Source organism: Psammomys obesus, unplaced genomic scaffold (assembly GCF_907164565.1).
Source record: "Psammomys obesus unplaced genomic scaffold, mPsaObe1.curated_primary_1811, whole genome shotgun sequence".
Lineage (NCBI taxonomy): Eukaryota > Metazoa > Chordata > Mammalia > Rodentia > Muridae > Psammomys > Psammomys obesus.
The window spans coordinates 17,485,540-17,552,753 of NW_026596039.1; the positions used below are offsets into that span (position 1 = coordinate 17,485,540).

Here is a 67,214-nt window from a genome sequence, read left to right on the forward strand (position 1 = left end):
CAACCAAAGGTCAGATGGACAGTATACAAACAGGCAAGCGAACCACTGTTCTGAGTCTCAACATTTATCTTGTTTCTTGTTTGTGAGCACACTCATCTGACTCGGGGGTGATCTTCTGGAAGATCACAGACATTGGTGTACACTAATTGCAGGCATGCCATGGTCATTACTATGAAGCTACAAGTTCCTAAGGACTCACATTAAGCCTGACGAATCTACAAAAGCAAATAATGGCAAATCCTTTTTTAAAAAGCGCTCCCCCTAAAAAGCGCTCTACGGCATTTGATAAGTGCCAGAAGGATCAGCAAGATCCACCGGTGGTTTGTGTGCGTCTCAGGACAGTGGCCAGTGGCTGTTTCTTTTCATTCTTTCCCTAACCAAGGTATTTTACATTCGTGGAAAATACATGATACAATCTTCAGGGACAGGATTATCTACATCTCCTGCTTTGAACCTGCAGACACTATATTAGTTACTACTTTTATGTCACATGAGCAAATTACCCAAAAGGAAAAAAGAACAGATAGGGATAAATGCTCTGCCCTTCAATCCCTGAAATGAAAAGTTACCCCCAGAGGAACAGGAAGGAGGGACCTTTGTGAGCATAATATGTGACCTACTTCTTCCACGACCTTCACACTGACAGCTTTCCTTCAGCGAGTGTTTCTGACCATGTTTTCAAAAACTACAAGTAGGTACGAACTTTCTCCATGTGGGCTACAGCCTTTGCCATGGCAGTGACTAGGCCGCTGGTTATGAGTGTCCGCCACACCTTCAGTGGTGGTGTTAAAGCTGCCTCGAGCTCCATAGGGCCCCGTGGCAGGCTTTCCGCCCTCTCGAGAGGGCTTAACACTCCTTTTCATCTTAACTGAAAAAGAGACGAAAACCTAACAACAAGTTGAACCTTAATGGCATAACCACAACAGAGGACAGCTAATCATTGCGCTGAGTTTGAATATTTTATCTCACTGCTTGCTCCTGGACCACCACGTGGTCAGTGTACACTTTACATAGTTAGTATAGATAAGGTCTCTGGTCCGGATGGCACAGACCAAACAGAAAGGCAGTGTGAATTCGTGTGGTAACATAGTATGTCCAAGTTGAACAGCATCTAAGGCCCTGGAAAGACCATATGAATACAGTAAAGTTTAAACAATTCCTTGTTTCTCCACTCTTTGCACGAGGACTTTTCATATGCCTTATGAGTCTGAAAATACTTAACAAAAAAGACTTAAAGGCACTGGCACTACAGAAATGTCATGACATTTGTTAACTAAAAAACACAAATAGATTAGAGTGGCTGCAGGCAGAGAGGGTGTTTGTGTGGCCTTGGGGCACTGCGCAGTGATTGTTCACTTTTCCTTCTTTACACGGCATGATGTTTCACAGGTCATGGGGAACTAAGTGATCACCTTCAGTGGGCCATAGCAGGAGGAAATTTACTGACTTTTTAACCTGAGGCTACTGGACTATTTGCTTTCATGTCACTGTAACCAAACTGCCTGACAGAAGTAAAAATTAAGACAAGGGGTGGGTGTTCCGCTTTTGAGTCCTTGATACAAATTATGAGTTTGCAAAAGAAGTAATCCAGGGACCTTGTGGGTATAAATATGAGCCTCCTTCTGCCACTGCCTTCACACTGCCTTTTAGCGGTCTCCAACGGCTAAGTACCTGGCCACGGGACCCTTCTAGATGTCTACCACAATGGCTCAGAGGCCATGCTAACACAGTTGTCACTTCGTGGCTGGGCGGTTGGATACATTGACACTACCTCACAATTGGTCAACTCTAAATAAACCCTCAACATAAACTGACAGGATGCAATGCCTAGATCATTGTGCCTCAATGGACTGAGTGTGTCCACTTCCTCAGTGACGATTACCCTCAGCAATAATCTCTACAGCCAGGCCAGGCTGCCTGCAAGAAGGGGAGTGGCTGCACCAGCACTGAGTATGTACCTTCTGTATTCACTCCTTTCTCTGTGAACTCCAGTTTCTGTTCACTGGCCACCCAGGGACAGGACACACTGTCCTGCTTCCTCTGAACTAAAACCCTTCTTAGCAAATGCCTGGACATACAGACACACCCTGGTGTGACATGCAGCCATACTTTTCAGGGCTGACTGAGTGGATGAGGTCCCTGTGCTCTCACTTACCAGTCACCATGGAGACTGAGCAGAGTCTAGCGCATCTCTAAATGTGGCCAGTTAAAGGAATGTTTGAGACTGGCTTGTTCATGTTTGCTTTTCTAGACTGGGTTTCTCTGTGTAGCCCTGGCTGTCCTGGGCTCTCTTCATAGACCAGGCTGGCCTGGGGCTCACAGTGATTCACCTGCCTCTGCCTCTGCAAGCGCTGGGACCAAAGGCGTGCGCCACCACGCCTGGCCGAGACTGGATTTTTCACGGTATTGACTGGAGACTTTTAAGAGATGTGGACCCTACACTGTGCGATGCTTGGAGGTCGTGGTAACGAGCTAACCGTGGTAACGAGCTAACCCATTTCACCAGTTCTTACTGTGGTCTGTTCTTTCAAAAAAAAGAAAGCCAGTCGTGACACGCATGCAATTTGTTTTCCTTTGCTGTGTCTTCAATCGTCAGAATCAATGCTCTCACAGGTCAGCTCTTTTCCCGTCTGTCATTTGGGCTTCCCATTTTGTTGTTGTTGTCAGACATGGCCTCATTGCATAGCCTGAGATGGCCAGAAACTGTCAGAGCCTGAGAATAAGCCTGGGCTCCTGATGCCACTGCTTCCACCTCTAGAGTGCTGAGAATACAGGACTGTGTGTCACCAGGTTTATGTGACACAAAGACCAAACTGGTGCCTCCTCTGTCACAGGTGGACACTTCACCAAGTGAGCTACTTTCCCTGCAGAGGTGGGCTTAGTCTGTCTTCCACACATGTGGAAGTCTGCACCCAGGCACACGGATGCTCAAGTGGGGTTTCATTGCTGTTCTGTATCTCTGCAAATCTGACCTGCTCCAGGTACACCTAGGAGCTGGGCCTCATCTGCAGGACTACCGGTGCAGTAAGTGGCAGTGTAGGACTTCATCTCGTCACAGCGACACTGGGTCCTGTGTTTACGGACACGATGATCTTGGCCTATGTAGTCAGACAACTCAGTCACTTACCTCGGTGTCCTGGTTGATGGAGCAGTACACAAAGAAACAGTGCCAGCATGCATGGCTGAGGTGAGGGCTGAACTAACATAGGGAAAGTATGCACTTCTTTTTCACTGAGAAAACCGATGTCGGAAATTGGGTTTGAGTAACTGGGATTTCTATCTAAGAGAAATACAGATATAAACACATCCTGGTGCATAAAACTATGTCATCACAGCATAGCACACACAGTACTCCTGCTCACAGTTTGTCGCTTTGGGTATCACTTTGTAGGTTGGTTGGGGGGGGGTCTTTAAATAAAAGTCTCAATGGTCACTGACATCAGGTGGTAGAAACTGTCCCCTGACAAAAGCCAGGTAGTGCTTGCTTATACAACCCTTATCTAACTAGGTCTTTGAGAAAGCGCCTCCACAGTACATACATCGTTGTCTCTTCTTTGACGCCACCTGCAAGTTAGAGAAGAAACACTCTTAGGGCCAGCACATGCTGAGTTCGATTTCTACCTGTTGTCTTGTTGCTGTTGTTCTCTCCTAGTCCTTAGGGTAATGGGAGTTAGGATGGCGAACAACAGTCAAGACAAAGACTCTGTACTACTGTCACATGACGCCATCACAAAACACCTGATCCTGGATTCTCTGTGAAACAACTATTTTTCACGCTTTTGCTGACTGAGCCCAAATCAGACCTCCCTATGCCTCTGTTAAGGGTCCCAGACATTACACCGTCACATGGCAGAGAAACTTCGTAACAGCCCACCCTCAGGAGTCCCCTTTAAGAAATGCCTCCATGGCTTATGATCTGTGTTCCCACTAACTACAAAGAGCAAGGAGGCTACTTTTGCTGTGGTATCGATGACCACAGACACACAGCTGAGAGGGAGGGACATGAAGGCTTCCCTGACAACCCACACTCCCAACCTAACCTCCACTCTCCCCCGAAAAAGTAAGAGCCTGGACAGGAAACCGTGAAAGAGAACTCTTAAAAAGTGTGCTGGGATGCTGAAGTACAGATCTGGACAATGTGGCTTCTGGCAGGGGTGTGGGAGGGAAGGACTCAGTTCTGCTTAAGGGGCAGATCACTGAGTCTGAGCATACTCCAGTGAGGATATAGATGACACAAATTGGACTTGCTTTATTTAAATCCTTATTTTTACATTTACTTTTTGGGCTCACAGACATGGAAGGACTGAGAAGTGAATATGATGGGGTGTATGATGCCAAAGTCCTAGAGACTCAAAAAAGTTGGCTCCTCTGGGACTAGAGTTACACATGGTTGTGAGATACCATATGGCTGCTGGGAACCAAACCTGAGTCCTTTGGAAGAGCAACAAGTGCTCTTGGCCGCTGAGCCATTGCTCCAGCTTCATCTGTTGCCTTTTGAATAAAAATTACACAACTTTAAAGAAGTTGCTCATGGAGAAAAAGCCTCCTAAAACATACCCACCAGTGACATTTTGAGTCAAGGATGTCTTGGTTCAATTTCATTTCATTTACTTCCTAAGTAAACACCCTATTATCTATAGTGCACATAATCGGTTTTATTATTAAATTGTGGTATCTGCTGAAAATAAATGGATCGTGAAAGTAGCCTTTCTACTTTGAAAAATGTTATGGCCATCTTACCGTCACTGGCCTTACTGGCTCTTGTCTTGGGGCTGTCGGCTCCTTGTCCTCTGGAGAAACTAGAACACAAAATAACAGATCAAGGTACACTTTGTAATTGGGCAGCCATCTTTGCTTTATATGGTCGGAGATATATGGATTTAGTCTGCCTGGCTGAACTGAATGGATGTAGTTCATCAATAAGCATAACTGGGCTATTCCTGGACCATCTTTTTCAACTGGAAAAGTAAAGAGGGAAAGCACCAAAAGAGAAGTGAGGAACAATAATTTTGGCCTCTCTAATGAGAATCTAAAGAAATGTGCAACAATCTGTGTTTGACTGGATGAAGACTAAAATAAATCTTAATGTTACACAGGAGCTCCACCATGTCTCCGGAAGCCCAAGAAGATTGACACAACTTTCTAAGGCATCTCTCAAACCTATGTCAATGGCCACAAGCTGAAATATGCAGAATTTTCATTTGTCATTAAGCAAATGGGAATTTAACTCGATAGTATACACACCATATCAAGGAAGTAGATTTGGTAGCAGGCACGAGACGTAACTCTACTCGTGAACCCACTCATCCTTTGAAATACAATAAGATTCATGAACAGTAGAAAGATGCTGGCATTAACGCGGCTTCTATCTAAGTAGTAAACTACACATAATGTTGTTGTTCTGATCTTCTATATGCCATCCATTTGTTCTCATGGTGTGTTGTGGCTGTCCAGATTCAGAGCAGTGAGACCACGCTGTGGTGGGTTAGAATGAGACTCTGGCCCATGTTGCCCACTGGGGTTCTTTAAGCCAGCTCTACACCCAGGTTCTCACTAGGATGGTCATCCAGTCCACACTGACACGCTAGTCTGCCTTCTACGCAGTCCACACTGACACGCTAGTCTGCCTTCTATGTCACTGTCCCAGGGCGTGCGGCTCGGCCTCAGCACTTCTCAGCTTCACAACTATCACCAAAACGTATTCCCAGTTTTAACACACATGGCAAGTGTGGGGACTGCTCCAGGACTTACTGAAGGTGCACATCTAAAGCCTGAGTATTTGTGAACTAACCAAAACCATGGGTTCTGTGTGTTTCCCAATAATGACTACCATGAAATCTGATATTCTGCAGCAACTTTGGTCCTGGTGTCTGTAAGCATGCTCCTGAAGTGGATAACGTGTATGGTTTATGTAGACCAGTAGGAATCCACACATTTTCAAAGACGGACCCTCTTCTTTGGTAGCTAATAACTCCACAGCTGAATGATGAGACAGGTCAACAATTAGAGTGTCACATGAGGGCCGCACATCTGCGTTTGCGCCTTGGCCCTTTTCACCTAAGGGGAGCTTGAATACTTTCCTCACTGACTCTCTTTGATCCTACCTCATGTGTAGAATCAAAGAGCACAAAACAGTAAATAAGGATATTTAGCCATGCTGCTGGTGAGTGATTTCACGAACATAAGGCATGTGGTAGAAATCCCCAAGCATGTTAGTTATTGGCAAAATATGCTGCCATAGTCCTCCCAGCTCCACCTGACCCACAGACTCATGAATGCCTTGGATTCTAAATTCCAAAGCTATTGTTCCTCTGTGACATACTCCTCCTTGGCCTGAAAGCAACCATTTTCATTTCATGCAGACTCAGGTGGAGCAAAGTCAGTTAATAGTTTAAAAATTAAGCCTGTGCTGGCCTAAGTACACTCCCTGTCCACCCCTAAAGTGAGGTTAGCATGGTTCTCCAGAATGTCCCAGTTGCCTGACCCCAGGGAATGAGTGCCTGCCTCAATAAGGCAACCCCAGAACTCTGGATGAACACTATGTATTAGAACACTTAATATTTTCAGACAAGGGAAACCCGACATCTTATACTGCTAATGTGTCACAAAGCTGAGGCGATCTCCTTTAGCTATTGACACAGTCACAGAAAAGGCCAGGATCAACTTATGAAAGAAAAACTCAGCCACATAACATACGGAAATAGTTTTAGCCATTAACATCTTTTCAAATACAAGTCTGCATGTAGTAACCACAATTATCTCTATGAACAATTCTGATAATTTGTCGTATGATATGTGTACATTATATACTAACTGCTGAATATAAAACAATATTAAGTTTCTATGTTCTTAGTCAGCAGCCTTTACAATTGACCCGAGTCTTCCGCTTTTGTGTATTAAAACTGACCCCACACTGAAAAAGCAATTACTGCATTTGACAACGCTTAGCTTTGGCACGAAGTAGGTTGGAAAATTCCCTCTAATTGATGCCTCTGGCAATTCAGATAGCCCACAAAATAAACATTTTCAGTTTAATGAAATATAGAAAGTACATGTTTCTATGAACCATCACATAAATGGAAAACACATGTTCATAACTTCCTGAATACAATACACTTTTAAGGAAAAAGAAGGGAATGTATATTAAAAAAGAAAGATACACACGCGTTATTATGTAAAATGCCTCAAAACATCCCCAACATTCTTAATTCACTCCAATTTTCTGATTAGTAATTTAAATACATGTAACCTAAATCTTATCAAAATATACTTTACAAAAGCTGTTGTATTTATACCACAGATTATCTAGTAAGGAATAAATTAATCACATAAGCTGTAATAGGAATTTATATATACACACACACACAAATCTTGGTTATCAACCTGACTAGATCTGGAGCCAGTTATAACCCAAGCTGCTGGGCATTCCTGTGAGGAATTTTCTTGATCTGATTATTTGAATCAGGAAGATCCACCCTATATCTTGGCTGTACCTTCTCCAAGAATCCTCCCGGACTCCAGTGCCAGGCTAAGACTGCTGAGACAACCAGCCTTCGGACTCAACCGCTCCTGGAGTCTCCGTCTTTCAAGCATGAGACAGCCTTTGTTGAGCTACCTAGACAGTAGTGTCCCACAAGCCAACCTAATAAACCCCCTTTTAATATATATATATATTAATATATATTTTTTATATTATTCATTCTATTAATTCTATTTGTCTAGAGAACCCTAATACAACATATATGAAAAAGTTAAAGTCAAATTGCTTTACAGGACAATCAGATACATGTTACAGAATAAAAGTGTGAAGTATAATCAAACTATATATAAAATAGAGAAGGAAATATTTGAAAATTATTTTGTCCAGTTGAAGGGACACCATTCAATGACTATCGTACCTTGACATGAGCAGCTAGTCCCCATTCTAAACGTTTACCACACCAAATTAGAGCAATCAATTTTTATCTCACGTTCTGATTCGGTAGTACTTACTGTACTGAAAATCAGAACTGAGAAGCAGAGAAATATAGTCACATAACCATGGCAATATTGTGTCACAGAACTGGAAAGAGTGACATCACAATCCATCCCATGTCATTTCTCAGCTGGTACATGGGCAAGTGTGTTACTAGTTCAAGACCACATTCATAAGCGGGTTAATGGGTTGGTAAGATGTCTCAGCCTCTGCCCTGAGTTCAGTCCCCAGAGCCCATGTGAAACTCCCAGAAGTTGTCCTCTAGGGCACCGTGCACTGTCTGTGCGCAAGTCCGTCCACGTACTATAGCATACCTGTACTTGTGCTCAACGCACACACACCACAGAACGATACCTTTTTTAAAAAGAGGTTATTATGTATGTTATTTTCTGTTCCATATTCTTTTCCTAATAGTGTAACTATCAAATTATGTATTTTGTCTCATCCATTACATCACTGTGAGCTTCCTTATCTAAATTTCTGGATTCACTGAGGAATTTTTTTATCACTGACTTTGAAGGCTGAGCTTCCTGACGAAATAAGAAAAGCCATTTTCTGAGACAATTCTTCTGACAAGGCGAGAGTCTTTGGAATGACCATAATTATTATATTGCGGAATATAATATTTCAAACAGCCTTCAACATTCAGAATGAACAGAGTAGCCTAGCCAGAAAGGCCGCTCGGTCATGCACATATTTGCATAAAGGCCATCCCACCCCAAACACTCATGTAATCTGATAAGGAAAACAAGCGATGAAAACAAATTCAACCTTTCCCAAAATAACTGTAAGTGAAACTGTAGGAGATATGTGCTGTGTTTAGAAATCTGCAAAGGTTCTCTCCCTGGCATTTCCGATTACAGGACAAAGGGCCATTCATATAAATATCTTAGATACGTCTAGAAAAATGACAGGCTTTATCTAAGGGGCTTATCAAAGCTCCACCATAAAAACCAAATCCATGACTTACAAATGCTTTGTTGACATCAGTGTGCCATCACGGCACTCTCAAACCATTGTACAGGGACAATGATCAAATAAGCAGAGGGAGGAAAAACCCACAATTCTCTACTTATGTATGCACAGAGGGCTAAAGGCCTAAAGCTTAAAAATGTGTTTTATGAATATGTATACATATTTCCCATATAAGTACTATAGTATTTTATATGCATATATTTGCGATAAATGTGTAAGTTCAAAATACAGCAACATTAGAAAGCACATTCACATGTCCAGATACCAAAGTGAAGGAGAAAACACAAGGAGGAATAGGGCAATGTTAAGGAAATCGTGTTCATATCACTGAAGGGAAGCCACTGGAAGTCAGAAACAGCTCAGACCTCCGGCGCTTTGAAAACCGTGAGATTGACGCAAAGAACGTTCCCTTCTGGTGCACCTGAGCCACCAAACTAAACGAAGAGGGAAGTGCAGGTGCAGCCCGCAGCAAAAATGACTGTCCCGCGGACCCTGCTACAGAACTGCTCAGACATTTGCAGGGTGCTGGTGGCACGATTCAGTGGCAGAATGCTTACTTGCCAAGTGCCCAAGACTACTTTTAAAGAGAGAGTGCAGAACGTGGTTGAAGTTTCATGTAGAGTGGGGTTTGTTCCCTAAGTGGTTATATTAATCAATCTCTAATAAGTAAGACCTCATTTCAACAACCAAGAAAAGTTCTGTAAAATGCACAACAGACAAGTATAAGAAAGGACGTGTCTGTATATGAGTAGCACCCAGTCCAGCTGATACACAAAAGCACAGTTGCTTCTTTGTGAGGATCAGCAAATGTACTCAACGTCAGCAAAATCCCAGCATTGGTAATAAACTGAATGCCATGGGACCTGTCAATCAAACACAAATGATGATAAAGGAGCCCTGTAAGCAACTCCACTTGGACAAAAAAAGATCAACCCTTAAAACAATCAAAACTGCTACAGCTCACACTACTGGAAATATTATATACCTGAGTATTAACAAAATTAAATTTACAATTTACACTTCACATAAAAAGGATTTTTGAGTGTAACTTTTTTTTTACTTGTGTGGTCCAAGAGAAATGCTTGTGTGCAATGGCATGCACATTGTAGACATTAGAAGACAACTTATAGGCTGTGGTGGTTTTAAGAAGACCCCCAGAGGCTCACAGGTTTGAATGCTTGGTCCCAGTTTGTGGAACGGTTTGCCACCATGATGAGGGCATCCTCCGGAGCCGCTGCAGCGCCTGCGCGCTGTTCTGCTCCCCACCATGACGTGGATGCACTGTGGCCCTCTGGAACTTAAACCCTGGATAGACCTTTCCTCCTAATGGTTACCTTGCTCATGGCGTTTTATTACAGCAACACGAAAGTAACTAAAAAGTAAAAAAGACATAAGTAAATCCAAGGGCCTCCAACTTCAGGACATTTCAAGGGGTCCAGTGGTGTGGGGGCTGCAGAGAGATTCCTCCCAGGTCAAAGGGTAAGTTCTTGCGCCTGCTCCCTCCCGCCACCAAGAAAGAAGAGCGTTTGGTTTGAGATGCAAAGACCCACAGCCAGACATTACGTGGAAAAAGGAGTCTAAATTGGAGATCTGCGTGGAGTCCCTCTCACTCGAGCTCAGGGAATCCCTCAGAAGAAGGGGCAGAAAGATTGTAGGAGCCAGAGGGGATGGAGGCACCAGGAGAACACAGCGACTGAAGCTAAGCCTGGCTCAGACGGGCTCATGTTGGGGTTGGTCTGGTGCTTGTATTTTGACGCTAGTCACTGACCCTCAAGATCAGGTTCCTGCCTGGGTAAAGCTATCCTTGTGTAAACCTGCCTAAGACATTATACCTGATTGGTTGATTAAACAGCCTATACCTGGGCAGGGCAGAATGGGGTAGGTGTGGCTAAGGTTCTCGGGCTTTGGGTTCAAGAGAATCGCAGAAGACAGATGGACAGGAAGAGAGGAGGTGCTACGGTGCTTTAGTGGAGAAGAAACCACGTGGGCTGGAAGAAGGACCCCGAGGATGGCGAGGGAAGGCCCAGATGAAGAATACAAGCAAGTGTTTATGAGATTATGGATGGAAGGTAGCCCAGATAAAGATGGTTAAGGCGGATGGCATTGGATGGGGGCTGGGAGATGGATGGTGAGGTAATTGAGACATCGTAGTAGAAATATCTGCCCAGCCCAAGGTAAAAAAGGCAATTATAAGATCTAGCAGGTGTCTGTGTTTTGTTTGATAATAGTGGGTTAGATAATACCGCCGCAATAACCATAGGTCAAAGAATAAATAACAATATTTAGCCCGACGTCATTTTCTATTTACTGCAACAGCTCACAGAGACTGAAGCAGCAGGCACGGAGCCTGCAGGGGTCCGCACCCCTCAGCATGTATGTTGTGGCTGTTAACTTGGTGTTTTTGTGGGACTCCTACCTGCGGGGTTGGGGTGTCTTTGACTCCTTTGCCTCCTCTTAGAACTCTTTCCCTCCTGTTGGGTTGCCTTGTCCAGCCTTAGTATCAGGGCTTTGGCCTTGTTTTATTGTGTTTTGTGTTGTCGTGTTTGGTGGTTGTCTCTTAGAGGCCTGCTCCTTTTCTGAAAGGAGACAGAGGGTGAGAGAATGGCGGAGGAAGGAGAGCTGTGAAGGGTGAAAGGAGGGGGAACTGGTTGCGATAGATTAGAGAAGACTCTATTTTCAATGTAAAAAAAAAAAAAAAAAAAAGCAAAAACAAGCAAATGAAAACAAGCTGCTGGGTACTATGAGGTGTTTTTCTTGACTGGATCATTTGAGGAGGAAAGACCCACCTTAAATCTGGGCCACATCTTCTGGTGGAGTCTCTTGCTGTTTGCCTACTTGCTCTCACTCTTGCTAGCAAGTTCATTCTCTGCCTGGCATCAGAGTCTACTTCTTTTGGATTCTGGATGACACTGGAGACCAGCTGAGACATCCAGCCTCATAGACCAAGCAACTAATGGATTATTGGATCTTCCATTGGAGGATAGTGTTGTTGGAATAGTGGGACCACATAACGTAAAATCTATCAGTTCTGTTCTTCTAAAGAACCCAGATGACACCCCGAAGTGACTCAGATCACTGCCAGCTTTGGGTGGACCTGGAGCAGGCATCCAATGGGCCCAGGCCTCTCTACCAAGTGGACCAAATGATCTGGCAGACCTGATGACACGAGGTGTCGGTGGCAGATAGAGATGCTGTTCGGAGCCTTTGGCCCTATAGGTGAATCACAGGGAAAACCTTTCGGGTTTTGGAGCCAGGGTCCACCTCCCCCCCCCCCCTTCTCCCTTTGACAGTTTCTGGCATGCTGTCAGACCTTAGTGGAAACTGAACATTTCACAGTGGGACACCAAGTTACCATGAGACTGAACTGCCCTTCATGTGTTGGTCATTTTCTGACCCTCCAAGCCCACTGTAGGACATACACAGCAGTGAGCTGGTGGCGGGCTGACTACATTGAACCACTTTCACTGCTGAAAGGGCGATGCTTTGTCCTTGCTGGAGTAGAGACTTATTCTGGTTGCAGATTTGTCTTTCCTACATGTAATGCTCCTACCAAAACTAACAGTTGTGGTCTTATGGAATGCCTTATCCGCCATTATAGTATTCCATAGAGCATTGTTGTTTTGTTTTATCAAGAAACTCACTTCATAGCCAAAGAAGTGCTACAGTAGGCCCACGGTCATGGAAGCCACTGGTTTTGCCATGTTTCCACCAGGGCTATCAGACTATCAGAGAAAGTAGTTATCCAAAAACAATATCAAATCCGTGAAGGGATTACAGAAATTTGTGCCACCATCAGGGACTTGAAAGATGCGTGGGTGGTGGTTTCCACCACATCTGCATTTCACTTTCCTCTTTGGCCTGTGCTGAAGGCGAACGGGTGGTGGAGAATGACAGTTGACTATTGAAAATTTAAGTCGCGGCTCTGACCGCAGCTGGCGTTTCAGATGTGGCTCTTCCAGAAGCAGCCGTGGCCTCTGACCGTTTACCTCGAGAGTGTGTTAAGTCTCCAGCCCCGTGTCCTAACTTGGTCAGAAGGAGTCCCAATCGCCTGTCGCTTCCACAAAAGATCACACTAGTGTGCTATAGTGAAGATATGCTGACTGGGTCGTGTGAGCAGGGCGTAGGGGCCGCTCCAGACTTGTTTGTAACACACCTCGGAAGATGATGAATCAGACTGATATTCCACGTCGAGTTCTAGAAGATTATGTCTGGAGTGAAGGAGAGCTTTAGGGTGTCCCTTGGTGTTATACGCCCTCTGGGTAAAGTCAACAGGAAACTACAACAACCCAATCCAGAGAAGATGACAAAGAGCTTGACTCATTAGGAATAGAGGTCTGTGTGGCTCTCTCCTTCAGGAAAAGAACTAAGACGTGCTAAGGTGATGGCTGAGGGTGGAGGAAATACAGAATGGGTAGAAGAGGAAGGTGGTCATAGCTACTAGTTTAGGACATGTGACCAGTTGTAGACACGTGGATTGTGGCTGACATGGATGTTAAACTAGTTTGTGTTGGGTTGACATGAAACCAACCAGCATACATGGTGTTGACATATGGACATCTTAAGGCAAAAGGACTTGCCAACAACATCAACACCCTGAATATGGTTGAAATCAAGAAAAACAAGTTTGCGCTCTTGGAATTGTCCAATCCTACTGCATATCATGTTATCTGAGACAAATGACCTGGCAGATTGGAGAAATGACTAATGGGAGCTGTAAACAGCGTCCCTACAAAGAGAAGGCTCCAGAGACCAAGTGCTAACCTACAAGGTGAAGTCGCTGTTTTGAACCAGTGGCCAACAGATGGCGCTGTTTCCCTTACTCTACAAACAATCCCCAGCTCCTAGAGACTATAATGGCTGATCACCCACTAAGGAAGCTTAATTCAGGGTGGTATTTAATTTTGGCAGTCTAGGGGCAGTGGCAAGCGGATACCTATGAGTTCTAGGCCAGCCTCGTCACTACATAGCAAGACCAGCCAGAGCTACATAGTGAGACCCTGTCTAAAAACAAAACAAAATCTTAATTCCCTCTCTCTAATATCCTAAACCCGGTGCGGTGGCCCACACCTATAATCCCAGCACTGGGGAGGAAGAGGAAGGTGGATAGCTGTGAGTTTGAGGCCAACCTGGTCTACAAAGTGAGTCCCGGACAGCCAAGGCTACACAGAGGAACCCCGTCACAAAAAAGAAAGAAAGAAAGAAAGAAAGAAAGAAAGAAAGAAAGAAAGGAAGGAAGGAAGGAAGGAAGGAAGGAAGGAAGGAAGGAAGGAAGAAGCTCTTAACCTCCCCGCTTTAAGCGACCTTCGCCCCGGCTTGTTTTGAACTCTTACCTGAAGAAAAGGTCTTGGTGCAGGTTTTGTGTGATGGCGACCCTCGTGAGCCTGAGCAGGACAAGAAGACAGTGAGTCGGAGACAAAGTAGAGATAAAGTAGATAAGTGTGCGGCCACTGTGGGCGAATGAAGGACAGCACTGAGAACTCCACAAAACATATAAGCAGCGTTAGAATTGTCCTTTTGGAGGCTGAGAAGGCAAGTTGTATACCCATCAATTCCAAAATTTATAGGGCATCAGCTACCTGCCATTTTGAGTCACGAAAGGTGTGGCTCGTGGGACTTAACTGCCCATAATCCAGGACCGCTTCTCTAATTTCTTCCCCTGTGTTTTATTCCTAACTCAAGAAAGTACGCTTTTCAGGATCCCTTTCCAAATGCCATCCAGTCAGGTCTGGCCAATGGTGGAGTGCTCAGACGATCTCTCTCCCTCCTTCCACCGCATGTTCGGGAGTGGCCATGTTTTCTTCTTGTCTCCATTTCTCACCAACAGTTCCTTTCTTCTGGATCCGAGCTTGCGGTGCAGGACCCGGTTTTCTAGTGGTTCCAGCTTGCAGCCCAGATAACGCCGCCCCTGCCTGCCGGCTGTCTCTCCGTTTTGAGAGGTAGCTGTCTGCAGGCACTGGTCCACGACTTGCTGCACTGTTGTTCGGCTCTGTGGCTCTTCCATTGGCTGATACAACTAAGGTCCTAACGGGAAGCTTCTTCTTTCCAGACCTCCGGTGGAGCACGTTCTCATGGTGAATGTAGTTGATTGCTAACCTGATGTTACTCGTGTGCCCTGGCTGGCTCTCTGGGGTGTTTATAACAGCTCAAGTGGCAGCCTCAGTGCGCAAGAAGGGTTCGAGCCGGCATTGCCTTACTGGTGGACAGAGTCAGAATTGACTGCCAGAGGTAGTAAGAGTAGCCACTAAAATAGGAGGTCTTATGATTTCACAACGCCACTAGCTAACGCAGGGGCTGTGAGTGCATGCGGCCTACAATAGTGGAGACGTGGTCGCTCTGAATTAATATTTACACCAAACACAAACTACATACCGATTTCAAAGACTTGCTATAAAAAAGCAAGACACCACAATAGTTCTCCTGTTGTTACATAGTGATGATATTGATGGTGTTTTGGATATATGAGATTAATTATATTCTCTAAGTAAAATTAATTTCCCTTGTTTCTCCGTGTGTGTTCATGCATGCACGTGCGGGGGGAGCTAGAGATTAATGCCAGCCATCTTCCTCAACTGCTCCCCACCCAATTCTTTGAGAGAGGGTCTCTCGCTGTGCCTGGAACTCGCAGATTTGGCTGGAGCGGCTGAGCAGCAAGTCTCACAGGTCCTCCTGTCTCTGCCACTCCAGCACCTGGATTACAAGTACAGGTCACCGCACCCACGTGTTTCATCTGGGCTTTTACTTGGGTGCTAGGAATCAAACTCAGGTCCCCATGTTTGCATAACAAGTGTTTTTCTGACTCTTGGAGGGAGCATGGTTCTATTGCAGCTCATAAAGGTCAGAGCACAAATAGCATGAGTCAATTCTCTTCCTCCACCATGTGGATCCCTGGGGTCACACTCAGGCCTTCAGACTTGGGATAAAAGTGCATTTAACCCATTTTTTTCTTATTTATTTCTACCATCTTTTAAAAAAGATTTACTTGCCTTTATTTTGTGTATATAGATGTTTTGCTTAAACACACGCAAGTTTACTGTGTGCTTGCCTGTGCACACGGAGGCCAGAGGAGGGCATTCAATGCCCTGGATCTGAAGTCACAGACAGTTGTGAGTCTCTGTGTGGGTTCTAGGAATGGAACTCGGGTCCTCTGCAAGAACAGCAAGTGCTCCTAAATACTGAGTCACCTCTCCACCCCTAGTCTTTACCATTTTTAAATTAGTTTTTAAATTTATCTTTTTTATTGTGCTAAAAGATGCAGAATCTTACCTGTCAGGTGCAGTTTGGTGGCCCTAAGCACAGTCTCGTTGCTGTGTGGCTTGCTGCTAGCACCAGTTCCTAAAACCTCATTGTTCAAACAGAAATGCGGTGCCAATCAGACAGTAACTACCCTTTCCTCACCCCTGTCCCAACTTTATTTTACTTTCTATCCTATGGATTTGGCCTTTCTAAATACTTCATGTAGGTAGAATCATATAGTGTCTTTTTGGTGCCTGGCTTATGTCAGGTAGCATAATGTCTTCATGGTTCATCCATGCTATAGCAAAAATCAGAATTTTATTCCCTTTTAAGGATAAATATTTCAGTGTATGTGTGTGTGTGTGTGTGTGTGTGTGTGTGTGTGTGTACCAGTTTACCCACTCATCTGTTGGTAAACATTTGACTTACTTCTACCTTTTGGCTATTATAAATAAACTATATGATTTGATCCTTGCTTTCACTTCTTTTATGTATGTGCCTTACAGTGGAATTGCTGAGTTATATGGTAAAGCTGTAGGGTTTGAGGACTCACTGAAGTTTTCCACTCCCACAACTGGGTACACCACGTGGCTTTTCCACTAGCAGCACAGACGGTTCCAGCTTATCTGTTTACTCACAATGTTTACCCTTCTCTTTTTAGAAGAATATGGGCTGATATCTCATTGTATTTTTGTGTTGAATTTTCTTAATTATGTGCAGTGCTTCTAAGCATCTTTTTGTATCCTTCTCTGTAATTATTCCTATGCCAACCCCACATTGTCTTGATAATTATGAATCCACTGGACTTAACATGGAGCCGGAATTGTAAATCAAAAGTATATCATTCTGATGACCACTCCTTTGTCTTTTAATATTTTTTTTTGCTCTCCTTTCATCAGCATTTATAAGACTTCTGTTTGCTCTAATTCACTTGATATGTTTGTTCTCTGCATAAATCTCTAATTGAGTCCAATTTTGATTGTTTTAAAACTGTAGGAGTTTCTTAATGTATACAAGCGTTGACATTGGGTGCAGAAAAGGTCCACCGTAGCTTTCTCTCCCTGGATGTTTATAACCTGAAGACTGTTCCCCTACAGGGAATGCTGCTACTGAGATTGGCCAAATTTGAGGTCTCCTATGCTCAAGCTATACCCAGTGTGGCACACAGTCTCCTTCTGCTGCCTGTGGATAAAGATGGAGAACTCTCAGCTCCTTTCCAGCACCAGGTCTGCCTGCATGCCGCCATGTTTCTTGCCATGATGATAATGGGCTAAACCTCTAAAACTGTAAGCTAGCCTTAATTAAATGTATGCAGCTGGATCAAGGAGACCCCAAAGCCCACCCCCTCAGTGACACACTTCCTCCAACAAGGTCTCACCTACTCCAACACTCCTAATAGTGCCACGCCCTACAGCCAAGCACTCAAACAGATGAGTTTAGGAGGGCCATTCCTGTTCAAACTACAGTAATCATAGAAAATAGACTCGTTTCTAGACTTACAGGTCTAGTCCATTAATCCCTATGATCATTCTAATGTCAATTCTACATAGTCTTCATCACTGTAGAACCGATAGCCCTCAGCAAGCACAGCAATTTGAGAATATACGGAATGAGGACAACCATTCCTGCGTCTTTCAATTAGACTCTACTACTCTCTTCATCAGCATAGGGAGTTCTGCTCACTCTGACTCATTTGACATTTATATCTTTCAAAGTTTAAACTCTACTATGAGAAAGTGCAGTGAATATCTTATTGCACCTTTAATGTGCATTTCCTTTTTGACCAAAGAGACTACTTTTTCTTATGCTTATTGGAATTTTGAAATCTTTTTTACAGAGGTGTATTGTCAATTTTCTCTACATGTGTTCCAACTGATTCTTTTGTCAATTATATATGTTACAAATGTCTTCTCTTTGGCTATCTAAATTATCTATTTTTACAAAAATACTTATTGTTAATATCAAATTTGTAAAACCTTTTTTAGATGGTCAGTGATTTCTTATGTGTTTGTTTTTGCCCGAATAAAGCCACAAAGCTTTTTTTCAATGTTAATTTCTATGTTTTATTATTGTAATTATAATATTTAGATCTGAAACTCATAGAGTGGGGGGTTGAAATCAAAGTTATTTTTTTTCTCGTATAGTTACTTAATTCATTAGCAATGTTTATTGGAAAGGTAGTCTTTATCCTACTGCTTATTATTGCCAATTCTGTCATGAGTTGTGTGTGTGTGTGTGTGTGTGTGTACGTGCGTGGCTTTGTTTCTGGACACTGTTTGATACTCATGCCATACTGTTGTAGTTACTACAGATTTATAATGAGTCCAGTATCCATGCATTAGTTATTTTTGTGTTGCTAACCCAGTATCTGACGGAAGTCTGTTCAGCCCTTAGTTCAGAGAACACATGCCATCATGGCAGGGAAGGCTTGGCACAGGAAAGGCTGTGTCTGTAGCAGCAGGAGCAGGCAACATCTGCTCATGACATGGTGTGAACCCTCACAGTCTATACCTGCTTCCCAAAGCCCTCTCTTCTAGCGAGGGACCAAGCCTTCAACATTCATGCAAAACATTTCACACTCAAACCAAAACAATCCACTTTTGTAACTCCTTCCTCATTCTTGTGTTCAGGATGGAATTGGTCTTTTTGTTTATTTATTGTTTTTTTATTTGAGCTTTTCTTTTCATGAGAGTAAGAAGCAGTGTGTCACATGTGGGTCCCCTAACAATGGGAGTAGGGGCTCTCTGACTCTGTTGCCAGCCTCTGGATCCCTTCTCCTAGTTGGGCTGCCTTGTCAGGCCCCAGGGAGAGGATGCACTTAGTCCTGCTCTAACTTGAGGTACCAGGATGGGTTGGTCCCCCTTGGGAGCCTCCCCTTCTCTGAGAAGAAGGAAAGGAGAGTACAAGGGGTTGGGGTGTGAGGGTGGGACTGGAAGGAGAGGAGGGAGGGGCTGGGATCAGGCTGAAAAGAGATTTAATATTAGTTAATTAATAAAGAATCAGTGTGTCTATTCCACAGAACAAGACTTCTGGGACTTAGGAAGAAATTTCACTGACTACATATGTCATTTGGGATGGGGGATCACACACTATGAATGCTCCTGGTCCTTGACACAGTGTATCCTTTGAGTTTCTAAGATACCTGTTTTATTTTTGTTTTTTAGAGCATGACTTGGGGAATGTCTTCATAGCACAGTAGATAAGATGCTGGATCTCAAAATTGTTGCAAGTTTTCTGTATAGAGAATTTGAACATCCTCTGTGATATTTTGTTAGATATTTGATTTTTTTAAACTTCATATAACATTGTACTTTAATTTACTTTGTAGCTTTGTTACTGGAACATAGGAAACAAATAGGTTGGTTTTTCTATGTACCCATATTGCCAAATTTATTTCATATAAACAGCATTAGCTTATTGTAGCATACTGTAACAGATTTCTTTGTTTAACTACAAAATGTTGTTTGCAAATACTCACAGCTGTCCTTCTTTCTTTCCAGTATTTCGACCAGTAGTAAACTGACCTTTATCGTCTTTTATAAAATGCTATTATATTCAGTTATTTTTATATATCTATATAAATATATACATGTGTGTATCTGTGTGTGTGTGTGTGTGTGTGTGTGTGTGTGTGTGTGCGCGCGCATTCACCTGCCGCATTGAACATGTGGTGGTCAGAGAACAACTTACAGGAACCCCTTCTTTCCTTCCACCAGGTAGAACTTGGGGTAGAATGTTTCTCCTTAGGCTTGGCAGCGAGTGCCTTTACCTATTGAAGCCTCTCACTGGCCTGCTTTGCCTTCTTGAACTGGTTCAGGCCTTCGATCTAATGTTGGAAAGAAATGAAAGTGTGAGCACATTTGTCTGTCCTCTTGTTGGGGAGCACCTAATATTTTACCGTTCAGTATAAGCATAGATATGTTTTTCCACATGTTTAGAAAGCACTGAGAGAGAATTTCCAGATATGACACATACCTATTACCACAATACTTGGGAGGCTGCCATAGGAACATTGGAAGTTCGAGGCCAGTCTCTGAAAATAATAAAGCTGCTTTGTCTCAAAACAAAAATAAGCAAACAAAAAACGAAACACAACACTGGAAATCAAAGGCAGAAAATAGCTACCAAAGTACACTTCAATAGCCAGTGAAAATACATTTCAGTGAAGTTGATATATCTGCATTTCAAGTAAGCAAAACTGGGGGGAAATTACCATGCTCCACAGGAAGTACTTAGGAGTGGCCTGGGCAGAAGAAAAGTTTACAGACAGAAGCACGGAGATGCAGGTAAAACACGAAAAGCACATACAATGAAACGGCACATCCAAGAGAAATCTCAAGTGAATGCTGATTGTATGAATAACAATAGCAACGTCTTATGTAGTTTAATGCTGTTTATAGAAAGGATAAAAATACACAACAGCAACAGCAGAGTGACATGTGGAAGGTGACAAGCATAATAAAAGACCTTAGGATTCTTACATTGTTCTGGAAGAGCCAAAAGTCTTAATTTAGATTAGAGAAATTCAAAGATTCCAAGTGAACGTTTCAGTGTCTTGGAGAGCGCTGGAGCTGGTTTGCTTAGTGAATACTGTCCTTGCTGTGGAAGAGTGAGGAGCTGGATGTATCTATGAAAGCAGAGTAAGGCAGTATACACTCCTAACCCCGGAGCTGGGGAGGTGCAAAAAGGCAGTTCTGTGGGGATCACTGGCCAGCAAATCCAGCCTGCTTGGGGAGCTCCAGGCCAATGAGAGAAGCTACCTCAAAAGGAAAAGGTACACGTGCACAAACACACAAATGCAAAAAGCATAATGTGGAGCACACAAAGTCTAGCCCTCAGGAGGCTGAGGCAGGAAGATCAGGAGTTTAAGGCCTGCCTGGGCTATATATGGAGACCCATTCCTATCCCACCTTCCTCCCAAAAGCAAAGATCTGGGGATTCTATTTAAAGCTGTGATGTAACTTTAAATGAGCCAATGTAAAAAAGTAGGGTTAGCGCCAATGGCCCCATAAGCGCTTGTGTTTGAATACTTAGTCCCCAGTTGTTGAAATGGTTTGGGAAGGATTAGGAGGTATGGCTTTGTTGGAGGAGGGGTGCGATGAGGGTGGGCTTGGGCATTTTAAAAGCCCATGCCATTCCCAGTTACCTCTCTGTTTCCTGTTTGTGGATCAGGATGTTGCTCGCTCCTCTGCCACCTCAGTGGCATGCCTGCCTGTCTCCTGCCAACCTTGCTGACACAGTGGTGATCCACTCCTCTACCACTGGAACTATAAACACCACATAAAACCACCTTTCTATAAGTTGCCTTGGTCACAGTGTCTTGGCAGAGCAATAGAAAAGTAATTAGAGCTAAGCTTTGGCAGTGCACAGCTTTAATTCCAGCGCTCAGGAGTCAGAGGCAGGTGGATGACTGAGAGTTCAAGGCCAGCCTAGGCTACATGTCTAGTTCTAGGACAGCCAGGGCTACATAGTAGAGCAACTCTGTTTCAAAATGAAAAGAAAATAAGTACAACTTTCACATTTTTGTGTATTTTAAAAGATACAAAAATAGTTTATAATAAGACCTCATTAGAAAAAAGTAACATTGTAAATCTGGAAGCCATTCATAGCAAAGCTGGAATATTTGTGACAAAAGAAGCAGAGAAATATGTAACCACAGCGGAGATTATGAGACATAGTGATAATGTCAGTGATAATGACAAGCAAACAGCGTCAGTGTAGAGAAAAAAGATTCACAGTACACAATTAAGCAATGTTTCTAGTTGGCATATGTAAATTTCAGTGAACTTCAGAATACAGATATCCAGCAGCATGCATTTTCAAAGAAGGCACAGATGGAAGGAATTAATATTGTTAAAATGCCCATACTACTCAAAGTGACCTATGCATTTAACTCAATTCCCACCAGAATACCAATGACATTTTTTTACAAATCTAGAAAACAATTCTAAGATTTATCGGAAAGAAAAAAAAAAAAAAAAAAAAAAAAAAAAAAAACTTCAGATATCCAAAGCATTCTGGAGCAAAAATAGTAATGTTGGAGACAACATAACACCTGATTTTAGGGCTATAAAGACTAAGTTTAAAAAGAAAAGAAAAGACGACACCAGCCAGGAGGGGTGCTGCACGCCTGTCCTCCCAGGACTAGGACAGGCAGAGCCAGGTGGATCACTGTGAGTTGGGAGGCCAGCCCAGTCTACAAAGTGAGTCCAGGGTAGCCAAGGCTACACACATACACACACACACACACACACACACACACACACACACACACACACACATTAAAAAAAAAAAAACCTGTCTCAAAAAAAAACCCAAACAACAACAACAAGAACATGGAAATTAGCATTAAAAACATATAAACTAACAGAATGGAGAATTCAGAAATAATTCCATTCATCTACTGACAAATGGTGTATAATGAAAGTGCCAAAAACACTTTGGAGAAAAGACAGCTTCTGGGTAACTGGATAGCCACATATATAAAACTGAAATTTGACTTTTCTCTCTTATATTGTACAAATATTGACCCAAAATTATCAAGCACATTATTATAGGACTTTAATCTCTGAAAATACTAGAGAAAACTTTAAGGGAAACATTTAAAGTTATTAATTCAAGTGATAATTTGGAAGTAGAAATTCAAACTCTCAGGAAGCATGCAAAAATGGATACGTGGAAACATATAAACAAAAAGCATATGTATGTATGTGCATATGTATGTATGTATGTCTGTATGATTTGCAATGATCTGGATAGACACCTCCCAAAAGAAGAAATACAGATGTCTGACAAATAGGAAAAAAAATGCTTAATATTATCAGCCACCAGAGAAATGCAAATTAAGACTTTAATGTATAATGTACAAGACTTTAATGTTCTGGAGAGGTGGCTCAGCAGTTAAGAGCACTGGCTGCCCTTCCAGGAGACCTGGGTTCAATTCCCAGCTCCCTCATGGTGACTCATAACCATCTGTAACTCAGGTTTCAAGGGGTCTAACGCTGCCTTCTGACCTCTGTGAGCACTAGACACACACATGCATATAAGCAAAACATTCACGTATATATATAAAATAAAAATAAATCAAAGTTTTAAAAACTATACTGCACAATGAGATAAGATCTCATCCCAGTTAGAATAGCTATTATATAATAAATACATACATAAAAATAAATAAATAACAAATACTGGTGAGGCTGTAGACAATAAGGAATCCTTATATAGCAGTGACAGGAATGTAAATTGGTCCAACCATGATAAGAAGCAGTATGAATGTTCCTCAAAAAGACTAAAAATAGAACTACCATATTGTCAGCTGTATCACTGCTGGGCATACATGCAAAGAAAAGGAAGTCTACATACAAAGAAGTCACCTGTTTGTCCATCTTTATTAAGGCACTATTATGGAAATTAGCCTAGCGACTATTATCAGACAATAGATGAAGGATACTGTGTTAAATGAAATAAGCCAGACACAGAAGAACAAGTTGCATGAATTCCCTCTTACATGTGGAAACGACAAAAAGGAAAAAATAAAGGAGCTGATCTAAAAGTAGAAGAGCAATTAATTGCTAGAACTAAGAAAGGTGTGCAGAGGGTGAGTTTTCCGGAGAGAGATGAGCAAGCATCTGTTCATTCCAGCCAGGGCACCAATGACAAACCAAAGAAACAATTCCACTGGAGTCCAGCTTGGTGAATCAATTCATTTCTTGTGGTTACATACAGGAGCACGGGTAACCAAAAATTCTACCCCAGCATGGTGACAGCTCACAGAAGTTGCATCCCTGGGAGTTTCCTGCCAAGTGGCCAGGCAGCCCTCCCAGACTCCTCTCCTCCAGCAGCTGCTCTTCATAGAACCTCACAGAGAGGCCTTGTAAGTCTTCCTGAACTTCCTGAGTCATATGAGTCTCCATCCTTCAAGAAAGGTAGGTTACCATTTGGAGGAAACGGTCACACAATAGTTGCGAAGACAGAAGAATGGTGTCTGGAAAATGGTTAATGTTCAGTGTGTGAACATACGGAAATATCACAATAGTCTCACTAATTTGTGCAATGAGAAATAAAAGGCTTGAACAACAGGAATCTGAGGTCTGGCCTCTCTGGTGTGTAATCAATGCAGTAGTTCGTCTTCCAGCTCTGACTCCACTCTCCTAGAAAGCAGAGGGCAGGTGAGAGTTTGTGTGCTCAGGACAGGTGAGACAGCGCCCACTTGATGAGTACACTCTGAGTAGAGACTGGAAGTCATATTTTGGAGCAATCTAACTTGTTCTACGCAATTCTAAAATTAGATGGCCTATTCCCAAAGGTCAGACGGAACCAGACTCAAAAGACCAAGCCTGGCTCAGCTGCAGACCTAGCTCAAAGTCAGCCTGGTCAATGTAGCAAGACTGCCTCAAAAAACAAACAAACAAACAAACAATAAAACAAAAGGACTGGAGACACAGTTCACTGACAGAATGTTCACCCAGCAGGTAAGAGACCTTTCGTTCAATCCCTGGCCTATGAAACAAAACAAAACAAAATAAAACAAAAAACCTACCAGATAGCTCCAGATGAGACAGCATTTGTGGTAAGAACTGAAAAGCCACAACTGGGAAGGTGGAGGGTGAGGAAAAACACATTAAGTAAAAGTGACTTGCTACAGAGAAGCTCCAGGGATGAAATGTGGATATTTTCCAGCATGAACAGGGGAGAGGCCCGTGCTTCCTTGCCCCTAGCTGAGGAGCTCTTGGCAGTTAATGGCTGTTGGGGGATAGGAGTCATTTTGGCTTCAGAAGTGTTAGGTAAATTGTACTGCTCATGAGGCAATAAATAAGCCCTCCACACATGGACATTCAAGCAGCCGTAATTCAGCTCAATGGGTTATTAAAAGGCGGGGACATAAAAGTAAGAGGACGACTCTGCTGGAAAAAAGGAGGTCCACAGGAGGAGGAAGGAGAGAAGCAAATGTGGGGGCAGGAACATGATCGAAGTCCATAAAACACACGTATGAAATTCTCAAAGAATAAATAATAAATCTTTTAAAAGAAAAGTGGACATTTACTGAAAATTTGGGAGTGTTTCTGAGCTTATCAGGTCATTCTGGTCTATGTCTCCTGCTTTCTGGGCTACAGCACCCATACTGGGATCATCCTCTGTAATTTACTCTTATATAATTGCCTGCCTATCTAAAATGACCTCATTGTCTCCCCCTCCCAAACTCATGTTGAAACTGAATCCCCAAAACAGCAGAGAACTTAGAAAGGTGGGACCATTGGGAGGTGTCGAGTCATGAGGTTCTGTCCTCTTGAATGCTATTGCGCACCTGTGCGGACTCACCACGCCTGGCTCTCAGGGCTGTGAGAACCAAGCGCCATCCGGGAGGAAGAGAACGGTCTCCCCTGCAGACTAATTCTGCTGCCACCTTCATGTTGGACGATTTTTCCTCCAGAACCATGAGAAATAAATTTATGTCCTTTGTAAATACAGAAATTACTCCTGTCTTACGTATTTTGCCCCAGCATCACCAACGCAACACTTACACACACACACACACATGCACGCACGCACGCATGCACGCACACTCACTCTGAACACTGCACAACACTGCCAACTCTGGTCAGCTATATGTCAAGTGCATGAGAGCTCTTGTTTAAGCAACATTGTACTCCTCTTTTCCTTTGTTCTCTTATTGTTGTCTTTAGCCAAGTTTCCTCTCCTTTTTAGCGTTCTTAATTTTTCCTGCTAATGTGCTTAACTAAAGCTTCACGCACCTGTGTTTAAAAGCTGTGGGAAAGGTCTCTGAGGCTTAATGAAGCACAGGGCTTAGGGGAGGAGCCTAGGGAGGGACCTGGACAACTTGAGTGTGAGCTCACAAGCAAGACTACTTACACGTTATCCTCTCCCGTGTGCTACAACTTCCGAGCTATTTTTGAGTGTGTAAGGCGCAGAATTGACAATATCGGGTCTGCTGGGGTGTGTGGACACCCTATGGATACAGGGGAAAAGAAAGAGCCTCTGTCTGATAACTGACTACTTGAACTGACTGGAGGGCCAGCGATGGACCAGTGAAAGTGGCAGAGGGCCGTAAACGTGAATTGCCGGAAATAGGGAAGAAGCTATCGTTACATTGGATTATTAGGACAGATCTGTGTTTAACTTGGGGAAATCCTCCGTTAGTGCAAAGCAATCGCTTTGAATTTCTTTGAAGCTTTCTAATGGGTTATGGCGATTTTATGGGCACCTACACCCTCTTGGACACTCCTTAGAAATGAAACTACTCTGAGTAGCATACACACCTACCACTTGGGCATTTTCTGTCATCCTCTATGACTCCTCCATAACCCTGGAATTCTCACATCTCCTCTCCAAAGACTGACAAAAGACTAAACAACCAAGAAAATCCTCCTAATTATGTGACCATCCAGTCTAAGTTGTTTGCCCATTTGCTACCTTAGCCCGGCTCCTTTGTTCTTTGTGGATTCCATCTGTGCAGAGTTGTAAACCCACCACGTTTGCTGGCTTTTCTACTTTGGTAGTTTATTGTGCCAAATCTCTTTCATTCTGGTGGAAAGGCCTGCAAACGTAGGTGTACATGCCACAAGTCAGGTACGTGGTGCTTTGTTTTATAACCACGGTTTCTTGTAAAACACAGATTTTACCATACTCAAGAAGTAAGAAATCCACAAGTTCCTTTTCTGAGTCATTTAGTTAGCTCTAGAACCTGTAGTACACATTTCTAGGACAATCCCAATAGAGCTGGCCTCACTCATTTACAAAAAGCTTTTTTGAGAAATTACAGTTTCTGACCTCAGGCCTCCCACAGCTTTGTAGCCATGTCATAATAAACTGCTAAATGCCATAGCAGAGAAACATGTTGAACACAAAATAGAAAGAAAAAGAAAAGACCTAAGAGGTCAACAATTTGCATTCCAGAAAGTTGAAGGTCTCCTTTAGAAAACACAAATGGAGTCTGGAAGACAAAAAATTTCTAGAAGAAAGGAAAAAGAGAGAGAGAGAGAGACAGACAGAAGGTGGAACCTCCTGTGAGCCAGAAACCTCAGAAAGACTAATAATGCATTCTTCAAAAAGAGTAGTACATGTAAGTAAAATCATTTATTCAAGGTTAGACAGTGAGAAAGCAAGAAAGCGAATGTTTGGGTTTGATTCCAAAGTCATCTGTGATATTTCTTTTTATTTTTTATCTTTGAGATTATAATGTAATTACATTTCCTTTCCCTTTCGTCCATCCAAACCCACTCATATACCCTGCTCTCTTTCAAATTCATTGGCCTCTTTTGTCCATGATCTTTGTATGGCATCATACTGCATGGTAGCAAGACAAAACACTTTAAAAGTTGTATAATGCCATCTGTATAAAATTCAAGAACAGAGACCATGGATCCTGTTCTTGTGATGAAACAGGCCCAAACTGTACATACTCCATCCCTCTTTATTCTCATTCAGCCAAATGAGACTTTTCTGTGTTGCCCAGGCTGATCTTGAACTTGAAGATTCCTCAAGAGAATCTCCTTTCCCAGGCTCCAGTTAGCAGAGGCTACAGGCAGGTACCAGTGTCTTTGGATGTACATATTTAGGGAAGAGGGAGACTGAAAGTGCTGGACAGATTTCACAAGTGTAAATACACCTCAAAAAAAAAAGCAAAAACATTAAATTGCCAGGTGTGATGATTCATGCCTGCAATCCCAGCACTTGAGAGGCTCAGACAAGAGAATTGCCATGAGCTCGAAGGTTAGTTTGAGTTACTATCTTAAAAAAAGAACTCACTGGGTTGTGTCTTTAATATTTGTGTACTATATGGTATATAAATGCATCCTAATAAAAATTTAAATAAAAGAAATTTGAAAATTGATTTCTGTGTTTTCATAATTTTTTTTCCACAGGTTACTTACTTGGAAATTTTTTTTCTAAAGAAAACTAATTACATGCAAAAACAAAAGGTTAGTCTGACCTCTCTTGAATGTACATTTTCACTGTAGTCTGTTTCCAAACAGTCCTCAAAAACATGGATTTATGGATCTAAGAGGTGAAGAGTTGCCCAGGATTTCTTCAGGAGTCCTTACCTTTTTCTTCCACCTAGATCCTTTGGAAACACCGATGAAAGCAAAGTCTGAGAGTTTCCATCCAGGAATGCATACAGCCATAGAATTGTGCATAGGATTTGGGAATGAGCACACTCCTGAAGGCTTGGCAGAGCCCTTTCGTGTCCAAAGACCTCAAAATAAGGCCTCAGAGTTAACTTAGCCTCTTTCATACATTTGAAGGGAGAAAATAGTTCATAAGAAAAATACTAAAACAAACAAACAGAACCTAGGTTTTCTAATGTTCATTTATACTGATACTTCACAGCCATTTAAAATCCCCTTAGCTTCCCTGTGCCCCCACATCTCCATCTGGGGAGTCCTTGAGTTTAAAACAAAACAAAACAAAACAAAACAAACAAAAAAAAAACTTCTGCAATACTTTGTGTACAACCCATTGTGACAGGATTAATAAGAAGCTTGTCTAGAATTTACCATTTACTTGAAAATAATCTGTCCAAAACTGACTTCCTTACATTAAGTGAGATTACCTTAATTTTCAGACTACCTCAAAACCCAGAACTGACATAAATTGTAATATGACCCAGAAATGAAAGTTTTAGTCCTTTAAATGAAGGCGAATCTGAAGTGCTGCCTGTATTTATGCTCTGGCGTTTAAAATGTTGTTCTACGCTGGGATTCATCTTTGCTCTGAAAACCTCTGAATGATGGATGGGTCTCTGGCCAAACATAAGATTCCTGTCTGACCCAAGAAACTTCTGTAATTCATGCCCATACAGTTTTTCAGTTTGGAACAGGATTCCCGCTCCCAATCCAGTGCCTGTGAGAAGTGAAAGACACCCCCTTCCTTTAAAAAAAAAAAAAAAAAAAAGTTACAACATACAATGTCTCTGCCTTCTTACTGTGCACAGCTGGGGTGGACAAACTGCATAGATCTGAATAAAAAAAACAAAAAACAAAAAACAAAACACGTGTGCACTCATTCGTCCATAAAACCACCTAGTGAGCTGCTTTTCTGTACAATTACCCTTTGTTTTCCTTCCCCCATGGATGACAGGGTACATTTATCGAACATACATTTATTATGCACCAGTTCTGTTCTAAAGGCACTACATTATTTAATTCGCTCTTCACGACTACTTAAAAGTCTAAAAAGAACCAAAAAATGATGCCTATTTTATAAAAGCACAAACAGGTTCTTAGGGGCCCAAATAATTTAACCGGGTCCTATAAATCGAAGATCAGATGCAAACAGCTGGCTGCAATTCCCGGTACTGTACTTCCTGCTCTGGCGAAATTAAGGCGCACTGAGGCCTGTGGGAAACGGACACCGCTGGTCTGTCCCTCTGGCAAAGGTTTTTCTCGAGAAACAATACCGTGCTGTTTTTACCAAAATCTCCGGGCTCGCTCTCACTGATGGAAGCCAGGGGTTACCGACCGACTGCCCAGGGAACTTCCCGCCGGGACCAGACTGGGAGGAAAAGGGCAGAGCGCTGGTGAACGGGGCTGCACTCCCGAGGCTATGGCGGCAAAGGCGAAGGGGCCCGCGGGGGTCCCAGCGGCTGGCTCGCCCGCCGGCCCCCGTCAGGCGGCGCACGAGGTCCCGCCCCCAGAGCAGCACGGCCCAATCAGCGACAGCCATGGCGCTCCGGGCCCGCCCCCGCCCCGCGGCCATATAAGGCAGGGCCTGGCGGGCCTCCGCAACGCGGTCGTCTCCGGACCTCAGGCCCTCGGGGTGCTTGCAGCCGGGCCGCCGCCGAGGCCACCCCCCTCTGACCCCCACAAGCAGCGCCGCCCCTCTGCGGCCGCCCGCGGAGCGAGGCTGCCAAGCCCGGGCTCCGCCCGCCTCCCTCCTCGCGGCTCTCCGCGTCCTCGCCGGGCGGGCGCGATGCGGCTGGGCCCAAGGCCCGCGGCTCTGGGGCTGCTGCTGCTGTCCGCCGCGGTGGCCGGCGCCAGCAAGGCGGAGGAGCTGCATTACCCGCAGGGCGAGCACCGGGCGGACTACGACCGCGAGGCGCTGCTCGGCGTCCAGGTGAGGATGCCCCCAGGGGTCAGCACCGCCGCGGGGCTTTGTCCTGTGACAAAGCGGGCGACCAGGCGAGGCCTTGGCAGGGGCGGCCCGACCATGGGGCCCGGGCGGGGCTCCGCTGGCGCTCTAGGGGACCCTGAGGCCTGTAAAGCTGGTGGGACTAGGGACAGGATCGTTTAGTGTGGTAGGGGGGCGTACTGGAGAGGAGAGTGGGTCATCCTGAGATCTCTGGAGCAAATGAAGCATGTGGTAGCCCTGTGTCCCTCCAGCACTATGCCCCACTGATTGTAATGCTTGATTCTCCTGTGTATGATTTCCCTCCCCGAAGGAAGACGTCGATGAGTATGTTAAACTTGGCCACGAAGAGCAGCAAAAACGACTGCAGTCGATCATAAAGAAAATTGACTCGGACTCCGATGGCTTTCTCACTGAAAGTAAGGACCGTCTTGTATCACCGACAATGGAGAAGGCCCTTTGTAGGAGATGAACGTACCTTTTCAAAGCGTTGTCTGTTGAATGCCAGATTTCTAGTGTTCCGACAAGCTATAAAAGCACTGTGGTAACGGAAAATAGGTCTTAGACCTAGAAGGCAGGCTACCGAGTAAAATCAGTGCTTTCTCCAGGGCTGTGTAAACATTACTGACCATAATAGGTTAAGTTTGCCGGTCATACCTTGAGACATCCTCCTCACATCACTTTTCCCATTGTCCGTAGTATGATTATTTTAGAGACATTTGCCCTAACCCTTCTTAGCACATCACATTACAGTGTTCCTTTGGTATGTAGAATTTTTAAGAATCTGCTTTTATTAGTTTATTATAAGAATAAGCAAATAGGAAACATTCTATTGCATGTAAATTATACTTATTGCAACATTTTAAAAAATGTTGGTTTTGATGGGGGCTTGGGACCACCTTATCTACCACAGAGATAAGGAAAGTGAAGTACAAAGGGGAAAACCAGGCGTAGAATTCAGCTTAGTCTTAATTCGGTTTTGAATGTCCTCAGTTCAGAACAACAAAAGAGTGCCCTTAGGTGGGTTGTTAGGCAGAAATTGAATGTCTATAAAAGACTATAAAAGAATGTTCTAGATAAATTACAAGAAATTTTCCCTCCACATTTGATTGAGCCCGATCAGAATCCAGGTTGATCTCTTGATGGTTCAGAAGTGTGTTACTGTGATAAGTTGTTTGCAGTTGTCTTCTGGTTTAAATATTGTTTAGCATCCAGATAATGAAGTGACAAGAGAGGGAATCACACTGTGTGCCATCGATACAGTGGTCACCTTGGTGCCCTCGGGTTTGTTCCTGTTAAACTAACAGAAGGATACAGGTCTGTCTGTCTTTTGTTACACTGGAGTAGACAAATGGAGCTGATCTGGAAGTCTAGTACTTGCTGGGATCAGATGTGTCTAAATAGTCTGGATCTTCGCTTTATAGGTGAGAAAGCAAAAGTTTGAAAGGTAAAATATCATTTAGGGCCAAGCTGAAATGTGAGCGTGTGGTGCTGGGCCTTGTTATATTCTGTTTTCTACTGTGCTACACTAAATCCTTTAACGCTAAAGAAAGACTCATGGTGTGTAAGGAAACACAGCCACTTGAGGACCCTTAAGAGAACTTAAGTGATTTGAGTTTTGAGGGCTGGGGTTGGGAGTCTGAAGCTGGGCCCAAAGGCCATGAGGCAAGCTTGAGCCAAGGAGTTAAGACCAGCTTGAGCAACAGTGAGAGACCTACATTTTTAAAAAACAGTGGACATTCTTGAGTGGTTAAAACACCATAGTTAAAGCTCTGAAGCCAAAAGTACATTAGAATCTAGATTCCTGAGACCTGATAGGCTAGGGTCAAATAGAAGGGGAGGAGGACCTCCCCTATCAGTGCAGGGGCATAGGGAGAGAAGAGGGAGGGAGGGCCCACAGCCAAGATACAAATTGAATAAGTCGTAATAAATGATAAGAAGCAGAAAAGAATCTAGATTCTTACTATGAAACCTTGGGCCTTTCTGAACCTCAGTTTCATTAACTGAAATAATGACGATTATAAGTTTTTTCAGTGTATGGTTGTGCAATCATATTTGGAGTGGTAGGTAGGAATCATCTTTGTATGTCTATGTAGTTGAGCCTTACAAGCCAGCAGAGAAGCAGCAGTCTTAAACCTAGTTGTACATTACCTTTAAACCAGTGCTCTACACTCACGCTCTTCCCGTAAGCATTCACTGCAACCTTCTCACCTAGTTTAGATAATTTAGTGTAGTAATTGCCTCTATGAAGAAATTTTTAAAATTTTTTTGAAAAACAGGCATTTGAAATTTAAGAACTTGTTCCCCGTGCCTTTAGGTACCAAGACAGGCAATTATACAAGAAAGGCAGAAATTATCATTGCTACAAAATTTCTCCCACATAATTATGATGTTTAGTAGAACTATACCATACCAATATTTCTCTGTTTCCAGGGGCTTGAATTCCTGTTCTACTAACATATCTTGATTAAAGTGAGATATACCCAACTCTAATCAATACCAACACTTGGAAGGCGGCGGGGGTGGGTGGGTAATTCTCTAGGTTTGAGGCCAACCTGGTCTGTGTAGTAAGATCTAGGCCAATCCAGGTACATAGCAAGACCTTATCTCAAAAAAAAAAAGGTACATTTTGTGTGTATGTATACATATAACATGTATATATGTATACACATATACATATTTTTGATTCAACTCATAAGTTAAGGGAAAACATAAACCTTTATAGGCAATAAAAGTTTTTTAATGGGTGGTATGATTCAAATATCTATACTTCTTAAAAGACATGATAATTCCAACATTCTTGGACTCTGCAAGCCCTCCCCACCTCTTTATCCTTATTTTCATTAATACTGTTAGGCCAGTTTTCATGTTTTACAAACATTAAAGTCACGTTTTCAAAAAAAAAAAAATGTTAGAAATCTTCCCTCAGTTTAGAATCCTTGTGAACATTCTTGTGTTCTGGGAAACTCTCACAGGTGAACTCAGTCAGTGGATTCAGATGTCTTTTAAGCATTACGCTATGCAAGAAGCCAAACAGCAGTTTGTGGAATACGATAAGAACAGTGACGGCACCGTGACATGGGATGAATACAACATCCAGATGTATGACCGCGTGATTGACTTTGATGAGAACACTGCTCTGGAGGATACAGAAGAGGAGTCTTTTAGGCAGGTGAGCCAAAGCTGTTCCCCCTGGCTGAGTAAGCCAAGAGGGCCGGGATCCTCAGCTGGTGCCGTGTGCATTGGGCAGTACCAGTTCCGCCTCAGTGCTTACTTTGATGGTTTCCTTGTAGCCGGACGTAGGGCTCTTTTCTCTGGACCTAAACTGTTCCTGCATCTGATCCCCTCTTCACTAATTTGTCCTCATTCCAGAGTTGTTCCTTAAGTGTATGTTGGTGATACTAATATATATCTCATTTTTAAGAAATAGATTAACAGTTGGCTTTATATTAACATTTTATGGAATGTTTCTGTCCTTTAAAAGGTGTGAAATACAAGTTTAATTATAGCAACATAACTGTAACATGTTTAACTCTCTTACTTATTTCTGTTGTGTGTCTGTCTGTTTGGTCCTTGTGGAGGGCAGGGTGCAGCCATGGGTGTCGGTCTTCACCTGGCACCTGTGAGACAGGTCTCTTGTTCACTGCATATTCCGGTAGCTGCCCTTGAGCTGAGTTCTCAAGTCGCACTGCCCCACCTCCATCGTGCTGAGAGTGCCCTGCCTACAGACCATCATGTGCTGCTTTCCATGGGGCTAGGGATCTGAACCCAGGTCCTCACACTTGCAGGGCAAGCCCTTTACGAGCTGAGCTGTCTCCCCTTACATTTGCCATTTTACTTTTTTTTTTTTTTTTTTTTATGGCATTGGAGATTGAACCCAGGGCATTGTGCACATTTGATAAGCACTCCGCTTTGAGCTATATACCAGGCCCATTTCAACCATTTTAAAGAGTTTTCAGTAGTGTTGATTATATTCATCATGTTCAGCCAGTTGGTCAAACTTTTTATTTTGCAAAACTGAATTTAGTACACACTACCCATGAAACAATAACTCCCTGTTTCTACCCCCACCATCCTACCATCTATTCCAGGTACTTCATGTAAGGAGAATCGTAATGTTTGTCTTTTTTATGACCCCCTTATTTCACTTAACATAATGTCATCAAAGTTTATCCATGTTTTACCATGTGCCAAAATTTTCTGCGAAGAAAGAACATATTCTAAAAAGACCAAATATCTGCCAGGCAGTAGTGGTACATGGCTTTAATCCCAGCACTTGGGAGGCAGAGGCAGGCAGATCTCTGATTCAAGGCCAGTCCGAGTCTGGTCTACAGAGCAAGTGCAGGACAGCCAGGGCTGAATAGGAAAACCCTATCTAGAAAAACAAAAACAGCAACAAAAAAAGATCAGATGTTTTTATGTATGTTTGTGTTGGGGGTAAGGGGTTGTATCTGTGTCTGTCTCTGTCTCTGTTTATCTGCCATATTTTGTCTTCTTAGGTACTTTTTTTATCTTTGAAATTTTCATACATTTGTACAATATATTTTGATTGTCACCTATCATTACCTCTCATCCCAACTTCATGGCCTCCTTTTTTTTTTTTTTTTTTTTTTAAATCCTGTAATGAGTATAGTATAGAAATCTCTTTTAAGTCTTGGGTTTTATTATCTTGGCTACGTTCTCAGAAATGAGATTGTTGGATTACACCTGCTTTTAGGTACCGCAGTGTAGTTTTCCATAGTGCTACTTATTTATTTATTTTAAAATTTTATTTAATATGTATTAGTGTGAAGGTGTCAGATCCCTTGGAATTGATGTTATAGACAGCTGTGAGCTGTTATGTGAGTGCTGGGAACTGAACCCGGGTCCTTTGGAAGAGCAATGGTTAAGATGGCTCTTAACCACTGAGCCATCTGTCTAGCCCCATGCTACATATTTATAATAACTCAGTTTTGAAGCTCTAGTATAACAGGCTATTGAGTATTAAGTTTTGAGTTTGTTTGTTTTTTGTTTTTTTTTTTTTATTTCTTTTTTTTTTCCCCAGAGCTGAGGACTGAACCCAGGGCCTTGCGCTTGCTAGGTAAGCGCTCTACCACTGAGCTAAATCATCAACCCCTGAGTATTAAGTTTTAATTTTACTCAAGCAAATATGAGAAAATTTGTTTGATTGTTTTTGAGACAGGGTTTTTCTGTGTAGTCCTGGCTGTCCTGGAACTCGCTCTGTAGACCAGGTTGACCTCAAACCTAGAGATCCACCTGCCTCTGCCTCCCAAGTGCTAGGATTAAAGATGTGTGCCACCACTGCCAGGCAAGAAGAGCTGTTTTTATTGCAGTTTCAGGAAGAACTTTTTAAGACTTTTAGGAAGACTATTAAACCAAAAGTATATTAATACAAATGTCTATATGCTTGAGAAATTAATAGTTCAAAAGCATTTAAAAAGTCTTTAATTTAAAAAGCAAAACAAAAACAAAAAACGACTGTCCCCAGAACAAGCTGAGGTGCTTGGAAATCTTTTGAGCCTTTTTGCTTCATTTGCAGAAAGGCTTAATTTTTATAATGGTCATCATTTATCATTATACATAGTATTTATTTAGAATTTCACTGGCCATGTGAACTATGTAGGCTATCACTAACTCCAGCTTCTTATTTGTCTGCTAATGATTATTCCTTTTTGGTTTGATTTTTCCAGACAAAGTCTTACTGTATAACTTTGAACTCTCCATGTAGCTCACTCTCCTCAAACTCACAAGGATCTACCTGTCTTTGCCTCTGGGACCAAAGGAGTGTGTCACCATTCCTGGCCTAATAATTAGTCTTTGCTCTCCAAATGTTGCCAGTGTGCAGGGTAAGGTTTCCGCCTACAAGCCAGTCTGCCTGGCTTCACACCCAGCTCTACCACTTCACAGTTGCTAAACCTCCCTTGCCTCGATTTCCCCATCTCTAAAAACAGGATAATCCCCACTAAGAACAATACTATAGGGAAACAATGTATAGTAGCATCTGGATTGATGAGTATTAATTTCCAGTTGAAAGAATGTTGTAAAAGAAGCAGTACTTGGGAGGTGGAAGCAAGAAAACCTCAAGTTTGAGGCATGACTGTGTCTTTGACCTTTGAGATGGCTCATTGGTAACGGTGCTTGCTGCCAAGAGTTAAAGCCTGAGTTTAATTTCTAAGACCCACATGGTGGATGAAGAGAGCTGATTGTCACCGCCAATCCCAAAATGAATAAATATTGTTGAGCTGAGTGTTGGCGTAGTTGTTAAGGTTACTGACTGTTCTTCCAAAGTACCCAGGTTCAATTCCCAGCATCCACCTGGCTGCTTACAGCCCTCTATAACTTTAGTTCCAGGGGTCTGATGCCCCTTTCTGGCCTCTGTGGTATCAGGCATGCATATGGTACATAGACATACATGCAAACAAAATACCCGTACACATTGTTTTGCTATGTTTTGCTTTTAATTTTCATTTAATGGAAAAGACCCTGTCTCACAAGCAGAAGAAACATGTGCAATTCACAGAAGATTGTATTTAATAAGAATGTTTAGGCATTTGTTAACTACATCAGCTTTAGGCTAGTTAGGACTTAATTTGTAGGAGGAAGATATACTTTTTGTTTCCCTTTATTTGAATCTTTATTGTCCAGCAGCTTAAAGGGATCAGTCTTTTCATCCTGGATAGTACTAAGGAGAAAACAAGTGGTAATGAGGTTTAACAAGAGATCTCCTAAGCACCATTGGAATTCTGGGACTTTTCAAAAAAAAATTATGATATGCTCTGTGACCTCCCTGCCAGGGAATAATAGAGACATGAAATAAAATATTTTTAAATTGCTAGTTAGATTGTAATTTCCTGTCTGTTTCCTACCTTCATTCCTCTCGAACTTCTTTTTACTCCAAAGAATTACTGTTTCGCTAAAAAAGTACGTATCCATGTGCACAAGCACCTGCATACGAGAGCACACACAAAAAGTGTGTGTGCTTCTGTGTTCTTGGGGAGGAATTTCATGTAAGACACATGCTGTTGACTTTAAAGTCTTTGTTTTGGAGAGTGGTATTTCTCATAGAATATACAAGTAGTCCTTTTTAAAGATGTCTTGGTCAACTGCTGTGCTCACTATCAAGTGCTCAGTACTTGTTAGATGAGGATGAGTTAGGGGGCTGGAGAGATGGCTCTGAAGTACGAGCATTTACTGAGGCGGGTTCCCAGCATCCACATAGATTTGTAACCCTAGTTCCAAGTGATTGGGTGACCTCTTCTGGCCTCTGAGGGCTCCAGCCCTGATATGATACATATAAACTCACAAAGCACACACACACACATGCATAAAAACAAATATATGTTAATAAATACAATTTTTTAAAAGAATGAGTTAAATGGATCTTAGTACCCTAACGGAAATGATAGAGCCTCCCAAATAAACACTTACCAATGGGAAAACTATTGGCTATTACTTGACTAGGAATATGACTATCTTTTTGAAGTTCTCATCATACTTTTTTAAAAATTTGACAATTTATAACATCTATAAATTGGTATTGAATGTAAAGATAAACCCAGAGAGAGTGCATTATTCTCCAGAATAAAAAGTCTGGGCATAATGGCACATGCCCTGTAATCCCAGCATGCATGAGGCAGAGGCAGACAGATTCCTGTGAGTTCGAGGCCAGCCAAGGCTACACAATTAGGCCCTACCTCAAAAAATAAATTAAAGGACAGACATTGAGTCAGTTTCAAAGTTACAAACAAAATAAGACAAGAATAAAACAACCATAAAAAAAGCATACATCTGAACAAAATAAAATTATGTTGAAATCTAGTAGAAAACTAAAAATTAAACCTGAATCTTATTTTTTTGATAAGTTGGCGTATACAGAATATAGACAACTTGGAAGTAATTACGTTTTCACATTGTTAAGTGTCTGAAAAGTTTTTTCTGAGTAGTATGAAGAACATACTATTATATGTTTTTCCGAATAGTATGAAGAACATAGTATGAAGTTAGTACTTTTATCAGTGTGACTGGAGTTGGGGAGCTACCTGACAACAGTTTGGTGTTCTGCCAAAACATGTGTAAGCAACATTTATTCGTGTAAGATATAATCGTTATATGTTTATTGTTAAGAGCTAGACTTCTATTCTAGGATCATAGATTATATATTTCCTCACATAAAATAACATTCATTTACCAAAAAAAAAAATGTAGTTTTGTTCTTCACAAATGTCTGTATAAAAATAGATGATTAATATGATTTTCTTTTTATTACAGTATTTTGTTCTCTAGTTCCTAACCCTCCTAGTGCTGTGACCCTTTAATGCAGTTCCTCATGTTGTGATGACGATAAAATTATTTCGTTGCTACTCGTAAACAATTTTGCTGCTGTTAAGAACTGTTATGTAAATATCTGATCTGCAACCCCTGTGAAAGGATCATTCAAACCCAACAGGGTTGCGGCCCACAGGTTGAGACCTGCTCTTGACTATAAAATTTACAAAAAGAAAATAAGGTTTTTTTGGTGAAACTTTCATTACTGTTTTTCAGTTTGCAATTCAAAAATATTAAAAAAAGAAACAAAACAAAATACAGTGACTTCTTTAGCAAGAGGCACTTTTTAAAGAGAGATTTAAACATTTTTTGAAATTTTTACTTATGTGTATGGGTGTTTTGTCTGTGCACCATGTGTATGCCTGCCTGGTGTCCTTGGTGGCCAGAGGACATTGGGTCCCCTGAGACCGGAGTCACAGAAGGTTGAGTTGTCCTGCAGGTGCTGGGAATCTAGGTGAGCAGCTAGAGCCCTTAACCCCTGAGCCATCTCTCCAGACTCAACAGATGTAATCTTGCTGTCTTTAAACTTGTGATCCTCCTGCCTCAGCCTCCCAAGTGCTGGGATTACAAGTACATGGTGCTTTGCCCCGCAGTATGCACTGTTGGTTCACTGCCATCAGATGGCCACAGAGCATTCCACTCCCGCAGACTCTCTGTGTTCTCCTTCCTCTGCTCCTCCTCCAGCCCTTCAGCTACTTGAAAGAGACCTTTTCTTTCCAAAGACAAATTTGGCCAAAGTTAGCTCACTCTGCTAAAATATGGACTTTTTTTTTTTTTTTTTTTTTTTGCTCCAAATCGAAGGGTTCTTTCATAAGGAAATCTAAACAGTATTTTGAACAGTGACTTATTCAAAAAGATTTTGTTGACTCTACACAGAGCTTAAATTCTTGTTTATCTGTTTCTCTCCATGTTAAACCTGAATGTTAAATATAAATTACTTGATCTAAAATATTTAAAGTTATCAAACATAAATGCAGCTATTAGAAACTTTTTTTTCCTGTTATAATTAAGAGACTGTGGCTGGCCTGTGGAGTCTAGATGTTTAAAAACCAGATTCTTTAGGGGAGGTGAGCCTCTCCACCAAGTGTCAGTAAAATACCTACTGACTAAGCAGCTCTGAAAAAAAATTAACAATGGCGAACACAAATTAAAAGTTGCTAAAAAAAAACGCTTGTAATTATGTTTTTAAAAGAAAGTTTACTACATGCAAGTTATTTAGAACAGGAGGCTATTCCCAGAAATATTAAAAACAGAAAGCCATTGCGCTGATGGCTTTCAAATTTATCCTTAAACATGCTTTTAAAAGGAAAATTTAAAAAAAAAAAAAGTTTACTTAAGCTCCAGAATGAGAGCCTGTTAAACTTTTGGACTATTTCTTTCTGAACACTCGTAATGAGCAGAATGACGAGCCCACTAAGACTAGGCTTCCACAGATACTATCAGTGCGAAGATGACTTTCTCCAAATAAGGGACCATTTTTCTGGAACATGTTAGCATATTTTTGTTTATGGTTTTGGTTTTGGTTTTGGTTTTTTTATAGCCCTGCCTAGCCTGAATCTCATAGGCTCACATTGAATTCATAGAGATCCACCTGCCTCAGCCTCCTAAGTAATGTAAAAAAAGATACAATTAGTTGAGCTGGAGAGATGGCTCAGTGGCTAAGAGCACTGTCTTCTCTTCCAGAAGTCCTGAGTTCAATTCCAACTAACCACATGGTGGTTCACAATCATCTATAATGAGATCTGGTATCCTCTTCTGGCAAGCAGGTGTACATGCAGATAAATCACTCATACACATAAAATAAATAAATCTTTAAAAAAAAAAAAAACACAATTGGTTGTCCTAAGTTTATTGTTTTGGAAGCATTCTAAAATTGCTGGGTTGGATTAATGAGATCTAAATATCTGAGGCTTCTACTAAACAGTGTAATCTCAGTTATTCTGTAAGTCTAGTAATTTATGGTTTTGTGGTTTGTTTTAAGGCATGGTCTGTTTGGCACAGAGTAGCCTTAGAGTCTTGATTTTCCTGCCTCTGTGTCTGGAATGCTGATATTCCGGATGTGTGCTACCACCGTGGCTAACACTTCTATCCAGTACACTTTAGGCTCACTATTTGTGTTATATGGTAACGGATAACACACCAGTTTCTTAGTAGAGAGTTTTGTTCCGGTTTGTAGAAGAAAACAAAGAGGTAAAGCAGTTAGTCCTGAGTGCACAGTTAGGAAGCGTCTTGCTAGAACCAAGGTCAGGGTCTGTCTCATTGAGGTGCTTCTGTCTCTCTGGTGCCTTACAGAGATGTTTAGCTCCACCTACTTTCAGGAGGCTTTTGTAAACCTAAATGAGGTAATGTATAAAAATGTCCTTTAAATCTCATGTTTTATATATTTTTCAAAGTGTTTTTACTGCTGATATGATTCCAAGATCCTTAAATTGTTTTATTGCTTGTTTGTTTGTATGTTTGTTTGTTTCAAAGCTTCATTTAAAGGATAAGAAGCGGTTTGAAAAAGCTAACCAGGATTCTGGTCCTGGTCTGAGTCTTGAAGAATTTATTGCTTTTGAGCATCCTGAAGAAGTTGATTATATGACGGTAAGGAGCAAGCTTTACAGAATTATTGAGTGACTAAAACCTATGTGCGAGGCTATTAAAAATTAGTGTGAAACAGAATTTAGAGACAAATCCAAAATGGACAAGTATTCTCCCCACAAAAGATTATGGTGAGGGGTTTCTGGTGATGGTGAGATGATTTACTTGGAGAAAGAATGAAGGTTTATGTTTTTGCATGTATATACATGTAGCAGTCTTCCTCTGGCTACCTCTTCTGTCACACCATTGCCATCAAGGAATTTCTTGTCCCTTTTGTACTTTTCAGATCACTAGAGTCCTCATGTAGTTTACAGCCTCACTTATGAGAACTTTTGGTTTGTAAAAAATGGATCACATTTTGATTGCTTTTCATAGGGTGGGGATGGTGCTGGGATATTTTTTGCAACTTTTTACTTAATAAGTCCTCTCATCCCCTGATGAGAAGTTCTGGTTTGGGTATATTGCTCAGTAGCCCACACAAGGCTGCAGTTCTCAGCACCACAAATAAGTGATGGATCAGCTCTTTGACACTGAACTGATGGATTCTAGTTTAATTGTTCTAACATTGGTTGAGCCATCATGTTAATAAGAAAAACTTTATTGGCAATATATGTATACTGAGGTCTGCTGTATTCCATAAGCCTCCAGCTGTGTGGCTTTATTTCCTGGCTATTTTGTGGAGGGAAGTATAGCTTTTTGTTGAGTGGGTAATGGCCAGAGTCTGCTGTGTTGAATAGCAAGCAGGCACATTTTTCTCCATAGCTCAGCAGCAAGACTGTGCCATTAGTGCCACTTTGTTTGTCATTGTGAAGTTTCTAATTTCTCACTTGGCACAAAGGACATGACCTAGTTTAAGACCAGTGCTAGGTGGGATTTAATGCCAAAGCTAAGTGGAGCCCAGCTAATTGAGTTCTAAAAAAGCGCACAGAGGATCCTGGACCTTGACTTTTTAGAGAACAAGGAACAGTTGACTGGAGATGGAGAGAGCTGGTGAAAGCAATTAAATAATAGGCATTATGTAATAGGAACCTGACAAGGGGGTGGAATAGATTTCATCAGCGTTTTGAAGACCTTGTAATAGCAATGTCAAGAAAGTTGATTTGCAAGTGTTGAGAGACAGAGAGAACCCTGAAGTTCTTATTTTGTGTAGAAGTGACAAAAACCACACCTTTGACACAGTGGGATGTGGCAGATGGAGTGATGGAGTGATTGTGCTTTCTGCACTGTGGTGGAGCTGATGGCAGCACAGGAGATTTAATCATAGTCTTGTTGAGAGCAACTTCATTGACACCTACTTATCTTGCTTATTTTTGTATGTTTTTCCCCCCTCTAAAGAGTATGTCGGGTATAGGAAAAGACAGGGATGCAGGACCAGTTGAGTGATTTTTTTTTTTTTTTTACTGTGGAATTTAAGTTAGAATTTAATTTGAAAGGTTTGCTCTGTTCTATTTTTGTAGTACTGGGAACTGAACTTAGGCTTTTACATACTTACCTGATCTTTACAACTTGTATAAGCTGGTCTGGAACTCATTGTGTAGTGTGAGTAGGCCTTGAACTTTCAATCCTCCTGCCTCAGATTCCCAAGTTGCTGTTATTGTAGGCTTGTTCCACCAGACCTAGCTTTGAAATATTTTCATTCATGTAACTCAAAAAATTCTTTTAAAGCATGGCAACATTATTAAAATAAATATGCTGTAGCCCAAGGATATTGCTTGAATGCAAGAATTATTGTTTTGATCAGTAGTTCTTAACTTTTGTTGAATTACAAACTCCTTTCTCCTTTAAGAATATGATTTATAATTAAGAAAAGAATGAGAGAACAACAAAAAAGAACAGAATATGATTTATAAATAAATAAAAACGGTAGCTCTATCCAGAAGAAATATGTATAGATCCACCACCCTAAATATTATAATTTTATGATATTCTCATATACTTTCTCTAAAACTAATCCTTGGGTCCCTAGTCTCTTCTATATGTAAAATTTGTACAATTGGATTCTTAAAAGAACAATAATGTTTATTTTGGTGTTGTTTCATATAAATGTAGCTGAAGCTTTTGAATTTGTCTACACTAGAGATTTGAGAAGATATTTTTATTACAGATCAGATACTAAAGTCTGGATTGAGAGATTTAGGGAAAGTGGTAAGTAGTGAAGAAATGAGAGACTAGATAGGGTGGCAATTAAAGAAAGCAAAGCTCTGGGGTTGACCACATCACAGAAAATACAGGGGAAGGACCCAAGGGCTTACGCGAGGCAGGAGCTGAGACGTAAGAGCTGAAGGCAAGAAATGTTCCACATATGAAGCTGATGGAGGATTGGTTGTTTGCTGAGAGCTTGATTTGAGTGAGTAATAAATTTAGAATGGTGAATGAATGTAGGTTTAGAAGTAGTAAGGATACTGAATTTGGATATCAAGAGCTGCTGATTACACCCTGGAGAAAGAGCAACACCTGTGTGCCAAGGAGTCAAAGGTCCTGTTCTTTGATGCCCTTACTGGATTGCAGAACTAAGGAAGTAAAGAGTGGGTAGTCAGAAGTGGCAGTCTATTTCTTTCTTTTTTTTTTTAAGATAGATCTGTCTATTCTATCTAATGTCTGAGTTCGCTATCTGCATGTACACCTGCATACCAGAAGAGGGCATCAGATCCCAGTGTAGATAAATGGTTGTTAGGCACTATGTGGTTACTGGGAATTGAACTCAGGACCTCTGGAAAAGCAGTCAGTGATCTTAACTGTTGAGCCAACTCTCCAGCCTGGAGCTTACTCTCCCTCTTCCCTTTTCTTATTCCCTCCATTCCCAAATCCTCTCCCTCCAACTTCTTTCATACTTCCCCATCGCTCTCAGGTTGAGAGCTGCTTTTTCTTTGATGACTATTGTCACATATATATGTATATATATGCATAAGTATGTAAGTATAACCAGAAGAGTTCATTTTTATTGTTTGTGTGTGGGGGTTCAGGTCCGACCACTTTGTATGGGGTAGCCAGTTAGGGCGCTCATCCCTGGAAGAGGTTGAGTCTCGTCTCTCAGCAGTCATAGTTTCCTATAGTTCTTTGTCTAGTAGTAAACCCATGAGGCTTTCAGCGATGGCATTCTTCAAAGGGGAGAGAATGCACAGAAGGCGGAAGCCTATGTTTAGTGCTGAGGTTGTTTATGGGAGTGAAATAGAATTCTTCACAACACAGGGGAACAAAGATGTAAAATTTAAAATTATTCAGTACTGGGGTTTATTCTTGCTTGTAGTTCCAGAATTTAGAAACATTTTCCTTCAAGGAACAACCAGAATGATTGTAAAGAAATTCGACATTAGGACTGGTTAGTACTGAAGTGTTTGTGACAATTATCTTTTCTTTGAATGAGCATGTAACAGGAGTTTGTCATTCAAGAGGCTTTGGAAGAACATGACAAAAATGGTGATGGCTTTGTTAGTTTGGAAGAATTTCTTGGCGATTACAGGAGAGATCCAAGTAAGTTGCTGAGGGTAAAGTAAAAAGAGTTGGGGCTGGAATTACTGGAGAGCCAAGCTTACTGAGCACTCTGACAAGAGGGACCAGCAGGAGCACTCGCAGCGTGTCCAATGTGCTGCTTTGCTCGTTTTTATTTCCCTGCGCGGGTTCTAACGTCTTCACTCCTTTTCCAGCAAGTACAACACCACTGTCAAGGCAAAGGGGAAGGAAAGCTGTTTTTTTAAACACACTCCTATGCCATTCATGTCCATGGTGAGAAGGGACATAAAATAGTGCAAATAGTATACACTAGGTGAAGTAAGTTTGATCTTAAAGAGAATTTCCTTTTGTTAGGTTGCTGTCATTTACCAGAATTGTTGCTTACAAGTTTTAAAATGATGCCGTTTTAAAGTTGTTTTCCTGACTTGTTATTGCAGATGAAACTTAAAAAGGCATTGTTGTGTAGAAACATGTAAACAGTCAGTTTGTCACATGGTGTATATCAAAGCATTGCCCTAGATGGGCATTTAACTGTTTTCAAAGTGCAGCCTAGCATACAGGAGACCCCTGGCTCTAGCCTTAGTACAGCACAAACCAGGCGTGGTGGCACATACTGCAATCCTACCACCTAGGATAGAGAGCAGGAGAGTCAGAGGTCCAGCTACATAGAGGGTCTTAGACTAGTCTGGGCCCTGAGACCCTGTCTCAGAATATTTTTAATTAAAAATTAATACTGCCACTTAAAAATTAGGAAAACTGGAAACCAGTATATGTAGTAGTGCTTAATAAAGGCACTTATTATTAAATATGTAAGAATTTTGAAACTGGCTTCTTTAGCTAACATCTCATTTTTGGAAATCTGTACAGATTGGTCCTTATTTCAGGACGTTTCTGTTAAGTGGTTCTGTTTCTTGAGTTTCCTTTTGTAGTATACATTAAATTCACTTCCTTTATTTTAGAGATATACCAAATTTCTTACTGGTTTCATGTGATATTCTTATGTATTTGAGGTTTTGTTCTTGCTTTTTTTATTAAGCTGCAAATGAAGATCCAGAATGGATACTTGTTGAGAAGGACAGATTTGTAAATGATTATGACAAGGATAATGATGGCCGGCTTGATCCCCAAGAGCTGTTGTCGTGGGTAGTGCCCAATAATCAGGGCATTGCCCAAGAGGAAGTAAGTGTGACAATTGTTGTTTCCCCTTCCCCAACACACACTTTATGTTACTGATAGGAAAGGAAGCTGAACCCTGAATCCAAAGAAAGAAGAAATGGGATAACTTAAGATGAATACATTGTTGTGTTTTTAATTAAATGATGAAACTCTTTCATATTGTCAGGGAGACATGGAAGATAAGATTGTATAATGTCTAATCTTAGGACATAGTCTACAGGATGATGACAGCTTGTGTCATACCTTTACAGGCTCAAGTGGATTTTACCCTCCACTAATCCTATGCTAACCCTGTGTAGAGATGCAGAACCCAGTATAGCTTAAAGAAAACGAGAGAAGCAGTAGACAGACAGTTTTAGAAACTTATAAATTACCACCAGGCGGTGGTGGTGCACGTCTTTAATCCCAGTAGTCGGGAGGCAGAGGCAGGCTGATCTCTGAGTTCAAGGCCAGCCTGGTCTACAGAGTGAGTTCCAGGATAGCCAAGGCTACACAGAGAAACCCTGTCTTGAAAAACTTGAAAGAGAGAGAGAGAGAGAGAGGGAGAGAGGAAAAAAAGAAAGAAAGAAAGAAAGAAGAAAAGAAACTTAGAAATTAACGTGTTCTTGGTATACCTAAGTGGTTTTGACAAATCACACTAAAATGTGATTTTACTTTAAAAGACTTATTCTAGACATGTTTTCGTTTTGGTTTGTTTTAAAGGCTCTTCATCTAATTGATGAGATGGATTTGAATAGTGACAAAAAGCTCTCCGAAGAAGAGATTTTGGAAAACCAAGACTTATTTCTTACCAGCGAAGCCACGGATTATGGCAGACAGCTCCATGACGACTATTTCTATCATGATGAGCTTTAACTCCTGGGTGCCCAAGTGCAGGATGGGTCCTTTTGTAGTTTGCTACCAGCTTTACTTTTATGACAAATATTGATGTTGTATTTTACACTCTTAAGTCTTACTACATCAGATGATTTACATGTATATTATAATTTTTGGCTTTCTAGAAGAAAAATCAAAAATATTTATTTCAAGGCATATTGAAGGAGTAAAGCGTTAATATTGTGCCATATGACCACAGTCTTTCCTAAGTACTCCATCTGTGCAGTACTGTGTTGTAGAATGTTTGAGTTCTGTTTCCATACTTGAAAACAATGGAGGACTTTAGCCGTGTCTAAACAGTAGAATTTAAGTAGCACGTGATGAAGCTAACAGTTTTTGTTCTTGTACTAAGTAGATTTACTTTTGAAACTGACAAAGGACAGTGTGTTAGGTTTAGTGTTATATTTTAAAACCTTTAAAGGAACCTTCAGAAGAACTTAAACCTCACATAGATGTTGAGAAGTTCTACTTAATTTTAAAATGGTTTCTAAAAGGGGTTTTGTCGTATGAAATAGAACTTTATATTTTTGCATATGTATAGATAGTAATTATATTTAACATATAACTATAGCATTATGGTGAGTGAAAATTGACATTGTCCAGAACTCTTTTCATTTTTGATTGATTAAAAATAAACTGTCCTATCTTTTTATATGTTTTTTTTTTATTTTTCCAGGTAAACCTTAAATTTGGCATGAGTTTTGTTATATTTAACATTATTCATTCCTTTATTGTGGTAATAAATGTTCTCAAAACTGTTTAATTCTTGGTACATATTTTTATTTTGCCATTTTTTTAAATAAAAGGATTATGTTATAATTTAATATGCACATGAGACGTTTTCAGTTGCTCTTATGTTGAGTGTGATTTGGCATTTTAGTGCTAAAAATAATGTTTTTGTTTTGTTTGAGATCCTAGGGATCAAGTCCAGGGCCTCTGGCATACTAGGTAAATGTTCTGCTACTGAACTGCTCACACCTGGAGCCCCAGAGAGAATCTTAAAAATTATGGAGGCTGAGAGCCATTCTCCTTGAACACTTATCCACAACCATACAATTGGTTTTAATTGCTTTCAGGAATCGCAAACATACCTTTGTTAGAATGGAGAAAAGTAGGTGAGAAATTAATTTTTTGAACCTGTGACTTACAGATAGTTTTTGTTTTGTTTTCCTTGCATTCCTTTTGTTTATGGGTAAAAAGTCAGTTGAGAAATTTGTTTATTATTTTTCAGGTTACCGTTCTTTCATAGAACACACAGTGCAAGTCAGCCAGCCCTTATGAGTATTAGAGAAGACCCCTGCTCTTTTCTGACAGAGTTGACTACCTATGCTGCCTTGCCTTTGCTGATGTTGGATGTATATGCACACTGTAAATGCACCTTTAATGATAGCTCTCTTACCCTCGTAGCTGGGGTGCATGGTTTTTATTTTACCTTACAGCATCACATAGCTATAGAAGTTTTAAAACTGACTTATTGTTGTTAATCATCTGTCACTTCTCAGCCTCGCTGACATTGTTTAAAATATCTGCTTTGGTTATCAGCATGTCAGCTGTTTTTCTTAGTAGACTCTTAATGCCCATGTCACAGTTGTTAGAGCGTCACATACAGATTTGACTTCAGTCCTTAGCAGAATTGCTTTCACTGAGTTAAGAAATTAGCATTGTCCATTCAGCATGGATATATAGATAAGAAAAAATGTTGGTGAATGTTCTGGTTTATCAGTGTCTGCACTGTTCTCAGCATGAAGGAAACTGCAGCTTGTGGCCCTCTCATAGGTGGCCGTGACTGCCCCAACCAGTTGAGTATAGTAGTAGTTGCCACCCTGACTAGTGAAAGCCAACCTATTTCCTCCACCATGGCCCTGTGGAGGAGACTCTGTGGAAATACTAGAGCCACAGAGTCAAATGTCCTTCATTGCACAGTGGCCTCACTGTGGAGGCCACAAATGGATCCATAGTGGAAATAAACTTTTATTATGCTAGACTAGAAATTTGGGACATTTCTGCTGTTTTTGAACCACAGCAGGATTCATCCCATCCTAAGTGAAGATTTAATATTGATTAAATGATTCTATAGGCATTGAAGCAAAAAGATCTATGAAAACAAAAGGATTTTTTTGTTGTTGTTCCTTTTTAGTTTTTGAGAGAATTCACCCAGGCTGGCCTTGAACTTTTGATCCTCTTGCTTCCCTATACACTTGCACAGCTCTCACAGTCCATATCCTGCCATACAGTAGAGTAGTTATGACAGCACACTAACATAATACTATCACCCAAATCCCCTGTTGTACAGTAACATTCATCTTGGTGTTGTATAAATATGTAACACAGCTGTGTAATACCCAGGAATGGTTTCCTTGTCCATTGGTACTGCAGTGAGTTGTAGCACATGCCTGTAATCCCTGCACTGAGGAGGCTGGGGCTGTAGTTCAGTTGGTGGACTGCTTGCCTAGCATACACAAAACACTGGGTTTGATCTCTAGCACTACATAAAATTGGGGAGGTGGAAGCAAGAGGGTCAGAAGTTCAGTTTTTATATTCACTAGTAGTAAGTTCCAGGCGAAACTGGACTACATGAAACCCTCTCTTTAAAAAAAAAAAAAGAAGCAGCCACCATTGGGACTTGGGAAACTATTATGAAGTACTTTAAAGGGAGTTTTACATCTTCTATGTAGTCTAGCTGGCTGGAACTTGCTACGTAGACATTCTGTCCTTGAGTTGGGGTGATTCTCTGCTTTTGCTTCCTGTTGACATTACAGGTATGTTGATCACATTCAGCTTCTCACAGCTCTTAATTTTTTTTTTTTTTTTGTTCTGTGTTCTACAGAGAAGTTTTCTTTTCTGAGACCAGATTCCAAGTAAAGAGAAAACATCAAAATTTTGCTGGGTGCTAGTTTTGCTTGCTAACACAGAGATAGTCTAGTGACACACTGAAAGCATGAAGCTCACTCTTGTGCAAACTGCTGGTCTGGTCATTTGTTTCATCTACAACAAATACCATGCAAATGCTGCATTTTGTGAGCATACCAGTAATATAAAACATGATTAAAGTTAATCAGGGCTCACCTTGATAGTGGTCAGAAGGAAGGGAAGTCTGGCTGGGCAATTATTAATATTTTAGTTGATAGGCTTTGGTCTCTGCTCCTTCAGTCCTTCCAGTTTATAATCCCAGCAGAACTAAACTACCAAACAACCTGACAAAGCAAAAGAGCAACACTGGGCACTTAAAAGAGGAAAGAGGTAGAAATGGATTGTGTTAATGTCGCTATCCTGCTAACTTAAAAACATGACAGGTATATAACTTTAAAAATGTCATGTGGCGATAGAAATAGCATAAAAGCTGAGCTAGAAATCAGTGCAGGTTGTCCCATGGACTAGGGAAAGAAACACAAATTAAATTGTGTTCTCTGCTATGTTCACTGTTGCATCTTCCAGGCCCAGTGATTAGCACATAATGGACAATTATTGAACCAGTGTACTAATGAAATGTTACCTGGTGATAATTGATATCTTTAAAAACCTTTTATTAATCTTTGTGAATGTCACATCATGCAAATCAATCCCACTCATCTCCCCCTCCTTTTATATCTGCCCTCCTCACTACCCCCCCCCCAAAAAAAGAAGGTAGAATTTTAAAAACTTCCTATTGTGGCAGTTGTAATATGTCACAGTGTATTCCATTGTATGCCCTTTGCCCACATATCTTTACTTGCAAATGATCGTTGCAATGGGTCATTCGTCTGTTTCAAGGCTTTTGCTACACTCTGTCCTGGATCCTCACAGGGACTCCTGTGTCATGGGGGTCCTGCAGGGCTAGATCTGTAGGACCAGCACCTTGACATGCTCCTGCAGATCATAGATGAGCTCGATGTTGAGGTGGGCCAACTTAAAGTCCTGGATCTAAGCCTGGGGGCACCGAGTTGGTCGGCCAGCGAGCTCTCCAACACTGCTCTGGCTAGCTCACCCAATGCCACAGCCAGCAAGGGCAGGGTCAGCTCTCCTGCTCTCATGTCCTCGGGGTCAGCTCACCTGCACCCCTGCCACCAGGATCAGCCCTACTGTGCTGCCCAGGCAAGGTGGTGCAGCACAGTGCTGCAGCCTGCCCTCCTGAGTGCTGTAGCCAGTGAGGGACAGGGCCAGCTCACCCACTCTCCTGCTCTCAGGGTCAGGTTTACTGTGGTGGACAGAGAAGGACAGGGCCGCTCAGCTTAGTGCCTCAGATGACAGTTCAGACCAGGGACATGTGCATGGCCTTTGGTGGGCTGGGACATCACAGACCCTGGCTGTCATAGAATCATGGGCCTAGACATGGTCCCTAGCAGCAGCATTCAGCAGATGTCCCCATGGCCTTAGGGGGCAGCACAGACCACTCAGATAAGCATGTGTCCCCTAGGCAGCGTGGCCCTCAGATGTCTACATGGTCTCTGGTGGCAGCCCAGACCATGGACATTCACTTGGCCTTTGGTGATAACTTGGGCCACAAATATCAACAGACCCCAGCTGCCGCAGTACCATGGACCCAGACATGGCCCTTGGGAGCAGCCCCGGCCAGGACCTCACCATGGCCTCCTCATCTCTGCCTGTTCCTCACCACTATCGAGTCTCCATTTCCACCTTTCTCCACTTCTCTTCCGTCCTCCATCTCGTTCTACATCTTTCCCATGTCTCCACACATTCATCCATCGCAGTGGCACCTGCGGCAGGTGCTTAGCTTTCTTCCAGTCTGCCTGGGCTGGTGTGTCTGGGGCCAGTGCCTGGGTGTCTTGGCGCAGCCCAGCCGGTGTGGCCAGGGTGTGTGCTCACGTCTCTTCCTTCTATCTACCGTGGGCTGACCGGCCTGGGCCTAATGTTTTAATGTCTTGGCCTCTGATTCCATGTATGTGAAATGTGTAAAACAAAAAGATTGGCGTGTATCAAGGTATAGGAAGGGTGGGAAGAGGCTTGGCTGATGAGCCTGCTTTTCTGTTGGGGCTGATAAAAATAGAATTATGTGGTAATCAAGGTGCCCAAATCTCTGAATGTACAAGCATGTAAAGAGTGGTGAAGAATCCCAGTCACACTATTTCATGGATAGCCTTACATAGAAAGTAATTATTCAGCCAGGCTTGGAGGCACACGCCTTTAATACCAGCAGGCAGGGAGGCAGGGGCAGGCAGATCTTTGCGAGTTCAAGGCCAGCCTGGTCTACAGAGGGAGTCCAGGACAGCCAAGGCTACACAAAGAAACCCTGTCTTGGAAAAAAAAAGAAATTGTTCTTTGTCAGTGCACCCCCAGTGGGCATTCATACAGACGAAAGACCTGTTTAATAGATGCTACTTTTCCAGAAAGTGATGTTTTATTCATCCTTTCCCAGGGTTCTTCAGAAAACCAGGTCACAGGGGGCAGTGCTGCAGCCTTCTGATACAACCCTGTAAGTTATTCTGTGACAAGAATCCCCTAGTCCTTCCTTTGTTTCTCCTTACAGTTGGAGCATCACCATGTTGACATGGGTCCCCCACGGACTTCTGGGTAACAAACACTACACCATTCACAGAGGCCAGGCTCAGCCACATTAGGCCAGTTAAACAAGTGATAATGAAAAGGGAGTGGAGGGAGTAAGACTTTCTTAATGCAGCCAGTTGGGAAGAGGAGCAAAGAGGTCCAGGGACTCCCAACTTCACCATGAGATCTGCAGTGAGGTTGAGATTTAAGCAGAAGACAAGACGAGTATAGAAATACATCCCTGGTCAGGGGTGGATTGCTGGCCCCATCATCTCTGCTCCAGATCTTCTTTAAAATCGTCTGAAATTTGTCAGACTGGGTGGAATCTCTTTCCCAGAGATGAGGTCCTCTGGCTGGCATCATGCTTCGACCTTTTTCTTTTCTCAGCATGAGATTCTTGGGAAAATTCCCGTTACTTGGGACCTATTATCTCAGCAGCCTGAAATTCAAAGGAAAGGGCGCAGGTGTCTCTTTCACAATATCTTCTTGCCAGGACCATTAGAGAAAGACCAAGTTGTCGTTATTTAAGCAGTGCCAGGCATGGCTACATTGCAAGCAGAAAAGGTAGCATTTTAGAAAATGAAAAGTGGGAAGCTGGGGGTGGCTCAACAGGTAAACTGCATGCTGTTCTCTGTGCAGAGAGACTTGGGTTCAGCCCTCCGGCACCTGTATAAAAGCTGGGTGTGGTGGAGGTAACCCCCACACTAGATGCCAGAAGGTGGACCCTGGACTTGCTGGGCAGTGTATCAAGGTGGAGCAGAAAGCTCCAGGTTGAGTGCTAGACCTCTCAAAAAACTAAGAGCAATAATCAACCTTTGGCCTTGACATAGGCATACCTGCACTCACATGTATACATAAACACCACACACACACACACACACACACACACACACACACACACACCACACAAAATGAAGGAAAGTCATGAACAAGCTTAGCTGTGCTGGTGACCCATGGAGCCCTTGCTTCGCCCTGCTTTCTTCCATCAACCTCCTTGCTGTAGTACTTCAGTCCTTTGCTCTGTTCTTACAACAAATCACCATGTGGAATGGGGGTGAGTGGTTCTCCCATACTGCAAGCTCCGTGAGGCAGATACTGTATTCACCTCTACGTGTTCTGATTTTCAGTTTCTCTCAGGTGTGTGGCAGAACCTAAATCTTGAGTCCAGTTGCTTGGTGACTTCTTTCCAGTTTGTGGGGTTAAGGAGTGAGTCTCAAACACGAAGCGTAAGAGCAATGGAGATTTTTTTTCAAATTATCAGTTAACCATTACTGCTCCTAAAGATTCTGAGTCAGTTGGTCCAAGGGCGGCCATGGTGGAGAAGCCTGGCAAAGGATTTCTCAGCCCTGTCACTATTGACCTTTTGAGCTGAATATATTTTTTTGTGGGGAGCAAGGGGAAAGTGCTATCTTTTGCACAGTTCATCCTGGCCTTTTTGGTGGGTGGTCTCCAGCAAAAAGTCACCAGATGTTCAAATAGGGCAAAACTGCACTCTATATTTTGTGTTGAGGACTGAGCCCAGAGCCTTGAGCATGTTAAGTCTGTGCACAAGTCATTGGATATGCCCTGGCTCTGTGAGTTCTTTAGAACTCTGCTCTCTGAGGAGCTGTAAGTTACTCTATTGGTTTGGAAAGCCAGTGATTTTGCTCTCCACATCTGTTCTGATGAAGCTCCTGGACTGCCTGGGGAAAGCACTAAAGTCCTGTCAACACCGCTTTCCTCTCCTCCTCCCCCTCCCTGTGCCCTCCCTCTCCTTAGTCTGTTTTCTTAGCAGAGGACTGCAGAAGAAATCTTAACTAGTGGATCTTTAGATTTCCTTCCAGCTCTGACATTTTGTCGTTACCTGCTGTCGGCAGCAAGTGGCTCAAATGGGAGTGTGTTTTGTACTTGATACATTTATTGAAAACATTTTCTCTTTCCCAGTTAATTAAGAAAAAGGTAATTAAAGTGTTTTAGGTTGTAACTACTCACTGTACCTTCACCGCAGTGAGTTTCCTGGGCACTCTTCCCCATGCCCCAGTGTCCCAGAGGAGAGCCTGAAAAAAAGGTAGGACATTGTTTTCATTCCTAAGTTACATAACCACTCTCAGTGTAGAATATGATTTAAACAGACAGGAAGAAACACTGCTTTTTTTTTACTTTTTTTTACTTAAAAGTGATGATAATGGGCTTAACTATGAGGGAAAAGGGGACTTAGAGGAGTTGTAAAATGTAGCATTTTAAAAGCACAGGGGTTATAAAATGTAGCTTTTTAAAAGTACAATGCTGCATTAAATAAACTTAAATGAATTGTTTCAAATTTGGGGGTATGATTTTAGTGAGTCTATGATAATCCAAAAAAACTCTTTCCCTCCCTCTCTCCCTCCTTCCTTTTGTTTTACTTCACTGCTTCCTGTCAGTCCTTTATTGAACTCTTCAAGAATGAAACATTGGCACAGCCCATGGCCTACAGTGTGAATTGAATGCCCTGGAGCTGTGCAAACAGCAGTCCTGCTCAAAGCATCAGAAGAAGCCCTACCACGCCCGTAAAGGACTCGGGGAGAGCCACTGAGACAGCAGCCTCCGTGAAGCAAACATTTGCAGTTCTTACGCTCTGGTTTAGACATGTGTTCCAGAAATGGCCCTCTGTAGAAGGATTAATTTCCCATCCCGTGGCGCTAATGCAAGCTGCTGGGCCCTGTAGAGGTGGGGGATAGTGGGTATTCTTATTCCTATACAGACTTGTCTTTAAAGGGCATATTGGGACTGGGTATCTCCTTTCTGTCATTTCCAGTCACCACGACGTGAGAAGCCTCCTCTGCTGCATATTCCTGCCATGATGTACTATGCTCCAGGCCCAAAGCAACTATATCAATGGATCATGGGCTGAAGCTTCTGAAACTGTAAGCCAAAATAGATCCTACTCAGTATCCCCTATTTTTGTCCCAGGGTCTCTATTGCTGTGATGAAACATCACAGCCAAAAGCAAGCTGGGGAGGAAAGGGTTTATCTGGCTTACACTTCACATCACTGAAGGACATCAGGACAGGAACTGAAACAGGACCAGGATGCAGGAGCTGAAGCAGAGGCCATGCTGCTTACTTGCTCATTGTACTGGCTAGTTTTGTGTCAACTTGACACAAGCTAGAGTCATCAGAGAGGAAGGAGCCTCAGTTGAGGAAATGCCTCCATGAGATCCAGCTGTAAGGTGTTTTCTCAATTAGTTATCAGTGGGGGAGGGCCCAGCCCATTGTGGATGGTGTCATCCCTTGTCTGGGGCTCTTGAGTCCTGTAAGAAAGCAGGCTGAACAAGCCAGAGGAGCAAGCCAGTAAGCAGCACACACACATACCCACGGCTTCTGCATCAGCTCCTTCCTCCAGGTTTCTGTTCTGGCTTCCTATCCTGGCTTCCTTTGATGATGAACGACACTGTGAAAGTGTAAGCTGAATAACTCCTTTCCTCCACAACTTCCTTTCTGGTCACGGTGTTTCGTCACAGCCTTAGAAACCCTAAAACATCCTGTCTTGCCCAGCCTGCTTTCTTATAGAACTCAGGACCACCAGCCCAGGGATGGCTCCACCTACAGTGGGTTAGGACCTCCCCATCAATCACCAATTAAAAAAATGCTCTACAGCTGAATCTTGTGGAGGCATTTTCTCTATTGCGGTTCTGTCCTCTCAGGTGACACTAACGTGTCAAGTTAACATAAAACTAGCCAGCACAGTGCATGAGGCTCCTGGATCTAACTAACAAGCCAAAGCTGGGAGGCAGGAAGGAACATGGAAGAATCATGAGCCAGACACAGAACTGTGAGACTGTGCCAGGTGGGAAGGCTCAGGCAGGAATGCATCCTATGGAATATCAAGGCCCACCTAAGGACTGGGCCTGTTTGGGGACATGCATAAAGAATGAATTGTTCACAAGGCCCAAATGGGAAAAGAATGCCAAAGATCAGGTGGGTAGATGTGAATTTATCTGGAAAGGAATGATGCTTTGAGCCTGAATACCATCATCATCATCACTATCATCATCATCGTAGCTATGACTACTTGCAAGAGGCCCTCAGAATCAGGCTGTTTATATTCTCTCTGAAAGAATATAAGCAGGTCTTTAGACCATCATCTGAGAATCTAGCTTCTCCTTCATTCACCTCCTCCCAGCCACAAGCAACTCTGCCCAAGCTATATATGGTCTTGGATCTTGGGACATGACAGAATACATACAGTGTGAATGATTACAGGAAGTAGGTGCTCTATCTGAGAAGTCCTCATCTATTTTGGAGTGAGAGTTTCCAGTGATCACTGGAGGATGGAGAATGTTGGGTCATCCAAGCTCCTGTAGGTAACCTCTCATCCCTAGTAAGGGCTATTTCTGGGTGTCAACTTGACTGCATCAGGATTGAACTACAACTCAGAAATAGAGGGCACACCTGTAAGAAAAATTTTTTGCTCAGTTTGAGGTGGGTGGATACACTTCTAGTCTGGACCTTTGCAGTAGGAAGACACACATCTTTGATCCAGATCTTGAGATGAGAAGACATGCCTTTAATCTGGGCTACACCTGCTGGGAGCCTATGGAAGAAGGAAGCTTTCCTCTTTGCCTGCCTGCCCTCTTCTTGTTAGCAGGGCCATTCTTCACTGGCGTTAGAGCCTACCTTTTGAGATTCCAGTATACACTGAAGACCAGCTGAAACATTTGTCCTCGTGGACTGAGAAACTACTGGATTCTTGGGCTTTCCATTCACAGCAGGCCATTAGCTGGACTGCAGCCTGTAAGTCAGTCCAATAAATCCCCTTTACATGCATCCATATATAGATTCATTCTATGCGTTCTGTTACTCTAGACACCCCTGCTCTGTAAGGAAGCTCTGTAAACTCATTAGTTCACTGAAACAGACTTGGGTGCAATTGTACTATGGTCTGTCATTGGCAACCTATCTGAGGTGAGTAGACACTTGCTTACATCTCCACAGGAAAAGGTCACAAAATACTTGGGAAGAGCAACTGTGGTAGAAACATGGGTGAGGACATTTGGGTGGCAGAATCATCAGTAACACTAGTAAGGTTTTCATCATTAGGAAGCAAACCTTGTACTAACTTCTCCAAAGCAAGTGTAGGAAGGTCCCCTCCATGATCTATCAGTAGCAAAACTAAGCCGTGTGAATCAGACTGAATCTTAACCTACCATTAATTTTTATATGTACTTTAATTTTTGCTAGCAGGCTCTTTGGAATTATTGCTCATTAGAGGGAAGACTATTATCCTCATGAAAGAATATTTAGACTAAAAGTTACCTTCCTGGCTAATAAAAAAGATGAAGCAACCATAGCCAAAACACAACCTAAAAGCAAGGTCTGGAACCCCCTGACTACACCCATTTCGTCAGACCTCAGTAGGCACAATAGCAGTTGTTCTTAAAGGTTATAGCAGAAACCTCTCATTAAAGCCTTTCTAAGTTCTGATAGGAGCTGATGATGGTTTGAAAACATTGGCATTTCCAGATGCAGCAAAACCACTTTCTACAACAAATGGGCAAGCCTTTGATGGGACTGCAAAGCGAAATGAAACCAACAGTGGGGTTAAGATGCCAGAAAAGCTGCCTTTTCTAATACACGGGCCACCTCTTTATGCTAAACTGTTTTTCCCCTGGGTCTGGGAAATTTCACAGTTCCTTGTTAGTCTTTGATACTTAGGTGGTGTTAACTATTTTAAAGCCAACAAAACCCACCAGATTGCAACGCCCCATTACCCGAAGGACAGCTCAGCTCCCTTCTTTGGTTCCCAACTGGTTTCTCCTTCTCACTACTGCTTGAGGATTGTCAAATCAAGTAGTGGATGTTGACATGTTTAAGTAACCCAAGTCCCACATCTCCAGGGAATCATATTGCTTAGAATTTTGCAGGGCTAGAGACACAGGTCAAAGGCAGAACACTTACCTAGATGTAAGGCTCTGGGTTCAATTTCAAGTACTAGCAAGAGATGTAATTTTCCATTTTTAAGTACTGAGGTTGGGAGACCGGTGAAGCACCTATAAGCATTTTATTTCATTTTTATTATTTTGGAGGGTTTCGGTGTTGGTGCCGTCTCACTATGTAGACCATGCTGGTCTCCGTTCTCGGAGATCCACCTGCCTCCTCCTCTGCCTCCTGAGTTTAAAGGTGTATACCATCGTGGCCAGCCTGGTTGATGATGTTATTGTTGAGTCAAGAGCTGCACATGTACATATATGTAATGTATGTTGTTCGATTCTCTAATTACTGCCCCTTCTGAATGAAGTGGCTGATTTCCTATTCTTTAGTGAGGAAAGGTTTCCTTTGCTCTTTAAAATGAAATGGCATGGCCAGTATCCACTTCCACCCTGGAGACCGCCTTTAAGGGATGCTGATGGCAGGGCAGAGGGCACCTGCAAGCCCACGTACACTCAGGCGCAGCATGCAAGTCTGGCTGCACAGCACTCAACTGGCTGCGGAAACCCTTGTATTCCTTGACACCTTGCTTTGCTTTGAGACTCCAGAAGTTTAATCCAGTGGTTCTCATAGTTTAATCAGTCCTAAAATCATTAGCATCAGCATCTGAAGGGAAGGGGTACATGTGTAGACTCTCTGGCCAGCCCCTCACCTCCTGAATCCCCCTCCCTCTCTTGGGTAGTCTAGGTGATTGCCATGGATGGTCAGAACCAGTGCTATGCATCGATGAGCTCCATGTGGAGTCCTGTCTTAGCCTTTCTTTGTCGACGCTTTATCTGTGAAGTGTCTAGGTAAGGCCACTGTGGCCCTGCCAGTGACAGCTCTGACAGGCAGAGGCAAGGCTGCAGAAACAAACCCAAACCTTCTGGGGACCCTTTAAAAAGGGTGAGATCTCTGCCTGTAATCCCAGCACTTGGGGAGGCAGAGCCAGGCGGATCTCTGAGAGTTCGAGGCCAGCCTGCTCTACAAAGCAAGTCCAGGACAACCAAGGCTACACAGAGAAACCCTGGCTTAAAAAAGTGAGATCTCACAAATGGGGTTGGGATTGGGGGACTGGAGCAAGTCCAAGGTTCTTAAAAGCGAAGAAACAACTGCTATTTTGGAGGGCAGGATAGCATAAAACATTTTTACTTTTGAGGAAGGGAATCTCTTTAGGGCAGGTAATGGTGTGTTAGATACCAGAGGAGCAGAGAAAGGACCCCAGGATATTAATATGAAGACAGCTGAGGCACAACAAGGAGAAAAATCTGAGTTCTGCCTTCAGTTAGCCTCAGCCCTGTGGGAAGAGAACCATGAACAAGACCAGGCAGAGAGAGAGCACAGAATGTCTGGGTTACATAGGGAAGAGCCTCTGGGAGAGGGGAAGCCCAGCCCCTGGGCTGGAAAGTTCAGGATAGAGGTCAAGGTCGGGGGGGGGGGGGGGGGGGGGGGGGGGGGGTTAACAGGTAGGGACTAGGGGATGCTGGGAGAACCTGGAGGCCAGGTCTGCTTTGATATGTTAAATAGGCACCTCAGCAGCTTGTCCCAGGTCTGAAAGCCAAGACATATGTGTGTACGCACACATATGAGGACACACACATGGCATAACCTGCATGTGGAAGTCAGAGGACAACTTGCAGGAATTGATTTTCTACCATGTGGGTCTCAGGTATTGAACTTAGTTTATCAGGCATGGTGGCAAGCCCCTTAATATGCTGAGCCATCTTGCTGGCCCAGGCAATTTTTGTATTAGGCAAGGAACTGTGCTAAAGTAGACGTTTTGCAGATTTTAAACAATTTAAAAGCAGAACAACTCTTCTTCAGGTGAGATAGTAGGCCATGCAGCTCAACTTAAGAACTAGCAGATGCAAGAAGAGGGAGAGAAGATGGCTCTCACCACCTGACCTCATCCCCAGGACACCTCTTTAGAATCTCTGATGTGGCAACCATGGTTCCTTTCAATGCCAGCTCCTCTGATGTTTCATTTCTCTGATGACTTTTCAAAGTTAAGCTCTATTATCCCCTTTTCTTGGCCTTCTTCCGAGGTGCCCATCAGCTTCCTTAGATGTAGTATCGTCAAGTGGGCAATGCTTCAGGGAAGCAGGGAAAACTCTGTTGCAACCCCATGCCTCCCAGGCCCCTCTCCAGGGATGGCACCCAGCTAAGATCAACAGCAAGAGGTGGCAAAGGGTAAGATTACAGCGTGGAAGTACCCAGCTTTTGGTGCAGATGGAGGAAAGGGTTAAAGTGGGCATTCATTTCCAAAGCCTTGCCAACAGATATTGCTAGTTTAGCCATGCCATGAAAATCCCACTCTGGCTATCTGAGCTTCCTGGTGGAGTCTCAGAAGTGGACATGAGAACTGCCACAATACTCAAGAAGGCAAATTCGGGATGGCCGTAGTCTGTCATAAAGGCTGTCAAACAAGGGGCCTCTTCTTTCTCAGCACTTTCAGGCCCTCAGCTTTTGAAAATCCCAACAGAGTTTTTGTCATAGAATTCTTAGACTATTTGAGCTTGTGGAAGACACAGTCTTTCTCCTGCTCCTATGACTGCTCTAAGCATCTACAGGCAGAGAATATTTCCCCTTTGGAAGGATAACAGAAAGAATGATGCTATGGAGATTTGCCTGTTTCCCATTAAAAATGGTCCTGCAATTAACTGCATATTGTGTTTCAGTCTGAGACTATTTGGATGCAAATCCTAAACAACTGTGTCATTCCACAGAGGAGGCTCTCCCAAGCCCTTACTAGAATGTATCAGTGGCTCCTGACCATTCTAAGGATAAAGTCCAGATAGCATCCTCCAAGGCCCAACTTATCTACCAAAAGGTCAATCAATAGCTTGATCAAAAAAAAAAAAAAAAAAAAAAAAAAAAGACAGGCCCATGTAGAAAAAGTGCTAGACAGCACTAAAAAAGAGTGAAGACTGTCTTCATTTATGAAAAAATCTTATATTAGAAAAAGGAAAAGTGTAACACTCTGGGAGGCAAAGGCAGAAGGATCTCTGTGAGTTCGAGTCCAGCCTGGTCTACAAAGGCCTTGACAGCCAAGGCCACACAAAGAAACCCTGTCTTGGAAAAGAAAAAATTGTATGTAAATATTTCTAAAGGCACACATGTAAATGTTTATATTGAAAACAGATAAGAACAGAAGAATAACCCAGCAAGATGCCACTATGCCCAGGCTGTGAATAGACAGGAGGACAGTGTGGTAGGAGATGGGGGTGGGGTGAGGGTGGCTAGGCAGCTGCTGAAGCTGTTTAGTATTGGGGAAGAGGGAGGGGTGTGAGTTTGATTCCCAAAAAACCTGGACTCAGGGAGTTCAGACTGAAGTTGGCCATGCAAGGCCTGAGTCAAACCTAATTTGGACAAATTTTGAGCAGACACTCTCAGGGTGTCTGGCAATCAAGGTTTAGACCCAAAAGTGTCCATTTCTCAGCCTTTTCCATAACCCCAAAACTCAGTGGGCAGCATCCTACCAGTAAGCCTGGGGGTTGGACAGAGAGGGATAGGGTAGCCTCAGGTCAAACATATTTAAATATGAAGACTCCACATGAATGGATGGGCTAGCCTTGGTGTGGCCACAGCTTGGCAGAGAGCCTGATGGTTGGGTCCTGGACCCAGAATAAGTACCCTGTACTTATAGGTAGTAGCTGGGAATGGACTACTCAGTGAGTCGTGAGTGTGTCAGAAAGAGAGAAAGAAAAAAAGAGCAATCTCGTGTGGCCAACTTGAACTTCTCTGAGACCCATCACCAGATGATAGGTAGGCTCTGTGCTGATGAAATGAGCCAGTTCAAGACAAATTATGGTATAGAGGCAGGTTTACTGGGGCAGTTATGGGGCCAATGGCCCAGCCTCACAGGAAAGGGTCAGTGAATCACCATGCATAGAGAGAAAGAAAAGGCAGGAGCAGAGAGAGAAATCGTGAGTACAGAGGGAGAAAATGCAGAGAAAGGTGTGGGGGGAGCACCAAAATGTCTAGGTTATATAGTGGAGAGCCTCTGGGGAGAGGACGCTGTAGCGGAAGTTCTGGTTGTGTTTTGTGGATATGTTTTTGTTGTAGTTCCAAGTGTGGGATGTGGGAATGCTTTGTCCGTAGCTGATAGCAGTCTTGTGAGAGGGCTCAGGGTGAGGGAGGGGTGCGGTTTTGGCCAGCTGAAAAACATCCTCATGTGGACTTTAAGAAGGAATAACTGGGAATCCGCAGACAGAGAGATTGCTTTGCATCTCAACACTTTGCATCGCTTTGCTTCGCTCCTAGAGAGAAAAGCTCCGAGAACTCTTCATGCACGTCTGCTGAGCCCTGCTGCTACTGTTGCTGGACCCTGCTGCTGCTTTCGCTATTGCTGGATTGCTGGTTTGCTGGTTTGCTGTTTGACTGGACTGCTGGTATCCTGACAACAAAGAGTGGAATCGCCCCCAAAAAACCTACTTCTAAAAAGGTCCATACCCTCAGTTCCTATTAACTTTCTTTCTCTCCTACCTGGTGCTGATGTGTTGGAAGGGATAGGGATGGAGAAGAAAGAGACATAAGGAACCCCAAATAAAGTAGGTTTTAAAAGGGTATCGCCTACAGGAAAGCCCACCCTTTGGCTGGAAAATTCAATAGACAGCTGGGTATGCCAGCCATGCCCTGTAACAGATAGGGACTGAGGGATGCAGGGAGAACCTGGAGGCCAGGAACACTTTGGTTAAAAAGGCACCTCGTGGCTTGTCCTGGGTCTGAACCCCAACAGCAGGTTCCTCAAGAGGAATCCCTAGAACAGAAAAAAAGACAGAAGGGAACATAGCTGCGTGCATCTGGGTAGCAGAATAAGCACATAGGAATGGCTCAGTAATTTGACTATAGGCCTGAGTGGGCCATCACCTACACACAAAGAGATGTGCAAATACACAAACTAGAAGCTCTTAAGACACTTGCAGTAACTATTTGGCTGGTAGGAAAATTGGTATTGGCATTGTGAGACTACAATGTGGGCTAAAGCCAACAAGAGCGTTTGTGAAACTCTAATTCCAAAATTCCTGGTATCTGATGAATGCGATCCTCCTGCTGCCATAGCTCTCTCTGGAGGGGGAAAGGATGGGGTGTGTTTGTGTATGTGGGTATATGGTGTCCTGTGTGTGTGTGTGTGTGTGTGTGTGTGTGTGGTGTGTATGGGTATGTGTGTGTGGTATGTGTATGTATGTGTCTATGCACATTTGTATGAGTGTATGGTATGTATGGGGTATGTGTTTATGGTATGTGTGTATGTGTGTATGTATGTGTTTTTATGGTGCGTGTGTGTATGGTGTGTGTGCATATGTGTGCGCTTGCATATGGAGACCCAAGGTTGAGTTCAGGATGTTCTGCCTTTCAGTGGTGGAGTTACAGGCAGGCCACCATGACCACCCAGCATTACAGGGTTTGTGTGGCTCAGAACTCTGATTCTCATGCCCACACAGCTGGCAGCTTCAGCTGATGAGCTATTTCCCAGGCCCAGAAATTAGATTCTTAACATAGGAGAAACAGAAACAAATAGAACAAACAAACAAACAAACAAAAAACCCAGACAAATAAAAAAAACAAAGCAACAACAGAATAGTTGTTCAAAACCCCTTGAATCTGGGTTAAAAGTATCAATATAAATTTATGATAGGCTCTATTTTTAAAACTATCAGGGAGCTGGAAAATGCTTTAGTGGTTAAGAGAATATGTGAGGAAGCACAGTAAAGAAGCTGCCAACATGACTGGTCTATGGCATGGTTAATTTATTGTTGATAGGAGAGAAAGAGAGCCAGAGGCATCTGGAAGAGTCCAGAGCTGAGAGAGAAAGTAGACTGACATGGCCAGAGCTAGGGAATCAGGGGAGAAGAGTTAGGGAGATGGCAAGAGATAGAGAGTAGAGCATAGCAAAAGAGAGTAAGAGAAAAAGAGCAAGTGTGAAGGCGAGAGTAAGCGTGGGAATGGTGAGATGAGTGGATTCTAAGGCGGAGTCAATTGTCATGAGTAGCAGTGGGGGAAACTGGTGTGGAGGTTTTGAAATGTATAGCAGGGACTTAATAATTGTGAGTACTGATTGAGGGAGACTGAGGCCAGGCATCAGCTTTGATACATAGCCACAGGTGTGTGTGTGTGTGTGTGTGTGTGTGTGTGTGTGTGTGTGTGTGTCTCAGTGGAGAGGAACAAGTCCTTTCTGCCAAAGGTAAGAGAAATTATGTCTTTGGGCAGATGGGAACAGATTTCACAAGTTCCTTGGAATGCTGGCTTTTATATAACCAACCAGAAACCCTCCTTTAGTCCAGGTTGAGCTAATTTGTGGATATTTGGACAACCTGAGACCTAACAAAGAACACTTGCTGCTCTTCCAAAGAAATAAGGTTCAGATACCAGCACCCTCATCAGGCAGCTGACAACAGTCCAGTTCCAGGGAACCAGTGACATTTTATGACTTCTCTAGACACCCATTCGCATGTGGCAGACATGCCCACAAGTCACACAAACACACAAAGATAAATCTTAACGTTAACAAAAAAATATGCTTCTTGGCTCTAACCTCTAAAAAGTTCCAGGACTCGTTAGCAGTCCAGTGGCAGCTTGAGCCCTGCCCTGGTGGCCAGGCTGTGCTGAAGGTCATTTCCCAACAAGAGCAAAGAAGGATGAAGCTCTTTAAAAACTGCTAACCACCACATCTAGGAAAAGAAATGGATGTGGGTCCTGGAATATCTGCCATCTCAGATGTCAGGAAAATCTTCTACAACTTCAGAACCACGTGCAAAGGGGTCAACCGAAGAGGCTCCTCTTGTCAAAATAGACAGCATTTTTAGCATTTAAAGGGTACAGCTTTAGCGAACTGAAGCTTACCAGGTACTGTGAGGGAAGTCGCGGTTTCTTTAAAAACTCAATTACGTTATGTAAATATGTTTTCGTTTTACTCCCAAATGTGAGATCTTAGTTTGGGCTTTAGTTTGTCCACAGCCGATAATTGCCTCCTGCTGGGTGTGATCTTTGACAGCTGGTACGGCCTGCCTTGTGCAGCACGGAGAGGTTGTGAGGTCTAGGACCTTGAGATAAATACTACGAGGGCCCAGAAAGAGAGGTGTGGCCGTTTGGAGAGACCAGAGATGCTTCATGGCACAACAGCTTGGAGGAGATAGATGGGGGAGACTGCTCGCTGCGTTTGCTGTTGACGGAGATTGGTATAGCCCCCAAGAAAACCCATCGACCCTAAACAGCAGGGAGAAGTAAAGGGGCTGCGCCCCTCTCCCCACTAACCTCCTCTCTCTTACCTAGGGTTAAAGGGTTGGTGGGAAGGGAGGTGGAGGCATAAACACCTCAAATAAAATAGAGTTTAAAAATGAGCGTCAACAAGCTATGTCTAACTGCACACATTCATGACACCAAGCCAAAACTAAAGAAAGAGGTCATCTTTGGAGTATTCCATGTTTGAAAATGCTAACCCTGAGAGTCAGCAGAGAAAAATCAATTCTATTGTTGGGGCTAAATTTGAAGCGAGCTTTATTAAATATTAAATACTAACCAAGAGGTAGACTTTGGCCAGGGTCACTCCCTGGAATTCCCATCTGAGTGGCCCCAAGACTCTTGTTGCAGGGGTTCATAAAGATAAACCCAAAGACCACCATTCTTTAGCGTGAGGCTTTATTTTCCAATTTCTACAACTCCCAGCCTTGCAGGAAGTTATCTGGTCCTTGGGCAGGTGGGGCTTACAGGTTAATTTGGGGCATTATTTTTTAAAAATGAGAAATACTTGGGTATTTGCTCTGCCTTTCCTGTAGACTGTACTACCAGGTTATCAAATAGTAGATGACAGGAAGTAATCAGTTCTCAAATCAAAGAATAGTGGGAGGTGGCTCACTACCGGCGTTAACCCAGTACCAGGGGATCTGGCGCCCTCTTCTGGACTACTTGGGTACTGCACATATATAGTAGACATACACACAGGCAAAACATTCATAGATATAAAATAGAAATACATAGATCTTTTAAATACCACTAAGTGTATGTGAGTCTTTAAAACTGGCTAATCAAAGAACACATGACATAGGTGAGATGCTGTACAGTATGTTGGTCTGTGAAGTTCATGTCTAGATTGCAGGTAAAAATATGCTATGAATGAACAAAGTATTTCAGGCCTAGCCTTAGGTTCTAGGAAGCCACATATTAGTTTTGTTAACACCAGAGACAATATCACCATGACAAACATAAGCCTGAATCTCTGCATGTGTGTTTAGTAAACGGCGGTGATGCGTGTCACAGAATCCCATCTGGTCTCCTACCTTCTGCATCCATGTCTCGTGTGCCTTAGTTTTCTCATTCACTCCCAGGCTGGTGGACCCAGTGGCTTCTCATTCCTCCGCACAAGAACAAAAGCAGGGTAGCTGAGTCGTGAGGATGATTAAAAAAAAAAAGCTTCAGTCTGGAAACGAGTTAGCACAGCAGACACCAAAACCACTTCTCTTGTGCCTGGAAGAAACATAATTCTGGATGTTCGAAGAGCCATGAGGCCTCCCCATCTTTCTGCACCTCTAGACTGAACTCTTAAAAGGATGGGACTTGGGTAGGAAGGTCAGACTGTGGATGCCCAGATCAGTTCCTCTGCCGTGACAGAGGTCACCCTGGAGTCAGTTGAGAGCACTGAGGTCTCCAGAGGATTTGCTTCCGGGGATCGGCAGTGCTTGGGGAAGGAGCAGGCAGTGACCAGGGCCGGGACATATGGGCATCACGGGGCACGGCCGTGGTCGCCACAGCTGTTCCTACCATTGAATGTCTCTTCAGGGGCAGCTTCACTAGAGAGCTGAAACCACCACAGAAAGCTTTGTGTCTTACACCAAACAAAAAAGTGCCCAGGTTGCCTCCAAGCCCAGGCTCTTGAGCCCTCAGGCCTTCTGGGGTGCTTGGGCTGATTCACCTGCTGCACCTTACGGGGTCGCTGTTCTTCTAACAACTCAAGGCCTGCCCTTGAACCAAGGGCATCTCCTAGGAGACAGAGACATGAACACAGTGAGTGGAGGAGGATCATGGGGAGTTCGGCCCTGCCTGACTCTAGTCCTGGACAGCTGCTCAGATGTTATAGCTTGGCCAGGTTCAGCCTCATTCAGTAACCCACATTTCTCCCAGGCTCGGGAATCTGC

At 42.8% G+C, this 67,214-nt stretch overlaps 1 protein-coding gene across 1 annotated transcript; it reads left to right on the plus strand.

Moving 5' to 3' along the window:
* Positions 1-29,920: 29,920 nt before the first annotated feature.
* Positions 29,921-47,330, plus strand: Rcn2 (reticulocalbin 2). The gene is made up of 7 exons (XM_055622293.1): positions 29,921-30,256; positions 30,582-30,687; positions 33,244-33,440; positions 41,066-41,179; positions 44,551-44,647; positions 45,663-45,805; positions 46,505-47,330. The coding sequence occupies exons 1-7, from the start codon at positions 30,113-30,115 to the stop codon at positions 46,655-46,657; spliced, it is 954 nt and encodes a 317-aa protein (XP_055478268.1). The 5' UTR covers positions 29,921-30,112; the 3' UTR covers positions 46,658-47,330.
* The last annotated feature ends 19,884 nt before the right edge of the window (positions 47,331-67,214 follow it).

Excerpts from the sequence above, each read along its gene's own strand:
- Rcn2 (XM_055622293.1), top strand. The coding sequence starts at position 30,113 with ATGCGGCTGGGCCCAAGGCCCGCGGCTCTGGGGCTGCTGCTGCTGTCC. Across the intron at positions 30,257-30,581 it reads AGGCGCTGCTCGGCGTCCAG|GAAGACGTCGATGAGTATGT; the intron begins GTGAGGATGCCC and ends CCCTCCCCGAAG. Across the intron at positions 44,648-45,662 it reads CGATTACAGGAGAGATCCAA|CTGCAAATGAAGATCCAGAA; the intron begins GTAAGTTGCTGA and ends TTTTTTATTAAG.